The sequence below is a fragment of the Taudactylus pleione genome, unplaced genomic scaffold (assembly GCF_031769625.1).
Source record: "Taudactylus pleione unplaced genomic scaffold, aTauple2 ptg000329l, whole genome shotgun sequence".
Lineage (NCBI taxonomy): Eukaryota > Metazoa > Chordata > Amphibia > Anura > Myobatrachidae > Taudactylus > Taudactylus pleione.
The window spans coordinates 3,328,723-3,400,811 of NW_028284730.1; the positions used below are offsets into that span (position 1 = coordinate 3,328,723).

Here is a 72,089-nt window from a genome sequence, read left to right on the forward strand (position 1 = left end):
AACCATTGACCGATTGCGTGCTTCTGCATCTGTGCGTTGCTTGCTGAATCAGGCCCTCTGTCTGTCTGGGTATGCATGGTGAGGCGCTTTCATAATTGCGCAGTTTGCAGATATCCGAGGAATAAATCTGCATTTGGACATGCGTCCGACTCAGAATCACCCACGTAGATGTCTGCCGCCTTCAATAGCTCTATAATAAACTTCCTAGCATTCGTTCCCTCCAGTAATATGAATGTCACCTATTTCCTGGTCTAATGCTGACTGTCCCTTATTAGTGTGATGCACTGTTATCAGTGGTTACTACACAGAACAGGTCTTGAATTCCAAATACTTTCTACAATTCTGCCAAACTGTAAGAAAGGGTTAAATGAACATTATACTGAAATATTACTCTTTTTAAATACAAATAAATAAAAGATGAGTACAACATGAAATAGCCTTAGCTGAAATTCAAACGTTATTGCATGGAAAATGATATTCATTATTCTACCAGTCCTCCGAGATGACTTATGCTGGCCATACATGCTACAATTATCGGGACGATCCGCCCGATATCGGCGGATCGCCGCGATAATTGTAGCGTGTGGGGGTGCGACCGAGGGTTAAATATTGCTCGGTCGGGCATGCTGGATTGTCCAGCATGCCCGTCCGATGCGATATTTAGCGGGTAAACTGTCGGCCGCATCGGGCAGTGTATGCCCAGCGCAGCCGACAGACAGACATTTCCTGTGTTCCTTCCTACGGAAGGAACAGGGAAATGTCTCCTCCCCCGGGGGCGGAGCGCGGATGTCGGGCTATACACTGTGAGATTTCTCTCACAGTGTATGCCGGCGACTTCTGCGGCTGGCAGGCTGCCAGATAAAATGTCTGTCGGTCTGACAGACATTTTATCTGGTAGTGTATGCCCAGGATTAGTATTTGTAAGTACCTTAGTATATTTTAGCAATTCGCTGGTACTATTTGATATACAGATCAATGGCTTTTTCATGTTTATGGGAAGGAGTATACTGTAGGCAATATTGTCTCAGTATAAATTGTGGTGTGGCTGTGAATGTGGCACACTGGGGGGAGCGACCGCATCATAGTGAAGGTGACCCCACCCCTGATTGGCATTTATTGTGCTGCGCCCAGTGGAGGCACCTGCCTCATCTGCGCATTACCTCCCAACCTGCTCATGTGATGGCAGGACAGTATCCTGAAATCAGGACTGTCCTGCCGAAATTGGGACTGTCCTGTCGAAATTGGGACTAACCTGCCAAATTCGGAACTGTCCAAAATCTGAACAATTGAGAGGTATGATAGGTGTACTCCCTATTTAGATACCATTTGCAATGTGTGCAGGATTAAGTTGCCTATTTATCAAATATTATTTCTGGGATATCCACCGAAAACACTCATTTTCAGGGGATACTCTCAAATATGTATTATCACCCCAATGTACCATGGAGGTCCCTCAATGCAACTGCAGCCCCCAAAGGTTTCTATGGAGGCTGTGAAGATGTTAGATGTACCAAGCAGCTTGGCCCTGGCAGCTCACAACATCTTTAGATGCCGTTAGCCCGTTGTAGCCTCTGGGCCACAGTCCTCCAAGTGTCCGGGGAGGGATCTGTAGAACAATGGCGCATGCGCTGCTGGGCAAAACAGAGAGTAAAATGATTGTGGATGCGATCACCTTACTGCTACTGATCGCGGAGAGGGTCTCCTATCAGCGCGCCTGTCCTGTCCTAATAATACACTCGGGCGAATAAGGTTTCCTTATTGCAGCGATAAGGAATCCTTATTATCGGGGTCTGGCCGCATAGATTAATAAATATGCCACTAAGCCTTATGGCTTACCTTGACTACTGGGCCTGATTCAGAGGCGCTCGCAAATAGCAAGCGCTCGCTCTGAATCAGGGTGGCCGCTTTTTAAAAAAAAAAAACGGCCTCCTGGCCGATCGCTAAACTGTGGGTGACCACCCACAGCTTTAGCGGGCGGCCAGATGATGGTCGTGATGGTCGCAACCATCAGGCTTGTGACGAGACCCTTGTGGTAGGGTCTCGTCTGCCGCAAGCCCCAGTGAGCTTCCTGCTCTAATAGAGCAGGAAGCTCACTACTGACATCACGAGTGATGTCAGTAGGGCCGCCCACAAATGGCAGGCGTTCCTTCAGGAACGCCTCTGTTTGTCCAGCCACCCCCCCCACCCCGCCTACAAAACGGGGCGAGCTGTCGATCAACATCGACAGACGCCTCGTTTGTACCATCGACCCGTTTGCGAGCGGGTCCGAATCAGGCCCACTGTCAGCTTTTGCATGTAGCACACACACATACTGGGCAGCTTAATTTTTACACTCCCTCCCAACTCTAAATTTGTCCCTGCCACCACCCTGCAGAGGAGCATGGCTTTGCCAGGGTGCAAAATGGCAGCTTATAGCTCAATTAAAACCTATCTCTAAATTAGTATTTCATCTGTAACCCTAGTTATCCCATCTCAGGTATGAAATGCTAACTGATTGGTGCTGCTATCCTTTTTTCAATAACTGTGATAATTATATTCACTCCAAAACTGTCAGTCATTTTGGCTTATTTGCAATCCACTCAGGTCCTGTTCCGCGGAACAGATGAAAAGCATTTATTTTTCAAGTGTTTGTTCTTTTTCATTTCAATGCACTGTTACTCTAGCACCTTTTGTATTTCCCGAGAAAAGACTCGCTTATATGAGCTCATAAATAAATGTGTCTCTGTTTCATAATTAACAAGTGCACTATATGGTAACCCTACTTACACCAGTTGTATCTGTGCAATTATAGCAAAGACTAAAGTGACAATAAACACTTCTGCGACATTGCCTGCGCTTTCCCTTTATAACATGGACCTGAGAATTCATGACCGTCCCCATTAAAGTGGCATTGATGCTGTTTTTTTCCCTCATTGTTTGATGCAGTTATGTAAATCACCCCCGTTATTAAATACTCCCCCTCCTTTGTTCCTCCAGTTTCTCAGAGCAACTCAGAGTCTCACTGTCTCTCCTAAATACCTTATATTACAGAAGGTTGTCTCCTTCTCTACACATAAAGGGCATCATCTCCTCCTTCTTTTCCAACTAATGTGTAAAACCACTAGGTCCCCAATTTCAAGTACGTCATGACTCAGTTGGAACCTTCAAATGGTCTATTGCTCACAAGAGATCTATTTCTGGAGTTAATTTTATGTAAAAAGAACATATGTACAGACACTAAAGATACCTACAGCTCACTGCCCTTGGAGAATAGTCTGAGAATGTACAGTCTTTGTGATATAGCACTGACTGTACATTCCAAGTCTCAAGTATAGATTTATACTATTCTTTGTCTCCCACCCAGCATCAATAGATTAAGCAGGGGTGTATTAAGAGAGGAGGGGGCCAGTGAGCATTCCACGCCCGTCCAGGGCTTCCTCCTCTCTCCCCGTTGGCCGGCAGCAGACTGACTACGGCTGACCGGCGACTGGAGCATCAGTAGACTCTGGGCACTAGTCTGTGGCCAGAGTCTACTGCAAGGTTGCCGGGAAAATTGCACCACCCGACGCGGGACCACGGATAGGTAAGTATTGGAAAATATGGGTACAGGGTGTGCGGTGCGGGGCCCCCCCTGGACCCAGGGGCCCTTGTGAACCGCACACCCTGCACCCATTATAGATACACCCCTGAGATTAATATACCTTGGGTCCCTTAAGTCTTAGAGGGCCTGATTCAGAGGTGGACACAGCTGTGATTTCAGACGCAGCTGACTTGTGCAAATATGCTAACGACTTAGCTGCTGTTTTGTGTACAGAGACACATGCCGCTTACTCTTATGTACAAAAGATGGATCATCAGTCGCACCATCGAACCTCTGAGCCACCCAATGGTGTAATATAAAATAGTTAATGCTCAGATCAACCCTATGGTGTCTCAGAATGTCCATCTTAACTAAGATGCTGGGGCCAGTCCAACTGCGAAAGGATTCGGAGACGCCAAGAAAATGTAAACACCCCTCATTACCTCCCCAAAGCGGTCACTACCTGCCACTCGCTTTGCGAATAAATCCCCACTCTGCCCGCCGTCGCTAATCAATCGCCGTGGGTGCGCAGTGCGGCTTTGACAAACAATTGCTCCAATGCGTCCGACATTGACATTACGTCCACCTCCGTATCAGGCCCAGAGTCTCCAGTATGCAAAAGGTACAATTTGTCACCCTTCAAACTTTTGAGCATATATATCACTAGAAAAGTGCTTCTCAAACTCTGTCCTCAAGACACACTAACAGCCCAGGTTATTAAGCATATCCATGCTTGAGCACAGTTGGTAAAATCAAAATGACTGTGGTACTAATTAAGTCACCTGTTCTCCAGAAAGGATATCCTTAATACCTGGTCTGTTAGTGTGTCTTGAGGACTGAGGTTGAGAAGCGCTGCCTTCTAAAAGAACGAAATAAATCTTGTCTCTCAGAAATTGTCAGCTGCTGCCATTGTAAGACACAGCTGTACTGACATGAGTGGGCGGTTTGGACCATACACTCAGCACTACAGGTAATTGCTGACCCTCAGAACTCTATGATTGTTACCTGTCAACGCAGAGAGCAGTGATAATTCCTACACCAGTGATCTGATTGTTGAGGTCCAGGGCAGTCACAGCACGGCACAGGATATCTCCAAAGACCCAACCTCTATCATGGAGCAGCTGATGGATAAGGAGGGGCATCCCGAGTAAAGAGAGGAGGTCAGCCAAGGCCAGATTCACCACATACAGGTCAGACACCAAGGTGTGCCGGCAGCTGAGTAGCACCACTAGGACCAGTCCATTGCACAAGACGCCACAACCACAGATCATCCCATATAACACTCCCCACCCGGGACCACGTAGTGACACCGCACCTGAGGCAGGGGGCAGAGTTGTAGGCATCCAAGGTAGGGATGGTGTCATGCTGTCAAAAGGGGGTATTTGTGAAAAGTGGGGAGCTCAGACGACTTGGGAAATGGTGTCAGTTTTTCTGGTTTCCTTCACATATTTTACACATATTTTAGATTGTCAGCTTCTCTTCTCTTGATAATTCACAGTCTATCCCATGTGAGCTTTCCCTGCATTTGGTTTTTCTTTTCACTTAAATTTGAGAGCCCCTTTTAGCCATGGTGCTATAAGGATACATACATACAGAGAGACCCCCTCATTCTCAAAAGCCTTCCCTGTCCACTGTGTCCTAGTATACGTATGTATAGATGTAGCTTCCCCTCTCTGTTCCTTAGCTTCTCCAGTGTGCCAGACCTAGAGTAGAAATACAAGGGTCAGAGAGACAGTTAATCACCTCCCTCCCACGCACAGACATGACACCTGTATGAGTTCTCTTCTGTGCAGACATACAAATAATGTATACACATACTGTATACAGCACATACATTCTACCATTACTGCCAATACATAAACCTGCCCATTACAGTTTACACAAGTACACTCTGCTATGATGGGTGGACAATGTATAACACTACCTATACAGCAGCTCCAGTTACTGTAGTTGCAATGCATTAACAAAGCATGCAATCAGCTCAGTACAGAACATTTAATTCTGCATAATATACGCACAGACAGACACACACACACACGTTTGTGTGTATGTGTGTCTCACACCCTATTGGCACATAGCTCAGTGAGTACAAAAGGCATGAGGTTATCATAAATATCACAGTAACACATTTATAAATTGGTCCACACTGCAAAACAACTCATACACGGCTTACACACCAAATGAACACATCCAAATAGAATTTGGTGGCAGTGACTTACCTCCCACAGCTGTGTGTGTGAGTGTCTGCCTGCGTGTCAGTATGTGACACAGATGCCTGCTCCGATTACCTGTGGCTGGATTGGAAGTATCGGGGAAATAGGAAGGAGAGGAGGATAATAGGTAAGGAATGTACATGGTAATCTACTTATAGCTACCCCTCTGTGCCTCCCTCCTCCTCTTCTAATAAACCCATTTTTCCTTCCTGCTTTTTCCACATCTCCTTTCTTGCATGCAGTTTGTATTCATTGTCTCTCCTCCCCCTGCTTTCTCGTACTTGTCTATTCTCCGATCCCCCATTACTCTCTTTTTTTTGCCCTCTCCATTTATCCCACCTCATTCTGCAGTATCTCACTGTTATTGTTCACGGTCACCTTTTCTGACTCTCCATTTCATGTCACTTGTATTTCTTATTCTCCCCTGTAATGCTGCTAGTTCATGCTCTCAGTGCTATTCCGCTTTCCATTCTCTCCTAGCACTTCCATTCTGTACCTCTTATCTATTATCTCTCATTTCCCTTTATTGCCCCTCTCATGATTTCTTCACTTCATTGTCCGTCTGTAATATGCCTATAATATGCCTGCCTTTCTCTCACACACTATATTTGTTTATCCCCTCTGTGTCACATTTTCTTCACTTGACTCTCTCTAATGTTATTCCCTCTATGCCATTAACTATAACTCCCTTTACTCCCTCTGTTCTTTTCTTTTCCTACATTCTTTGTCCGTTTGTTTACACTTTTGTTTTCTTTTCCTTCCATATTTTATTCCCTTTTCTTTCTGTTAATCCCCTCTTTGCCCTTCTCTGTCTTTCTCTCCCTCGGTTCTAGCGCTATATATATATAATAAATATATATATATATATATATATATATATATATATATTATTTTCCTGTCTCTCTCTCTATGCTCTCATCCCACTTTGCATTCTGTCTCACTCTCACTCATTCCACCTTATCTGACTATCATTCATTTCCTGTCTATTTCCATTCACCTGCATTTCATAATCTTCTACTACCTTCTCTAATTATCCTTATTATTGATTCTATTAGTACACCTTCCCTCTATTTCACTCCTTCAGCTATTCTCACCTTTACCTTTTATTCCTTCTCTACTGTTCTCGTCATCGTTCTCTCACTTTCCCTATTTTTTGTTCTCATTCTATTTCTGTCTTTATTTGCATTGTTTTATAAATGTGTATTATTTTTTTTTTAAATTGAGTAGTTTTTATTGAAGTGTTGAAATTACACCCAACAAAAAATAAAAGCATACAATACAATAGTTATAGCAGATATAAAGGATGACTGAAGACATTATGAAGATCGTATTGACAGTTAAATCAACAGGTATGCAAAGATAGAACATATAACAAGATGTATGTACCAAGGATATACAAACACCCTGAAACCTATGCGAATGGTCTATCGTGTACCCAAAGGTGCCATACTTGTCCACATGACATGAAGCTAAATAAATCTGGGTCATAGGTAACACATAACAAAAGAATGGTCAGCTGACAGGAATATCTCACCACTGCACAACCGTCATAAAATTATCACATAACTGGGTAGAATAAGTGAAAATATACAAATAAAAATTATATCTGCCAGAATAGCAAATCTAAACCCAGCTAAATTACAACCCCAACATAACCAAAAGAAAACCTCCCCATAACCACCAACCCTGTATGACCTAACCCCAACCTAGGTACCTGTATATTTGGATCTCCTAACTCCCCACCAACCACTAACTACTCTAAACTACCTAAAACCCTAACCTCCCCAGACTAAAATAGAGGATAATAAATAACACAACATAAATTAGAAAGGAAATAAACAAAATTACCCCAGGCTAGGCTAGACTAGACCCAGCTCTCCCGCAGCAATTGAAAATAGAGTACCTACCATAAGAAAATTATTAATATTTTACAGGCCTGCATATTACAAAGGATAAAAAATAAAATACAACATAAAAGGACAGGATATACAAATTCACATCAAAAATAAAAAAAAGTAGGAGAATGGGATATAGTTTATATCCTGGCTGTCGGGACGCCTACTATCAGAATGTTTGCGCCGGCATAAAGTTAGGCCCTAGGGGCAGGATTAGGCTGGGTGGGGGAGGTTTGGTTTAGGCTGTGTGGAGGGTATGGTTAGGATACTTACCTGCTGGTGTTGGTATCCTATCCCGGTCTGGATTCTGACCGCTGGGATCCTGAGTGCCGGCATCCAGTACCCAACCCATAGAGAAGGCATACCAAGCAACAATGGATAGTAGCGGGCTTCCATACACTAGTCAGGCCTGATCTTGATCCCTTGAAAGGATGCAGTTGAAATGTTAGTCCCATCACGGCTCACTCGAAAATAAACGGGAGACCACCCATCATGCTTAAACGACAAATCCAATAATCTCGGCACACACAATAAAAGCAAAGTATGTATCTTAGTAAGTAAGTAAAGAGTAAAGAATGAATCTTTGGGGGAACAGCAACAATGTCAGAACAGCCAGGAATGAATTAGCAAATAACCTAAGGTTTGATGACATCCATTGGAAAGAAGAAATCCAGGACGAAGTCAGTCACAGAAGCTGTGAGGGCTATAAATTAAAAAATCGGATATATAACTTGCTCAACCCCTTCACAGCACTTTCCTATGGTACAACAGGAAGAAAGGGTATCCATCTGCATATTATTAAGCTTTTCAATAAGCCTCAGAGTTGAGGCATTGCTAGCCTGAAGGATTTGTTACAGAGAGTCAGCCATATTTGGGAATAAATGTCCCACAGTAGGAATTCCAGCACAGCAAGAAACTTAGAACATCAACGGTAAAGAAGCCCAGTAACAAGATGGCGGTGGCTAGCACACCACCAAAGTCCATCGATTTATACTCAGGAGGAGACAGGCTATTATAAGGCAGCAGGCATCAGATGTGCTGGAACCAGCAGGAATGCCAAAAGGAGTAGTATCTGGTTCACAGTCCTGTACACTACTCACTGTGTTGCATTTACATCCGAGACACAGAAGCAGGAAATTTCAAGATGGTCACGGGTACTGCAAGCACACTGAAACAAAGCAGCTGGAGAATGAGTGGAATGTTAGGAGGGACCAGATATCGCGGCTGTCTAACCAGGGAGAGTCCCGAAGAGCACTAGCGCCACCGGAGCAGGAGGGAGCCACTCGCTGGACGCAGAGCAGGGAATCAGCCGCCGGAGCCAGGAATACCACGCCACAAGACCCGCCTGCAGAGATCAGTGGACAGCAGGTAAGCAGGCATGGGGTAAGGAGCCCACTTTCCACCATCTCGGGGTGTAGGAGAGAGTGCCCCACCACTGTACCCAAGGTGGACTGAGTTCTACCTCTTAAAACAAACAAAGTCCTACACCATGCTACTCCAGGCCACACACCCCAAATCTGTATTACGTTTTATGCTTTAGACAAAACAGTCTTGACAAAAATGGTTGCCCCTTTTAACTGATCAAAACTTTCTAATCACTGGTATTGGATAAGTCTTCTTTACAGTACTTTGTTCCAGACCTCTACAATGGATCTAATGCCTCTTGGAATGTTGCTATTGCGATAATGAGCTTGATGAATAGGACCCATATGATGCATCAATGTGTTCCTACTATATTCTTAACCTTAGCAAAATTATTGAAATGTAGAGATTATGGTAACCTGCTATATTCGGATTCAGTTATGTGGTATTAGATGCAGCTGAACCTTCTGTTTGTCCTCGTTGCTTCTAGTCAGCTGCCACCAGCACACTGGAGGAGGATGAGGGAAAGGGATAAAGAGAGCAGAAGAGGAATAAGAATAAGGGAAGGGTGCAAGGCAACAGAAAAATTGGTTTGTGAGGAGCACAAAGGAAAAGTAAGTGTTGGGACAAATGGTAGAATTTGGGGTCAAACATAAGGAAAGAAAGGAACAGACACACAAAAAGAAAATAAACAGACACGCAAAGGAGGGTAATAGGCACACATGGAGTGAGCATACTGTATATACAAACTAAATTGAAAAGAGAGGAAAACAGAAAGGGGGAAACAGATGGGAGCGATAGACTGAGACATCCTGTACACACGGACAAATGGTGGAGACACATGCAGGAGATGGACAGAGGATGGAGACACATGCAGGAGATGGACAGAGGATGGAGACATATGCAGAAGTTAGAATGAGGATGGAGACCTGTCTTGATTTGGCATCAAATGGACTGAGGGGGGTACAGGCATTGGATAAACTGAGGAGGGAGACACAGAAGATGGACTGAGATGGGGAATATGTGCAGGTTGATGGACCGCGATGGGGACAACCCATGCAGGAGATGGACTGAGAGGAGGAGACACTTGCAGGAGTTGTGCAGGGAGGTTGGGAGACACATGCAGGAGATGGACAGAGGATGGAGACACATGCAAAAGATGGACAGAGGATGGAGACACATGCAGAAGTTAAAATGAGGATTGAGACCTGTCAGGATTTGGCAGGAAATGGTCTGAGGGGGGTACAGGCATTGGATGAACTGAGGAGAGAGAAACAGAAGATGGACTGAGAGGGGGGATACGTGCAGGTTGATGGACTGAGTTGGGGAAACCCCATGCAGGAGATGGACTGAGAGGAGGAGACACTTGCAGGAGTTGTGCAGGGAGGTTGGGAGACACATGCAGGAGTTGGACAGAGGGGGTGACACATTTAGCAGATAGCCTGAGAGGGGGAGACACATGCAGAAGCTGTGTGGGGAGGCTGGGAGATACATATGCAGGAGAGTGTGAGGGGGGCATAGACAGGAGATAGAGGTGACAGGATACTTACAGACAAGGGGCCATGCTGAAAGAGTGGAGTCTTCCTCAGTTCTAGGGGTCAGAAAGCGGCTCCACCAATCAGGGACTTTCCCAGGCAGGATGTGCTGAGCTCCTTCATTCAGTACTCAGCACATGCCCCTCAGACTCCTGTGCAGAGACTCATAGGAGTGACTCTGTTGGAGAGCTGCAGGGACTTCTCCTTAGGGATGGACATCGATGGCACAAAACCATCGACGGTGAATCATTGATAGTTTGCACCCCTCAATGGACACCGCTGCTGGGGGCCACAGCAGGCTGTGGGCCAATATGCATCAGGGGTGGGTCTTAGTGGGCCATCAGGGGACGAGGCTAAGCTTTGTGCTGTTGGGAACAAGAATAAATAATCAGTTCCCAGTCTTCCATCAATGGCGGAGCACCATTGGATCTCTGCCATCTGTAGTTAACCATCGATGTTTCAATGGTCGACGGCTGTCCTTACTTCCCCTGCTGCTCTCTTAGATTCAGTCCTTGCTGAGTGCAGCACAATGCACCTGATCATACCTCAATCAAGCCTCCCTGCCGGGCAGAGTTCTGCCTTGTCAGTAATCCAGACCGGGATCTATGGCACAGACATAGAGTAGATATGTGTGTAAATTTACAAAGCGTCGATTTGGTGTTTTTCTGCATTTTCCATCGATTTTGCAATCTGGAGATTTACTAAAGGCAATACCACTGGAAAATCGCATGAAAAACCCAACTTTAGATGCCAATAGAGGGCAATACATCAGTGTATAGCTCATCAATTTTTCATGATAGACAGCAATAGAGATTCCATATTTACTAACAATCGGGTTTGTAAACACGGTACAGGATGTAGTTAATTTGCCGGCGTTCGGAATCCCAATGCCTAAATCCCGAACCATGTCTAAAGACCGGCGCCGGAATCCAGACGTGGTATGAGATGCTGATGTCAGCGGTTAAGTATAGTTTTACGCTGGGGGGTGTTATGTGTAGGGACCACAGGGGAGGGTAGAGTTGAGCTTCAGGGGGGGAGGTTAAGTTTAGGCACCACAGGGGTAATTGGGATTAGGCATTACTATGGGGGGAGGGTTAGGTTTAGGCACTAACGTGGAGGGTTAGGGTGCGAGGGGGTGAAAGGGGGAGAGTTAGTGTACACGGTACAACTGGTTGAAAAATAAATAAATAACTACCAAATGAGCGAGGGGTTTGACAGACAAAAGTGCTCCTAATCGACCTAGCTTCTTCATGATGCAAATAAAAGGTGACTAATTCACGTGTTAGCAATCCAACATTCTAACTCGCCGCGGCAACTGGAGCAATTCATCATTGCTCCGTCGCGGTGACAGCTGATGCGATATCAGCTATCCCCGCGAGCAGCTTCACTGTGACGGGACTGCGCATGCACAACCTACAGGTCAAGCATGCGCACAAGAGCTCCGTCGTCCAGCGGAAGGAGCCGGACAGGGGCGGAGGGATCCAAAAGGGAAGGAGCGGGTTGCGATCCCAAAGCAGGAGCATTCACCATCTGAAGATGGTGAATGCTCTCGCAGTAAAGCTCCGAAAATATATTTTCTGAGCTTGATGAATTTTGTCCCCATACTAGTGTACAGGGACAGCTGGCCATTCCGCAAAAGGAAGGTAAGTAGGAGATATCTGTGATATCTCCTGCTTTACCTTCTTTAGGAATGGCCAGATAACTTAAGTTTTACAATTGCAGGTGAAAATATTCATATTCACCCGCTTTTGTGAAAATTCAGTGATGATGAATAGGCCCCTTTATATGGCATCTGGATATATAAAGAAGTTGGTGAAATCCTTTGGGTTGATATCAATCCATCAGAGGATCATCCGCAAAACACATGCAAATAAAGCACATAAAAAACATTCTAGTGTGGTCCTGTATAATGGTACAAACCCGAAAATATAGCTAGATTAATCCTCCACAATAGACAGCATAGCGTATCCCACTCGCTAAAAAGCAAGTTTTGAAGATGCTCATAAAGGTGTTCTTTATCCTCCAAAAATGTTCACCCAGAAATGTGCAATGCAAACAATGGGAGGGCGTACCCTACTCACATGTATGCCATCTTCCCTATACACATAGAGGTTTCTTTGTATGGTCTTTTCCTCTGAATACGGATCCTTAAACCTTCCTCCCAGTGTATGCAATATGTGACATAAACAAGGGGCACAAGGGTCGTATCAGAATAATTTTATGTCACCTTATGCACAGCAGATGGGCCGATGCTGCTACATGTAGCATGTAATTATATATCACTACGCTGTACATCAGATCGCAAAGTGTGTATGGTGCGCACAATATATATGTTACATTAAGTAGAGTAGCAGTAATGGTGCTTTCCAGTATATTGTTTTCCAGGACAGAAACTGTCCATTTATACCACAAACTGACACAGGACTGTCCAACGACTAGATAGGGAAACCCATCTTATTAACTATGGGTATTCCAAGAAATTATCAGACACTTCATGGTCCACAATGGCAAGAATATCAGCAATACAAGAATCTCTAGCAAGTAGCTGGAGGGAACTTTTACTCTTAAGGAGACAGATGAATATCACTCGTATTACCAAGTGAAAGTGTTTCTTGATTTATTGGGGCACAACTTTACAAAGTGGCCTTTCCCACTACGCCAAAGATTAAATCGTGGAGTAAGTCAGAGAGCAAAGGCCCCCATACACCTGCGATGGGATGGGAAACGCTGATCCGCTGGTCGGAAATGCTGACCGACGGCCATCGATGTTCCTCGATCCGTTGGAGGATCAGTGAAATTCTCCATGTTAAATTTCACAGATTTGCAAATCACAATCATATTTTGATCGTGATCAGCAAATCTGTGAAATCCAACATGTTGGATTTCACCGACTTGTTATTTCTGTCTTCACTTTTGAAGAATGAAGAGTAAATCTTTCTCTTGTCTGCTATCTTTGAACCATCTATCTTATCTATTTTAGCTAAATACATTAAAGACTCGGGGCCTGATTCAGAGCCGCTCGTAAACGGCCGCTCGTTCGCTCCGAGTGATGTTCGCACATCTGCGCATGTGTATGGATTTTAGTACGCATGCGCCAACCAGTCAGTACTAATTTGAGTGACAGGATGAGGCGTTTGTGGGTGGTAACAGGGGAAGGTGCTTGAAAACGGGGAGTGGAGATCCGAACGCAGGCGTGCCAAACGGTCAAAACGGGCGTTTTAAAGGTGTGAATAATTAACAAATCAGCGTCATTGACCACGTCACTTGGTTGTCTTTTAGCCTGAACTGCTCGCATGATTGCGGTAGGAAAATCCAACCACAAGCACTGCGAGCAGTTCATGCGCCTTTCGATGTACTCGATTAATCAAATAAATAGCGGAGATGACGTAGGATGCGAGCGGCCAGGGGGCTTTTTTTCCTAAATAGTGAGCGCATGTTTTGTTCGCTCGTTCAGACATAGAGGCGTCAACAGACCGCAAAGAGCGAGCGCCTAATTTAAATAGCCAGCCCCTTTTTATGAACGAGCGTCCGCAAATAGCGTCCGGCTCTGAATCAGGCCCTCAATTAAGTAGATGCTGGACCAAAGCATCCTTCATTTGTTCTCAACAACTTAATTTGAATTGGCTGCAGAGAGCGGAGTCATTTTCATTTGCAATCTGAAGCCCAGTGATGAAATTTAGTAACATTTGAAATACATTGTGCAGAAGTACTATTGCATAGCGTTGTGTAGTTTTCAATCTGTTACTTGTTGAAAATGTCAGAAAAAAATAAATAAAACGTGCAAATAGTAACATTAACTTTTAGCTCCAACTGTGCATGTGGAATTCAAATTGGTGTCGCATGCCTGTGATAGTTCTATTGTATAGTGTTTGTCACGCATTGGTATGTATTAAACATTGTTTTATCTTACTGTAGTATTTCCCCTGTGTATCTTATGTGGAACATATGTCAATCTATTTTCCATTCTATTTTACATAGTAGCCCCAAATGTTGCATGTATGGTGCTATGGGAAAAATACAGTATAATAACACTTAAATAACTTTTATTATTCCCATTAATAATGTGAACATCTTTTGTGTGTGCGTGTGGAGAGTATAATTAATCCTTTATCTTTCTACGCACTTTAAAGAAAAAAAAAAATACAAACACTCTCTCACACACACACATACAGACACACATACTTTCACACACACATACAGACACACACTTTCACACACACACATACAGACACACACACACGAGCATGGAAAGATTACATTTGCATATGCAGCAGATGGTTGCAGAAGAAGGCAAATGCCTATAGGTAAATATTTAATATATAATATGAATAAAATCTTAATAAGGCACTTTCATATTGGTTGACCTGAGTGCTTCACATTCCAAAATCTGTAATTTCTTGCTCCATTTCCTGAAATAATTAAAAAACAAAGTTAAATGAAACAGATACAGAGCTGTTTGTATAATCATTTATTTTAGCAGCTGTATAATAGGGGATGTAGTCTGCATCCCGGCGTGCAGGATGCCGATGGTCTTAATACCGGCGCCAAAATCCCGACAGGTCGGAATCCCAGCACCAGTATCCCGACCGTCGGCATCTCAAAGGTAAGTATCGGGGTGCAGAGAGAGGGTAGCGGGGTTAGGGTTAGGCACAAGGGGGGGGGGGGTTATGGTTAGGCACCGGGGAGGGAGGGCTAGGATTAGGGTGCAGGGAAGGAGAGGTTAGGTTTAGGCACTAGGGGGGAGGTTAGGTTTAGGCACCGGGTAGGGGGTGTTGGGTTTAGGGTACGGGGAGGTTAGATTTAGGCACTAGAGAGGGAGGGTTAGGGTTAGACACCGCGAAAGGTGGGTTAGGGGAGGGGATAGCAAAATTCTTACCGTTCACTTCTATAGCTGTCGGTATTCTGACTAGCTGCATCCCGACACCTTGGATATCATATCCAACCCGTATAAAAGCTATGATATCACTGTCTAAAAGTGTCACAGAAAGCTCAGAGTAAAGCTTATAGTCATATTTCTCCTGTTTTGTAACAAGTCAAGAACCATCCCAGACTGGGGGCAACAATGGGCCTGATTCAGAGATGTATGCAAACCCGATGGTTTGCACACATCTCCGATTGTTGGGACTGCGCATGTGCAGTACGGATCCTGCGTCCTTGCACACTGTGCCCCCAAGCTGCAGCGTGATTGACATGCTGTGGCTGTGGATGGCCTGCTTTTCAGGGAATGGGGGCACGTCGCTCTCGTTTTCTGGGAGTGCCGGGGGCCAGGGTCTTCCTATGCAGACGTTCTGACCCCGGCTGAGCAGGTACGTTGCCCATTCACAGTAAGCCATTAATGTCTTCAGACACAGCACTCGGATCGCAGAGGCTGATGGGAGGTGTCTTTTCCCTACAGACGCCTCCTGCTGCATTAGAATATTACTTGGACGGCACTGCACAGCTGCTTCCATGCGCCTGTGCAATACCGTCCATCTCAGAATCAGGCCCAGTGTCTGTACTTCAACCACATCCTTTTCATACATTGTCCATTTCTGGTTCCCAGTGTGCTCTCCAGAAGATCCCTGCAGAGCTGCTAGAGTGGAACTGGTGTAACAGGAATAGGAAGTTTTAATCCTATTATTATTACTATTATCCTTTATTTATATGGCGCCACAAAGGTTCCGCAGCGCCTTACACAGTACATAAATGAGCACACAAGAAAAACAGTTAATAGTAATACAAAACAATGCAGGACAAGGACAAGGTTATAAACTCAGCTGCAAAACACAAGCAGCAGGACATGAGCAACCAGGTGTTAGGTGCCGTTGTGGGGAGTTAGGAGTAAATGATACTATAAGTAGGGGGAGGAGAAACACGTGAGGATGAGGGCCCTGCTCGTGAGAGCTTACATTCTAAAGGGGAAGGGCAGACAGACAGGGACGACACAGAGGGGTAGATAGTGAAGAAGGAGCATGGAGCAGTGGGTTAGGATATGTGCTGCGGAATGTGTGTGTATAAGATGACCTGATGTTATGTAAAAATTAAGTCATTCATACATCTATCTCTATGATAGAAAATAGATTGTTTGTGTTATTTACATGAGAGATGTACAAAGTAAAGTAGAAGCACTTTAATTTGTGTGTTACATTTTAGCATCTATATACAGCCTGACAAGAAATGCAGCTATTATGGGACTGTCCCGCCATCCTAATACAGTAGTGACTACTTTAGTTCCAGCTGCTGGGTGCTATGCCATGCTCCTGTGAGTGGGTGCATCTGTGATTATATTTTAACAAAACCAATAAGGTACAAAGACTTCTGCTAGAAGGGTATATAATCCATTTGTTGAATATTAATAACCTCTCAGTTGCAACCAGATAATACACCAAATGCCTCTAAAGTAGAATAAAATGACAAATACAAGAGAACCTGAAAAATCAGGGATAAAAGAAGCTCTTTCTCAGATAGCAGACTGGTGGATACTGACTAATGGCGACTTCCTAAAATGTGTGTATGTGTCCTGGAGCAGGGACGTGCAGGCAGGGGAGGCAGAACCACCCCTGCCAGACTGCAGAGGTTTGACTATAAAACTGATTAGAATAATACAAAGAAGATATTTAGAACTTATAGGGAAAACTCACCAAAATCGCAGCACTTCTTGGAAATACAGGGAGAGAGGAGAGATGAGGCAGTAAGAGCTCAGCCCCACCTCTGGAGCTGGGGGCTGCCAATAAAACACAGAAAAAAACAGCTAATGGAGGCATGCCTCACTGTGAGCTCTGATGGACACCTCTGACAATCAGGTGACTAGTCCAGGAAGTACTCAGGCATCGGAGCTCAGCAGCAGCACTGAGGAGGGAAGGAAATTGGAATATGCAGACAGAAGAAACACACAAAAGGAGAAAAAGGTGAGGACGGTCAGCTGCTAGAAAGAGCTGTGTGTGTGTGGGGAAAATATTTTGTGCTACGGGGGATCTTCAGTGCTAGTGGGAGATATGTGTGAGGGGGGTCTGTGCCAAAGGGAATCTGCATGGGAGGATCTGTGCGAGGGTGGGGGGGGGGGGGTCTGTGCAAATGGGGCAGGTTCCTAAATGTGTGTGTAAATCTGCCTTTGATACTAGCTAGTGCCTCCCCATCCATTGACCTATCTCTGTCCTAGGGAGGGCACCTGCATCATGTTCCTTTGATTGGTGAAGGCGAGCAAGACCTTGAAGCTTCATGTGTAACTGGTTAGCAGAAGGCCAGACATTTACATTTGAAGGCCCCACAGAGTCCAACTATTTGGATGACAGACCAGAATGATAACAGAAATGTATGCACTATAATATATGCACTAGTCTGCTCTTATGGTAATGTGGACAGGAAAGCTTCAAAAATGGCAAAACACAGGAAGCTACAAAGAGCAGACAAATGAGTGTGTGGGAGGGAAAAGAAAATGGAGGCAACTGCTGGAGAACAAACTGGAGGCCAGCTGCCGCATTATCTGATGCACCAGAAAAGATTAGCTGAATGGAGGTAGCAACCAGCTCTGAACTTTAGTGTTGACCAAAGTTGATGAGATGGATTTTAACAAAATTATAATTTGTTTCCCTAACCTTTCATTCTTCAGTATTTTCACCCTCTCATTACCATGATAATTTTAATATTCTGACAATCCTCCTTTAATTCCATAGTCTACATAAGTAAATCCCCAATATATAAAAATATTGAGGACCCCCCCCCACACTACTCTCACAAAAAAACCTGCTGACCCTCATTTCATGCACTGTCTCACTGCACTGCCTTCTAAAGCCCCTTAGTGGGTCTCACTTGTAGTTAAAACCTCAACTCTAGTGTGCCATTGTTCTTATACCCCAAAGTTGTTTATGTGAACTTCAAATACAGATTTTGTTCCCTATATTGCACACGTTTGGGATAAAGTTGTATTATGATAAGCTGTAGATACGGATACAGGAATTACATTGATCTTGTACATTAACTGATTAAGGAACATACAGTCAGGTGCATAAATATTGGGACCTTGACAGAATTTTCATATTTTGGCCTCTATTCACCACCACAATGGCTTTGAAATGAAACAAACAAGATGTGCTTTAACTGCAGACTTTCAGATTTAATTTGAGGGTAATTACATCTAAATCACGTGAACGGTGTAGCAATTAAAACTGTTTCTATATGTGCCTCCCACTTTTTAAGGGGCCAAAAGTAATGGGACTATCAACTGAAAAGCTATTTCATGGACAGGTGTGGGCTATTCCCTCATTATTTCATTATCAATTAAGCAGGTAAAAGGTCTGGAGTTGATTCTAGGTGTGACATTTGTATATGGAATCAGTTGCTATCGACTCTCAATATGAGATCCAAAGAGCTGTCACTATCTGTGAAGCAAGCCATCATTACGCTGAAAATCAAAACAAACCCATCAGAGAGATAGCAAAAACATTAGGTGTGGCCAAATCAACTGTTTGGAACATTCTTAAAAAGAAAGAACGCAACGGAGAGCTCAGCAACACCAAAAGACCCGGAAGACCACGGAAAACAACTGTGGTGGAGGACAGAAGAATTATTTCCCTGGTGAAGAAAAACCCCTTCACAACAGTTGGCCAAATAAAGAAAACTCTCCAGGAGGTAGGTGTATATGTGTCAAAGTCAACAATCAAGAGAAGACTTCACAAGAGTGAATATAGAGGGTTCACCACAAGATGTAAACCATTGGTGAGCCACAAAAACAGGAAGACCAGATTAGAGTTTGCCAAACAACATCTAAAAAAGCCGTTACAGTTCTGGAACAACATCCTATGGACAGATGAGACAAAGATCAACTTGTACCAGAGTGATGGGAAGAGAAGAGTATGGAGAAGGAAAGGAACTGCTCATGATCCAAAACATACCACCTCATCAGTGAAGCATGGTGGTGGTAGTGTCATGGCGTGGGCATGTATGTCTGCCAATGGAACTGGTTCCCTTGTATTTATTGATGATGTGACTGCTGACAAAAGCAGCAGAGTGAATTCTGAAGTGTTTCGGGCAATATATGCTCATATTCAGTCAAATGCTTAAGAACTCATTGGACGGCGCTTCACAGTGCAGATGGACAATGACCCGAAGCATACTGCAAAAGCAACCAAAGAGTTTTTTAAGGCTAAAAAGTGGAATGTTATGCAATGGCCAAGTCAATCCCCTGACCTGAATCTGATTGAGCATGCATTTCACTTGATGAAGACAAAACTGAAGGGAAAATGCCCCAAGAACAAGCAGGAACTGAAGACATTTGCAGTAGAGGCCTGGCAGAGCATAACCAGGGATGAAACCAAGTGTCTGGTGATGTCTATGTGTGCCAGACTTCAGGCTGTAATTGCCTGCAAAGGATTTGCAACAAAGTATTAAAAAGTGAAAGTTAGATTTAGGATTGTTTAGTTTGTCCCATTACTTTTGGCCCCTTAAAAAGTGGGAGGCACATATAGAAACCGTCGTAATTCCTACACCGTTCACCTGATTTGGATGTAATTACCCTCAAATTAAATCTGAAAGTCTGCAGTTAAAGCACATCTTGTTTTTTCATTTCAAAGCTATTGTGGTGGTGAATAGAGGCCAAAATATGAAAATTCTTTCAATGTCCCAATATTTATGCACCTGACTGTATATATCAAAAGAAATTTGCAGGATAGCCCCCGAAAACAGCAGTTGTCTGGGAATATTCCCAAAGTTCAAGCATCCCCAGAATGTATCTGCAGGAACTGCACCAGATATCAGATGTATTAAAAATTATGGGATGTGATAAAGATTCCCCTAAACATTGCATTTACAACAAGGACATAGAAAGAGACAGTGACAAGTCATTGGCAGGATGACCAATATAATTTCTGTATAAATCCTACACTGCAGAAGCTTACCCCAAATTGTCACGCTAGGATATTTCATAAGCATAGAGAAATGCTGCACACTACCGAGCTTCCTACAAACCCGAACCATCATTACTTACCTTCTTTTCTATAGTTATGTAATGTATGCATTAAATACTTCTGGTTGACCAATGGCAAAAAAAAAAAGCTTTGAGAACAATAGCTCCAATTAGTCTAGAGTCTGAAGTGGTTATTGTAAAAAAAATAAAAAACTCAAAAATATAATAGTAATAATAAAAAAACACCCATCACTCACGCACCATAGAGACTTACGTGTAGCAACAGAGTTTTGTCATTGTCCTTACGATGTTGGTAAATGGCATGGCTCAGCAGAGCTTATAGTTTTTCAATTTGTACCATAGTAAATCCTCTACTTTGATCTACAACTTTGTACAAGAGAACCTGGAAAAAAAAAATCTAAGTTAGGAAAACAAAAGCTAAAATTGTGCTAGATGTGCTGGTAACCTGGGCCAAGGCAGTGCCGGAGCTCATAGCATTACGTACATTTGTATATTGTAAAACAAACCTGAACTCAAATTCACAGAGGGCCTGATTCAGCAAGGAACGCACGTGTGCGCACGCATTCACCCGGCGCTGCGAGAATATGCTAATGTATGCATACGCACCGCAATCGCAGCAGAATAAGCAGGCGCCCAGCACTACATCATACCACCCACTTCCCTTAACTTGCGTCATCTATACCTGGCTAGACAGCGGAAACATCGAGAACCATCGATTAGTGGTTGACCTGACCCTCCCGCAGACTTTGCTACATCTCCTTCCTGCAGTGAGGGCTCAGGCTACGTAGGGTCTTGCAATGCCTGATTTATGCACGCCTCTGCAATGGCATCGAAACACACTGAGACGCCTGCGTTCGCACGATCACACCTCATCACCACCCACAAACGGTACTTCCTGTCAATCACTGGGTGGTAGGCCTGTGTGCTGTCTGCGATCGCATTCCCCTTCGCAGTGCCTATTTCGCACACGTGCACTGCGTCTTGTACGCATGCGTATATTGCAAACATCGTCCGACTGCGTGCGAGCGCAGCATTGCGTTCCTTGCTGAATCAGGCCCAAAGTTCATAGGCTGCATACACACAACAATATGTGGCACTGCCCTTATTTTGTCTATTGGTGTAATAGTTCTCCCCAAATATTTTGGGGCTGAACACCTCGCCCTTGGTGTTTTTGCATTGCAATAATGGTACCTGATGAAATGAGGCATATCCATAACCACACAGTTTAGTAAGGGAAGCAAAGCAGTCTGCTGTCTATTATTATTATTATTATCCTTTATTTATCTGGCGCCACAAAGGTTCCGCAGCGCCTTACACAGTACATAAATGAGTACACAAGAATACAATATATAATAGTAATATAATATAATAGTAATACAAAACAATGTAGGACAAGGACATGGATTATACACATTGCTGCATAACACAAGCAGCAGGACATGAGCAACCAGGTGTTAGGTACCGTTGTGGGGAGTTAGGAGTAAGAGAACGGAATTAAGTGGGTGATGCACAGTTGTACACTAATAGTATTGCATCTCTGAACTCAGCAGTGATGCTAACATATGCTAATGCTGCAGGAGGCATGTGAATAGACGCCACCTGCCAGCTTCTATGAGGCGCAGCCATCGGATCATCTGTGAAAACATCGCCCATCTGAGTAACCCTCCGGTTAGGCAGGAGAGCCGGTGTTGTGACTCTGCTGGGGCCAGTGAAGCTGCGTTGGAAGACGCAACCACTGGCCTCGGCACACCTTAAAAATGGGTCTGAGGCATCCTGTTTTCAAAAACAATTTCCAGCGCCGCCCCCAAATGGGCGCAGCTTGTCAATCATGCTGCGGCCTAGGGGGTACTGCGACCGCCATCGCAGTCAGTGATCGACACATGCGCAGTACAGATCCTGCGCATCCGATCTTTAAACACTGGGCTTGTACGCACACCATCGGAAATGAATGAATGAAAATAAGCACAGTTTTGTATGTCTTCTCTTGTCCCAGGAAGTATATAGTGGCAGCTAGAAACATAGGACCTCATTCAGAGCCGCTCGCAAAATGCGAGTGCTCGCTCTGAATGAGGGTGGCCGCTTCTTCTTTAAAAGCCGGCCTCCTGGCTGCTCGCTAAGCTGTGGGTGACCAGGTGATGGTCGCGATGGTCGTGATGGTCGAGACCATCGCGACCATCAGGGCTTGCGACGAGACCCTTGGGTCGGGTCTCGTCTCCCGCAAGCCCCAGGTAGTTTCCTGCTCTAACAGAGCTGGAAACTCCCTACTGACATCACTGGTGATGTCAGTAGGGCCGCCTACAAACAGCAGGCGTTCCTTCAGGAACGCCTCCGTCTGTCCGGCCACCCCCCCGCCTACAAAACGGGGCGAGCTGTCGATCGACAGCCGCCCCTTTTGTAGCAATCCCCGGAGCGAGTGAATTTGTCACTCGCTCCGGGACTTGCGCACGCGCACTGCGGCCACTGCGTGTGCGCAGGACCTCGCCATCGACCCGCTTGCGAGAGCATAGGTGCTTGCGAGCAGGTCTGAATGAGGTCCACAGTGTTGGGTGGCAGCATAACAGCTTGGGAGCGCGCTATGCCCATGTGAATGATTACAAGTACAGATGATATGGTCGTACAGGCGTTGAAAGATGACCACATTGAAGTACAATGTATTTTATCCATTAAACCATCTGCTTTTGTAGCCAAGCAGTTGTCAGGCTGGCTGGTAATGCAGTTTTTTTGTAGTATAAAGCAGACAAAACCGGTAGTGATACCATCGTCAGACAGTGTAGCCATTTCTACTTTTTCTTGACCCTGTCTACACTATGGACCTGATTCAGACCCGCTCGCTAAGGCACGATCGCTTGCTCTGAGCGATTTTCTCCCATCTGCGCATGCGTATAATTTGCAGTGCGCGTGCGCAAGCCATTCACGATCTGATTTTGGTAGCTCGTAAGCCACTATCAGGTCGCTACTTTGAGTGACAGTGCCGCTTGTGGATGGTAACAGGGGAAGGTGCTTGTAAACGGGGGAGTGGATGTGCGAACGCAGGCGTGTCTGGCCGCCAAAACGGTGTTTAAAGGGCGTGCATAATTAGCAAAGTAGCGTCATTGTACACTTCACCTGCATGTATTTCAGCCAGCGCTGATTGCTGTGCTTGCGGCAGGCTAAGGCAACCCCAAGGGCTGCGAGCAGCTCCGATGGCTCACGATGGTCTCGATTAAACCTTCATTTCCCGGAGATGACGTGTGTTGCGAGTGGCAAGGGGGCGTCTTCAGACATTTGCGATCGCACTTTGATGTAGCTCGCTAAAACATAGTGGGCATCCTTACGCGACACAGTGTGAGCGCTTCATTTAAATATCTGGTCCCTTTTTGCCAGCGAGCGATCGCATCTTGTGAGAGTGTCTGAATGAGCTGCTATGTACAGAGCTTCGTTGTACCAAAATTGTCACCACTTCCAGGTGCAATAGGTTAAAAAAAACATCATAGGGCTGCGTACAAAAATCTGCGAGTACGGGGCAAGACCAGGGCCGGTTCTCCCATTACGCATGGTACGCAGCTGCGTAAGGCGCCACATAGTGAAGGGCGCCTCAGCTGCGTACCATGCGGGACGCGGGCAGACTGTGTCTCTGTGACACAGCTGCACCACGTGTGTAGCGCTGACCGGACGAGTTTGGTCAGCGCTACACAGCACAAACACACAGCCGCCGGCGCCGGCAGCTGTGTGTTTGCTTTAGCAGCTGATGAGAGTCAGACAGACTCTCTGCTCCCACTGCCAGAGCCGGACATCTTCCAGCTCCTGCAGTGGGTAATGGGAGTGAAGCGTCACTCCCATGACGCGTCACTCCCATAATGCAAAGCGGCGGACGGAGGAGCTGATCTCGGCGGCGGGACCAGGAGCAGGAGCGGGTGTCAGGTAAGTGTTTTTTTTTTATTTTTTATTATGTCTCTACTGCGGGGGGAGGTTGATTACTACTGGGGGCACTACAAGGGGGCTACTACTGGGGGCACTACAAGGGGGGGCTACTACTGGGGGCCCTACAAGGGGGGGGCTACTGGGAGCACTACAGGGGGGGAATACTACTGGGGGCACTACAAGGGGGGGAATACTACTGAGGGCACTACAAGGGGAGGGAATACTACTGAGGGCACTACAAGGGGGCTACTACTGGGGGCACTACAAGAGGGGGGACTATTACTAGGGGCACTATATAATGGGCACTGCATAGGGGGGTACCACTACTGGGGGCACTGTATGGGGGGGGAGTACTACTGGGGCACTATATAAGGGGCTTACTACTGGGGGCACAAGGGGCACTGGCACTGGGGGGACCACTACCGGGGGCACTGTAAAAGGGGCACTGCATAGGGGGGGGGGCGCCAAAAAAATACTCACTTACCAAAAAATTTGGGCTAGGGCCGGCCCTGGGCAAGACCAGGGTGCGAAGGAGGAAGGGGGCGATTTTACGGTGCCAATGATTCAACCCCTACATGGGAACTTACTTACTATGTTCCTATAAGGGTATGCCAAATAAATGTCTGCACACAGGAAACCTTATACTACTTGTCTTAAGCTGCTGGTGATGAATATGGGAGGCTGCTGCTGCTGGCTCTGTTAGTGTGTCCATGATGCTCTTCTCACTGCAGAGATGCTCCTGCGTCGCTTGCATTCGCAGTGCACACACATCTAATGACAACAGGAAGTAGGATCAGCCATGTGACCTAATATGTTTGATCCTGTAAAGCAGGAGTTCCCATCTCTAGAACAGAAGCATCACTGCAATCTTCATTTCAGCACTATATAGGCGCTAGGTGTGAGTGATGGATCAGTACCTCATTTTCATTGTGCTTTTATTATATAGATCTTTGCAGGAACACCAGGATCTGCACTGACTACTTAGTTGTTATTTTCAGCTCCTCATCCTGTATTAGTGGCTGAGGATGCGATCAGAAATCTCTGGCAGTTTCAGGTTCCCATATAATGGCATGATCTGCTCTGCTCTGCTCTGCTGCCCACAACGTATGCCCAAAAACCAATGATTGGAGTATTTGGCAAACAAAAAACAGAAATACCAATCTAATCCTCTAAAACAGCAGACCCCCATAAATAATGTTTATTACCCATAATACCAGTAAGATGGAGTCATTGGTATGTAGGATGGAGTCACTGACATTTTGGATGGAGTCATTGGTATGTAGGATGTGTTGGGAATGTGTGTGCAGTTTTGAGGATAAGCAGAATACTGTACACGCTAGCGGTTAATTGTGTAGGCCATGACCACTCAGGTAGCTTAACCAGGCTCTGCAGTTTATTTATAGAAAGTGAATGTGCAGCCTTACTCACTGTTTATATATATATATATATATATATATCTCCAGCAATGGAGTAGAGCCAGTAGCGGAGCAGGGGTGCAAAGAGCTGACCAGCCGGTGACTCCTCTCACCAGTAACGGTGCAGGGTATGGAACAGTGTATGTACTGTGGTAATGTCGCGGATCTCTGGAGCTACTGTAGGAGGAGAACATCTGTCCTTCACCATGTTGCTCATTGATAGCAGCAAGATGGCACTGTGCATGTGCAGATACACTGCCGCCCATCTTGGTTAGGGAACGAAGTATTCAGAGGAGCCATTTTGTTGGAGACAGCACAGTAGCGCATTTGCTACTAACAGGATGGAGTCATTGGTATGTAGGATGGAGTCATTGGTATGTAGGATGGAGTCATTGGTATGCAGAATAGAACAACAGAGGCAAATTAAATTAGCTGTGAACTTCTGAAAGAACCTTGCTGACTACTAATACTACGAGGGTTATCTTGTATTTGCAGTCAGAACATAGAGGTGTGAGCAAAAGAACAAGCAAGGATTTCCTCCCGTAATACCCCAATATACGTAGCCACATGACACTTGTGCGTAATCTAATCTGCCCCATATACTTAAACCACACATTAGGCCTAATTCAGAGTTGTGCGGTATGGCACAGCCGCTGCCACTTTGTACGCAGAAAATGTGCAATAATATGATAATGCAGCAGGAGGCGTCATGTGTAGATACACCTCCTGCCGGCTTCTGTGATCCGCAGCTGCGGCCGAAGATGCAGCATCGGTTCATTTGTGCGAATATCAGTCATCTCAGTAACCTCCAGGAGAACGGCTGCTTTCTCATCGCACAGCCATAGCCACAGAGGCCACTTTTATACAGAGTTGAGAAAAATACACTGCTCACTGGTGACGCAGGCTGGCCGATGTTTTCACGCAGCTGAAGCCAGTGAAGCACGGCCAGAAAATGGGGCGACGCTCCCCAGTTTTCTGGGACACAGCCTGTTGCCGCCCCCGCTCCGTCCCCAAACAGCAGCAGCGTCCAGGGCAGTGCATGCATAGATATCCAAATATCACAGTTGTACGTAAACCATCAGATTTATCTACAACTGGGCATCAGACCCATTGTTAGCCCATCTACTATTGAATGCATCAATATCTTATCAGTGCAAAGCTTAATGTCGGGTACATCCTAGACAATATGACATATCGGGAACGTCGTCTAGTGTGTACCCTCAATGTCACTGACGATGCGCGCTCCCGCACGTCACCAGCGACATCCCCGACCTACAAGCTGGTCTGACTGGCGACATCATTAACTAGGGCCTTGCTGCCAAATGCAGCATGGCTGGCCCCCGCCGTTGCTGCCGGCATCGGCAAGTGTGTATGCACTTGCCGATGCCAGCACTCCGCCGGGTCCCGTCGCTTACGAGATCGGTACACACTAAACATCGTCTAGTATGTACCGGCCTTTAGACTAGAAACGTGACAACTTTCATGCAATGTTGATAAATCCAATACAGTATATTCTATTCATACATTCATTGCGCACAGACCAAATAAGCACAGAACAAGTGTCTTCTCTGCTTCTTCTTATGGATTATTCTGCCAAACATAAAATGAGCTACAAAGCAAAGGCCATACCATTTACCTCGCCGTGATCATGTGGCAATAGGTGCATCTGTGCTGGGAAGGAATCTCTCTATGTACTTAGCTAAACATTCAGTCTAATTTACTTACCATTCTTTGCTTCCAGGGATGACTCATCCATGTCACATTCACATTCCTCCTCATTGTCATCTGTATTATCCGCCAAAGCGGAGAGAACTTTCTTCTTTTTACCAATGCCATGTGAAATCCAGCAACATTTTTCCGGATATTTTCTCTTTGTTATTTTTGCAAGGTCAAAAATATATAAATACTTTTAGGATTGAACCAAGAACTGAACAAATAGGACCTGTATTTTGTATATTACAAGTAAGCTGCTTTTTGAAAAACTTTGTGACAAGTGGTGGTTCCATTAAACTGAAGTACCATAAATTAAGTGATGCAGTAACTATACAGGCGAAATATGACAGAGAACTGGTTTTAACTGACATCCTATAAAGGCTGGGTTACAGCTGTGTTTAGTTCTCTGGCAAAATTTTGCAGAGTCGGCCTATATTTTTAAAGCGGCAAGCATTTAAAAGGCAACACTGACCTGGTTTTGAATTTCAAATGATTGCCGCTTTAAAAATATGGGCAGAACTTTTCTTTCAGGATATTATAAATGGGGCAATAAACCTAGGAAATTGTTAGCTTGCATGCTCCGAGCGCTTGGTGAAAGAAACAACGGGCCATTAGTGACTACCTTGTTAGAGTAGTGTTCCCTAGGTTTAATGAGTATGATTGTGTGGAGTTGGAGAGGCCTTTTACTATGCTTGAATTGGAGGAGGCTATCAAATCTTCTTCTGGGAAGAGCCGTGGCCCAGATGGTTTTACCATCATCTACTACAAGGTCTTTAAAGATAAACTACTTCCTCCAAACAGTCCCCTTTCTCTAGCCAGTCTCTGGAGACCCACATCACAATGATCCCTAAAGAAGGCAAGGACCACTCCCTGTGTCCCATCTCCCTTCTTGCGAATAAATTTAAAGTTTTCTCCTGTCGCTCATACATAGTGATCAGGTTGGATTTGTTGTTGGTCATGAGGCTCAGGACAATACATTTAAGATCCCGGCAATTTTATTGTCCACTGATACCGGGAAGGTGTTTGATCAGATCGACTGGGGTTTCATGGCCGGTGTGTCGAGACGTGGGACTGGGTCCTGTTTTCTTTCAACACATCCTCTCCTTCTACTGTTCCCCATGAGCCAAGATTAGAGTCAATAGTTCCCTCTCTAGCTCCTTTGCTATTAATAATGGCAATCGACAGGGCTGCCCGCTATCACCCTTGATCTTTATTCTTTGTATGGAGGCCTTGGCGTGGTCTATTAGATTTTTTAACTCCTATGTGCTGGTCCCTCGTCCCCTTCTCATACTATTTCTTTGATATATAACTTTCTCTCAGAGAAAGCGAGCCTCTGTCTTCCACACTTTACCAAAACATGGAATCTGAAGCTGGATGAAGAGGTGAGGGAGGCCAACTGGGTTAACATATCTCGTTTGGCACATGCTTGCTCTCCTAGGAGTAAATTTACTAAGAATCGGGTTGGTCGAGTTTTTTGTTTTTAAATCTCGATTTGCATCGCCGAAACTCGGGTGTGTTTTTTTTTTTTGGTTCTGCAAATTTACTAAGAAGCGAGTTTAGGTGAAAGTCAGTTTTCCGATGGTGAAGCAAATCGAGATTTCTCTCCCGAGTTACAAGTGAAGATGAGATTTCTCACCCGAGATTGCAGTGTTTTCTCTCACTGGAAATCTCTCCCGAGTTAGCAGCCTGCACATATCAGTGAGATACGTGCTGGCTGCTTATGTTGTAATTGTTAAAAAATAGGTTTTTTTTTAATTAAAAATGACGTGAGGCCCCCCAAAAAACTCTAACCAGCCCCGGACTAGGCAGCCTGTCCTGGTCCCTAAAATTACATGGTTCAAAATGAATAGGGTACCCCCATAAATTAGGTACCAGCACCAGGCAGGTGGGACAGGGCTGGTTTTAAATATAGGGGTAAAAATTTTGCATAGGGGTACCCCTATATTTCAAACCAGCCCTGGACCCTTTCTAGCGGGGGGCTGATGCCACAGCCAGGGGAGCCCTTTCACCGGGCCCCCCAGCCGCAGCATCAGTCCTGACCGCTAGTCAGCCCAGGCCAGGGATCCCTGGGGAGTTGAGTACCCCTCCAATCAAGGGGTAACCCTCTCCAGGGCACCCCTGGCCTAGGCTGATAGCCCGGGGCTATCCCCGCCACCCCTGGGCGGTGGGTGGCGGGTTGATAGTATCGGTGTTGTGTAAAAATAGAAAAATAAACATTGTCCTTACAGTCGAACAGCAAGCCTCCCCCACATGCTGGTACTTGGAGAACCACAAGTACCAGCATGCAGGGCATTAAGGGCCTGCTTGGACCTGTAGTTCACCTGTAAAGAAATTAGTAAAAAAACACTACACACACTGTGAAATAAAAGTTTTATTACACACATACATACACAGACTTACCTGCTGCCAGATGTTCGCATCCACTTGTTAACGTAAAGTATCCGAGGGACAAACCTGAAAGAAAAAGCCATCACTCACCATTATGTCCCCGCGATGTTCTCCGCAGATATCCAATTCTGTGGGCGGAGACACTGTAACAGCATGTATCACCATACTGTAACAGTGTTGCTAATGATTTCAGTCTCCCGTCCGACAGCCAATCAGCGGCGGCTTCCATTAGCGGCCGCTCATTGGCTGGGACCCACGTGGACTTAGCCAATGAGCGGCTCCTCCACGTGGGTCCCAGCCAATGAGTGGCCGCTAATGGAAGCCGACGCTAATTTACGGGGGTACCCTATTAATTTTGTACCCCGTAATTTTAGGGTCCAGGACAGGCTGCCTAGTCCGGGGCTGGTTAGTGTTTTTTGGGGGGCCTCACGTCATTTTTTACAAAAAAACCCCAAAACAAAACAGCATCTTTCTGCAAAACCCGCTGGATCAGGAGGTGAGTGTTTAAAACTTCAATTTTCTGGCGAGTTTGCAGGAATCCCACCCGAGATTCTAATCTCGATTCTTGGTAAATTTGCGGACTGTATTTCTGACATGTTAAAAAGTACCGATGTTTGCTGAAGGCGAGGTAAGGTGAGATTTAAAACTCGGGTGAGAAAACAGGTGCGAGAACCAAAAACCCGCCCGAGTTTGCTTTTAGTAAATTTGCGAGATGAAAAACATGCCTAAAAACAGGCGAGAATGCAATCTCGACCAAACTCGATTCTTAGTAAATTTACCCCCTAGTGTTGGTGTTCGGGAGACCCTGTACAAGTTAATATCCCGTTGGAATAGGTGTCCAGATGCCTTCCTTAAGATGGGGATTTGGCGGTGCTCAAACTCCCCTGGCAACCCGTTTCACATATGGTGGCAATGCTCTTATCTGTTTTGGTCGGAAGTCCTTAAATCCGCAATCATTATAGGAGAACCGGTTATTTCTGATCAGTTGTTCTGGCTGTTTCACCTGTCCCCCGCCCCTATCTCAAGATATAAAAATCCCTATTGTGCCATTTGAATAATGCTGCTAAGTCAGTTTTCCCGGTAAGGTGGCTTTCCTCCAACGGTTAGAGACTGGTTCACTACAATGGATTTCTATATGGAAATGGAAGATATTTTGAATTCTGCGGAAGGTAACTATGCAGCTTTTAGAGACACATGGTGGATGGACTTCAAGGACTCGAAAACCGTTAAGGATATTGTTACATCTCATTCCTCCTAAAGCTCCAGGTCCGGGTGTGGGCGTTGCAGCCAAGGAGAGTCTGTCTGACTCTCATTGGCTGCTAAAACAAACACACCGCCGCCTGCGGTGGTGTGTTTGTTTTACTGTGTAGTGCGGACCGCACTCACTGTGGTCCGCACTACACTAAATGAAACGGACATGAGCCCCAGCCGACCTCCCCCTAGCCACTGCCGGCAAACCCCCGTTTTCTGGAACGCAGCCTGCCGCCACCTCCAAACGCCATTAGAATGTCAGTTATGCTGCGACTTTAATGGGACTGTGGCTGACGCTGCTGCGCATGCACAGATCTGCAAACATCGGAGATGTACGTAAATATAGAATGTACGTACATCTCTGAATTAGGCTGTAAATTAGTATCGCTGGTATTAAGAGACATTGCAGATAGAGCCTGATGCAGAGATGTACGTTAATGCCACAGGTGCTGCGAATTTGTACGCGGACGCTGTACAAAGATATATGCAAATCTCACACAGCCCCTCCCTGTCAATTTGCGAATAAAGCTGGTGAGGGATCTTTGGATTCCGCTCCGGCAGTTGTACTGTGAGACCATGTGCAGCACAAACATATCTTTGCCGCTGTGATAAGCAAATAGTGAAAGAGCTTTTCATGGAGGAAATCCATCACCGTGGCTGGTATGATGTTAATGATAAAGAGGAACATTAACATATCCGCTATTACTGCATTTAATGGCGATAATAGATTTCAATTAGCATGGCACTGACCTTAATAAATAGGCCCCTACGTGTATGCTGTTAGCGTGAGTGAGAAATGCCAGTCAGTAAATGCTTATGTTTCTATTACCTCAGAGAGCAGATCAGAATAATCCACATCCACATGTTGCTAACAGAACTATTGGAGTAAAAGATGGAATGCTCCTCAGCAGCGTGCCGAATGCCGCCTTCAGGGTGTAGCTAACGGTTTCCCACCACAACTTCATATGTGGAATATATAGAATGCTTGGAGCAGTTCTTTTTGCTTCACGAAAAAGCTGCATAGAAGGGCAGGTTACAGAATCAATCAGCTGTGTAAACGTTAAAGCACTCTCCATTCAGCTTCACTTCTATTTTATGTATTGGTATTTGTTCATATGGCTCCTCTGTACCTCACAGCTGCCTCCTCTATGCACCAGCTTCTCCCACTGTACTTACTACACTGCCGACTAATCTACATGTTAGTAGGTCACCGTTTGTTTCAGACTTTTGTGAGGTAATTATTACGCCCCGTCTCACAATGCAGGAATGTAAATGACTGCTTGCATTTGTTATATTTGGGGTGCTGGTACAAAGGTTCCACTAAAGCCCTGACTGGTGAATGGCTGACAGCAAAGTGATGGCTACCACTATCACTTTGCTTCCGCGTTTGGACCAGCGAGTGTACTGCACATGTGCGGCCGTCAGCCTGTTCAAGTGTCAGTGGGGGCCGACGGAGGGGCATCTGAAGGATCCCATCAAGTACTGACAACAACCTGTGGGTTGGGGGATTTGTATACAGTTCCCCGAAATCCAGAAGAGTAAGCGGGGTGAATGTCATTTATATACTTCACATATATTATTCAGCACTTTAGAGAGACTATTTAGTAATTTATATCAGTCCCTGCCCTAAACACCAGACAGTTAGGGCCTTTGTCAGAAATCGAACATGTACTAAGCCTTGGAGAGTGATAAAGTACCAACCAATCAGCTCCTAACTGCCATTTTAAAGGCTGTGTTTGAAAAGTGTCAGTTAGTGTCGGGATGTACTAACCTTGCGGCATACATCCCGCCAGTCACCGAATCCCTGCTGATCGCATATGCACCAACATATGCGATCCGTACAGCGAAGAACAGCTCTTCCGATAAGAGCTGTCCTTTGCGATCAGCTCTGCGCCGTGGACATCCGGTTTTATGACCCAAGAGTCCATCTGCTCATGTGCAGAGTGATGCGGCGGCCGCAGGGCATGCTGGGATCCCTCATACCAGCACGATGCGGTAGAAGCCCATAGGCTTCTAAAGGGTAATGCAGAGCCGGCCCTAACCAATTTGATGCCCTAGGCAAGATTTTGGCTGATGCCCCCTAGCACATCCGCTAGTTCTGCCTTTGACCCACCACCCCTCTCCCAGCACATCACCCATCACTCAGCAGCACTGATCACAGCAGCAGCCAGCAACACCCATAAGCCAGCACCCATAGCAATCCTCACCAACAGAGCTGTAATTAGACATTTTCGTGTCCTGTAACAGCAAAAGCATTGGTGCCCCCATATTTTAAATAGGGACAGCGTGTGCCTAAGGGGCATGGCCACACAATAGTACCCCCAATTCAAATTACGCCACACAGTACTGCAACCTTATTCACCTTACATCACAGGATAGTGTCCCTTATTCACGTTACGTCACACAGTAGTGTCCCTTATTCACGTTACGTCACACAGCAGTGTCCCTTATTCACGTTACGTCACACAGTAGTGTCCCTTATTCACGTTATGTCACACAGTGGTGTCCGTTATTCACGTTACGTCACAAAGTAGTGTCCCTTATTCACGTTACGTCACACAGTAGTGTCCCTTATTCACGTTACGTCACACAGTAGTGTCCCTTATTCACATTACACGACATGTAGTGTCTCTTATTCAAGTTACGCCATACAGTACTACCCCTTTACCTTATACATGTTATGCCTCACAGAAGTGCCCCTTTTTCACATTATGTCACACAGTGGTGTCCGTTATTCACACCACACCGTACTGCTCCTTATTTACATTACAACACACAGTAGTACCCTTAGTACACATTATGACAAACAGTAGTGCACCTTGTACACATAATGCCACACAATAGTAGCGCCCCTTATACATATAATGCAGAAATGCCACATAGTAATGCCACTTTCACATGCCACACATTAGTAATGCCACACAGTAATGGCGCTTACATTATATGCCACACATTAGTAATGCCCTTATACACATAATGCCACACAGAAATGCCCCTTGCACATTAAGTCATACATTATTACACCCCAACCTCCCCACACCCCCAGCACAGCACTCTTCCGGCAAATAAAACTGTGACCTTGTCACGTCTCGTTCAATCAATTAATATAAGCTTTATAAAACGAACTGCTCCAACAGCAAGTTCTGCAACCTGCTAAAAATATGTGATGAGGAAAAGTGTGGTACACACAACAAATACATTTATTATATACACCACAAAATATATAAAACAAATGATAAAAATGGGTGCAATATTCTGCTCAGGCTAAATCCACATGTGGAATGCAAAAATGTCTAAAACCCTAATAGAGGGTACAAACTGTAGCAAGAATAAAATAGGACATACTGGGTTTGAATACAAGACTCCTTTACAGTCCCTGTGTCCACACAGTATATGTTGAAACTCATATTAAAAAGACAATGCCTGAATGGGCAATATTACTCACTGTAAGTGATCAGCACAGCAGTAAGCCATGATCCCGCGCCTGGGGGAGTCCCTTTAGATGCAGAGGGAGATCTCAAACTCCATCTCTGTTAGCGCTATAGGTCTCACCACCGCGGCTCTCCTCAGTCTTCCTTCAGCAAGCGGCGACGTAACCGGCTTACCCACTGGCTTTGCTGCTACCTACGCTGATACACTACACTGGGCTGCTCTATCCCTCTGGGGTCCAGAGGTGTCTTCTCTTCGGCCTGCAGTCTCCAGAAACCTTTTCACTGAGGGGAGGGGGAGGAATCCTCCGCGTTTTGATAGTCCGCGGAGGAGTCCTCACCTCACGAGTGTTTCAGCAGTGCCATTGCTTCCATAGCGCTGCCTGCTGGCTTTATGAGCTGCCTGCCGCCCTGCCGGCGCCATCTGCCCATCCCACCACGGTCCCATCGCTGCTCACCTTAAGCTGAGTAGTCCCTAGGCATGGAATGCTTGCCCCTAGGCTTTCCAAGTGCCCTAGGCATTTGCCTAATTTGCCTATACCTAGGGCCGGCTCTGGGGTAACGCTAGCAAAAGCTGGCGTTAGACTTTGCGTCGGAGACCCAGCGGCCACCCAATAATACATATGGAAGGTGCGGTAAAACCCCGAAAACTGGGGTTTTATCGCATTTTCCATTTAGTACATCCTGGCCAGGAGCTGATTGGTTGGTACTTTATCTCTCTCCACATTATCACTCTCCAAGACGTAGTCACCTCACTACACCGCCATGCTGCCCATTTATATGACCACATGTAGCTGGTACTCTATCTATCTATCTATCTATCTATCTATCTATCTATCTATCTATCTATCTATCTATCTGTCTATCTATCACACAGAGATTCAACACCTAACAGCCCCATGCAAGCCCAATTTTAAATGTCCTATTTGTTTTATGGCAGTTCTACTTCAGCTATGTAAACTTTATTTGAACCATGATCTGCAATAATCAGTATTATTGTATGCATCATCCATTTTACCTGTTCACAGGTTTCTTCTGGTGAAGTTCCACTAACACCATACATAGCAGCCAAATCTAGTGTGTACACCGGGAACTCCTACTAAGCATGTATGACTGCTGGTGCCAAGTGTGTTCCCTGGCCTAGGCCAGGTCTCCCAGACAGTAAGGGTCTGGGTCTATAGGATGTCGGCTGGCGATTTGCGTTCCTGGACAAAGCAATAGTAGCATTTAGAGTATGGAAATCGTAGCGTAAAGAGGTCTGAGATTATACAAATATAGTTGTCAGCTCATAAAATAATCATAGCGTTACTGAGTTCTTAAACTCATATGTAACTGTAATTCCCTTCTCGTGTATACATAGGACGTGAGACCAGCAGTGTTTATTCCATACTAGCAGAAATGACCGGGTTGTTGTTCATGTGAAAATGTTACTGAAGGATTAAATGGTAATGTGGAGTAAGTTCATTAGTGCTATTGTGCTCTGTAGTGTATTATCAGAATGTGACTGTGGACCTAATGCAGAGTTGTACGCTATTCCGAAGTATTCGCAGTTGAGCGATTATCATCTGTCTGCACATGCATCTGCGTCACACTGCGTGTTCATCATGGTACATTCGTAGTCACTCGCAGCGAGTATTCACTCTCAGTGTGGTTGACAGTCAGGGAGCATTTGGTAGAGGTAACGGGGAGTGGCGGCAATGAACGCAGGCATGTCACAGACGCTTCAAGTGCATGTCACATCCTGTGCCTGTCATCCCGTACGCAAGAAATATGGCTCTGGCATCTCGGTTCCTGCGGCCATTCAGCGAGACTAGAGAGTCACTCAGAACTGCATCAGTGGAATGATCCTTGACCGATGCTGCGTCTTTGTACGCAGATGCTTGGCTTTGCAAAGCTGCCGGTGGGCAGCACAATGCATCTCTCGGCGTCAGCGACATCTGCAGCGGCAGCATTAGCGTACAGACCCAGTGTACGTGTTTGTGTATTCCTGGAAAGGAGTGGTCATGTCCATAGACGTCTATTAGGCCTCCCCCTCTCCTTCATATTGCCAGTCGCATTGCATAGTTTACAAATTATCAATAAAGACCGGTTGTCACCTGAAAATCACTGTGCTCCAATGTCTCAGCCATTTACCAATCACAGGCATTAGTGCAAAACCCAGAATGTCACCGGCATTCACAATGAAAACATTCGTCTCTCTGATTTATAAATTAGACGTCAGTCGTCAGATTTAAGTTTGCGCTGCCAAAACAAATACATTTTGGTGTGTAAAAATAATCTTTAAAGGCGATAATTCAGCTTACACACAAAGGGGAAGAAATGGGCGTCTTTCTTTCTGTTTGCTGGGTGGGAGATTAGGGAAGATTCTGCTTTCATACATAGAAGGTCCTTCAACATCCTAAATAGCATGTCTTCATCCAACAGATAACTTGGGCCTACTGAAGGTTGAGACAAGGGAAAGTAACCAATTACCCACAATGTAGCTTTGGAAGTTGGAATTTATTTAAAAACATTGACAGTGTTTGTGAACTTCATTATCATAGATAATTTACAAAGCACCACAAGAGTCCGCAGCGCTGAACAATAGAATAAAACTATATTTAAAGACACACCGATTTAATGTCCGCTCCACAATACCCTACAGACAAAACATAAGTTGCAGAATAAATTAAACAGGTATGGTTTAAGGATAGACACTTTGGGGCTGATTCTCATTTGGGACCAGAGCAAAAAGTAACTTTGTATATGGGGCAAGCCAACACATAGGGGTCTATTCATCATCGTGGGCCATATGGCCCCCAGTGATGCAGTATCTACTTCGCCACGGGGATACTTAAATATTCACCTCGTGTGGGGGGATACTTATCACTGGAGCAATTCATCATTGCACCTGTGCGGGGACAGCTGCTCTGACATGCAGCTGTTCCCACAATCAGTAACACTTACCTGTTCCTGAGGTCACGCATGCGCAAAGCCGCTGTGGAGGTGGTTGAGGGATCTCCATGGATCCCTCTACACAGGACCGACTCTAGGGGTGTTCGACCTAAGCGGTCGAACAGGGGCGCCACTCGTAGAGGGTGCATCCTTCCCCAGCATCCTGATTTCAGCAGGTACAGTACAGTACTGTCCCACTGTTCCACCCGTGGGCCGAAGTGGCCCGCGGGTGGTCAAATCGGGGGGTTGGGGACCTCCACTGCCACAGCTGTGCGATGATGCCGGGACCCCGGAATCTGAATGAAAGCATCCATTCAGTGCCGTGAGAGGGCTGGGGGAAGCCCAGCTAGTGAGGCTCCCCCCAGCCTGACGGAATTTGGGATAACGTCACGTAAGGAGGCGTGGCCTATGGTAATTAGGCCACGTCCCCAATTCCGGTCGCCGCTCGCAATAAGGAGGGCAGAGCACTCAGCCGGCACAGGGCGCTATTAGCCCTGGAGCTGGCCCTGCCTCTACACATCCCCGGAACTGCTTTTTAATAGGAAGGAGCGGGGTTCCAACAACAAGCGCCATCTGAAGATGGCGTTTGTTGTCGCAAGCAAACTCCGAAAACTTTTAGTTTTCAGAGTTTGCCGAATATCAGGTGGTCCTATCGGACCTGTGACGATGAATGGCCCGTTAACTTAAATATGCGGAAACTAGTGTTTGCGCATGTGGATCGGGCCATTAAGGGATGATAAATAGACCTCATATCCCCTCCCTGCTCTTGGTATGTCAGGATTCAATAACCTGGTAACCAATGCTTACTGATTGTAATACTCACCCACACACGCTGCAGCCAATTCCTGCAGAAACACCTCCGATGGCTTCGGATTCCATTACTTTGTGTGGATTTTAAATATTTCCAATCTTGCCTAGCAATAAACCAAATATATATGATAATAAAATTCAAACGACATATGAATGACACTAAATTCCAAATACCTTTGACCAATTTATACTGCGAGGACTCTGGGATTTTATGTGAGATGGAAGCCACTTATTACATAGAAGATAAAGAAAAGGAAAAAATAGAAAGGGAACACCAAGATAAATAAACTTATAGGAGGAGGCTGGGTTGATTTTTTGTGAATAAAAACCAATAAGGTGCTACCAATGGGGTGTCTGTATAAAAGTGTGAGAGTCAGTGTCACTATATAGAGAAACAATGTAACAAGGTGAACATCACACAATTGCCTCCAAGCTAGTGAAGCATTAAATAGCTAAACATGGATGAGATAAAATGAACATATTTAATTTATATATTCCATGAGTAATAAAAAACATGACATAAAATGACAGCATATTAATAGGCCTAAGAGTTAAGAACATATACTGTAGATAGTAAATAGCCCGTCCTTAGCTTCCGAGATCACTTGGCAATACTGAGATGCATGGATCTGTGGTCAGTGTATGACCATTTAAATAAACAAGAAATGTCCAGAATGAACAGGAATGTTACAAGTTCTGTGTAGATAAATCAGGGTCCTTAATCAGCAAAGAAGTCCAACGCACTATAGAGCACGGTGCAGGCAGCTGCAAGTCCCAAATGGGGAAATAGGGTCCAAAAGTAAACACCACCAATGTTCTTAGTGTGAGGAGGGTTGCTGGCTTGTTGGCAGGGATGTGCAGTCATGGTAGGCAGGGGCTTCCTCTGTCATACTCCCTCCCCTATCATCAGAGCCGTAGCTAGACATTTTGGTGCCAGAATTTGCATCGGTGCCCCCCCCTTCATGTTGTAAACAGGGACAGTGCGCGTTACAGGCCCGTGTCCAAAAAAAGGGTGTGGCCACACTATACTACCTCCCAATTCACATTACGAGACATAGTAGTTCCCCTTATTCACATTACACTACATAGTAGTGTCCCTTATACCAGGGATGAAACTAGGATATCTGTCACCCGGTGCAAGGCAGCAATTTTGCGCCCCCCCCCCCTTCACATACCTGGATTTTGTCCTTGCTCCTCCATAAGGCAGTGCACTACTCAGACGTCCCTAGTATAGTGACTTACATTATTCCACACACCATAATGCCCATTACACATTATGCCACACACTGTAATGCCTATTACCAAAGTGCCACTTCCATATTTGCCATATTATACCCCACAGTAAGGCTTCTAATTACTTTAAAATTACCTGCATGTTGTCAGGGGTTACATGCTTGTTGCCGTGGGGTTACATGCTCATTGCCAGGAGGTTTCATGCTTGTTGCCAGGGGGTTTAATATCGTTGCCAGGGGTTACATGCTCGTTGCCAGGGGGTTTATGCTCATTGCCAGGGGGTTTATGCTCATTGCCAGGGGTTACATGCTCGTTGCCAGGGGTTACATGCTCGTTGCCATGGGGTTTATGCTCGTTGCCATGGGGTTTAATGCTCGTTGCCAGGGGGGTTTCATGCTCATTGCCAGGATTGTTTATGCTCGTTGCCAGGGGATTTCACGGGAGAATATGCAGCTTTCAGCATCTTCTCCCAGCAGCGTCAGCGTTCCCGGTGTCGGAGACGCTGTGTGCATTGCGCTGGTCTAACAGACACTAGAGGTCCAGTAGGACCTCTAGCATCTGTCTCCTCCTAGGCGGCGGCCATTTTTGAATGGCCGTTTTCAGCAGAGTCTGCTGATAACGGCCATCCAAAAATGGCCGGCGCCAAGGAGGAGACAGACACTAGAGGGCCATTAAGGACCTCTAGCATTTGTCTCCTCTTTGGCGGTGGCCATTTTTGGATGGCCATTTTCTGAATCTGCAGCCCCCAAGCCACCTAGAGTCAGCTTTTTTTACCCCCTGCAATCCGGCACCCGGTGCACGTGCACCTCTAGCCCCCCTTAGTTGCGGCCCTGCTTATACAGGTTAGTAATGCCCCTTACACATTATGCCCACACAGTAGTAGTGCCCCTTACAGATTATGCCACACAGTAGTAATGCTCCTTACATATTATGCCCACAGTAGTGCTCCTTACACATTATGCCCACAGTAGTGATGCCCCTTACACATTATGCCCACACAGTAAAATTCCCCCCTCCCCCTTACACATTATGCCCACACAGTAAAATTCCCCCTTACACATTATGCCCACACAGTAAATATCCCCCCTCCCCCTTACACATTAGGCCAAACAGTAACCCCCCCTCCCCTTACACATTAGGCCAAACAGTAAAAATCCCCCCTCCCCCTTACACATTAGGCCAAACAGTAAAAATCCCCCCTCCCCCTTACACATTAGGCCAATTAAAATCCTCCATCCCCGCATATAAAGCAGCACTTAGCTTTATAACGAGCCGAGGGGTGGGGGCATTGGGGAGCCGCAGTCTCTGTATCTGTGCAGTAGGGGGAATAGCAGTGGGCCAGCAGCTCCTCATCGCAGGGCACCTTGGGACTGACTGGGAGACGTCATGACGTCTCTCCCAGTCCACAGTGGTACTACCAGAAACAGAGAGGGGGCGCTGTAAAGTATATAAGTAGCAGTGTGCCCGGCAGTTAAAGAGCCAAGCACACCGCTACTATTAATTGTTGTAGCGGGCAGTAGTGGCCATGAGCATAGGTGGAGGCAGCCGGTTCCGCCCACAGAGCAAGTGCGCTCTGTGCGGACGCACCGGCCGCACCACCCTAGCTATGGCCCTGCCTATCATACTCCCTGTCATGCTCCAGAGTTTTGATATAAAAACTGTGTTTCTATACATGTGTACCTCTCCAGTGTCACAGACTGGGGAACTTGTTGTTGTGAACCCGAGTTGGGTTGTAGAACAGAGACACCTGAACCTGAGAGTAGTTAGAATTTGGATGGTTTAATGTTATTTCTGCTCATACAGATATGATAGGGACTGCGATATGAGATGTAACTTATGGTTCTCTGGGCCTGATTCAGACCCGCTCGCGAGCGCTGAGCGCTCGCAAGCGGGTCGATGTTGCCCAAGTGCGCATGCGCACGATGGAGGCGGGTCCGTCGTGCGCATGCGCGAGACCCGAATAACGATGGCCAAGCCGTCGTTAAGGGTCTCGCACCAAAGGGGGCGTGCTGTCGATGGTGATTGACAGCACGCCTCCTTTGGTGGGCGTGCCTGCCCAGACGGAGGCGTTCCCATGGGAACGCCTATTGTCTGGGGCCGGCCCCACTGACATCACTAGTGATGTCAGTGGGAGTGCTTTTGGCTCTGATAGAGCCAAAAGCACTCCAGGGCTTGCGGCAGCGGGACCTACCGCAAGGGTCTCGTCGAAAGCCCGATGGTCGCGATGGTCTTGACCACCGCGACCATCATTTTGGCCGCTCGCTATACCTGTGGGTGGTCACCCACAGCTATGCGAGCGGCCAGGAGGCCGCTTCAAAAAGTAGGAGGGACGGCCCTGATTCAGAGCGAGCGCTCTGTCAGAGCGTCCGGCTCTGAATCAGGGCCTCTGTGCAGAGATAACGCAACTGGAAGATACTGAATAAACTGTAAAACAAAGTCACTGAACAGTCACTGAACTTGGAAGATGAACTGTAACAAAGAACTGTAGACTTGAAGTAGTAGAACTTGGAGAATAGAATTAAAATCTTGAAATATGAGTCTGGGTTGGGATTTGCTGGTTGAAGTTGAGAACTTGAATATGACTGAAGAATGCCGGGTTGGAGTATGCTGGATTGGAGTGATGCACTTGAGTATGACTCCGGGCTGGAGTATGCTGGATTGGAGTGATGAACTTAAGTATGACTCCGGGCTGGATTGGACTTGGGCACTGTAGTAATACAGGTACATGGATTTCACCCGAGGGATGCTGGAACAGGCTTAGGCACTGTAGCAAACAGGAACATGGGTTTCACACAAGGGGCACAGCAACAAGCGTCATGCTGCGGCAATGGACATTGTTGTACTGGCAACTAGCCTGTGTCTCTGGAGGGACTTTTATACTGTCAGGCTGCTATGGATTTGCTAGAGCCGGTAGAGAGCGTTGTTTACTGGATGCGCGCACACCACCTGACCTAACCCAAGATGGCCGCGCCAATAATCCGGAGGACTTGCATGCTGACGCGCTATGCGCGCATGGAACTGCGGCAGTGAGACACAGGCAACAGCGGGGATGCTGCGGACAGTCCTCAGGTGGAGGCCCCACACAGGAAACCACAGGACGTAGCGGCCGGCGGCTCGGCAGGCCGCGATGATACAGGCGCATGGGTAGGTGCAGGGGTCTGAGACGGAGGTCTCTAGCATGGTTTGTGACACCCAGCAATTGACCTCACCGCACGTTGGTGTCTATTTACTATCTATTTGATCTAAACTTTTAGGCCTATTAATAGGCTGTCATTTTTTGCCATTTTATTTTTTATTACTCACTGAATATCTATATTAAATGTGTTTATATTACCTCATTCATGCTTAGCTATAGGAGGAGGTTTATTTTTTATTTATTTTGTTTTAAGGAAATATCCACTTTATGTGTGCAGAACTTGTAAAGTTCATTTTTTCTTGTTATTAGGCCTAAACCTAATTGCTATGCATTTTGTTTTGCATTTATGTTTTGTGTTTTGTAGTGGTGACTCTGGAGGAGATAGTGTCCGTGCCCCAGATTATGTCTTCCCCTGTTTTTGTGCACCCATTAGGAGAGCCATCTTCCTTAATTAGTATTTAGGACATTGTGCTTCAGGATAGGACTATGAAGATATTGCGAGTGTAAGGCCCTTCTCATACCTACTGTATACAGTAGCAGATCTCTCTAGTCTACACCACAAAACACAGGAGCACTTTTAAAAAGAGAAAATGGGACCCATTTTGGATTGTTGAGAGAAGATTTGGGAAGCCCAATGCATATAAAACTGTTTCAAGCACCATACGTACATCTCTGTCTGGCAAGCAGAAAAATAATTCTCTATCAAAACGCCCAGAACGTCTGAGAGCTGGATCAATTGCATCAAGTCTATTGGTAGCTCCGATGACTACGAACTGTCCTCGGGAATCCACACCGTCCATAAGAGATAATAGTGTGGATACTATGGAGCTGAGATTTCATAAATAACAGACATAAAAGTATGTAAATAAGAATAATGGAAAAAAGCCAGAAACTATGGCAGAAATATGTAATAAATTAGCAGGAGATGCCAGTATTAATGGATCTTGGGGTAATACAGAACAAAGCTTTTAAGCTTGACAAACACAAAAACGCTGTCTACTACAAAAGCGAATTTGTACTAATTGCTCTGGCCTCATAGGAATTAGTGAGCAAGCTATAATTTTAGTACTCTGAAAGACTCGAGTGGCGTCTACCTTTCGGTTTGATTACCAAACTAAACTCAGAAGTTTGTTAAAGCACATGAGCTGTCAAACTGAGTTGCCAAGCCATGAAGCTTAAAAAATGTATTTACCATCAAATCCCATTTACTCAGTATAGTCATTCTTCTACATTACCCATTTATCACAGTAACGTTCCTCAGCACCAGCTATACTCATAAAATAATAAATTAATGAATACTAAAACAACATGTCCAGGTCTGGATTAAAGTTTGTGAGGGCACCTAACTTATGGATGCCCCAACCACTACAATTATCAATATGATATGCTAACAATATTGGTTTATGTACTTTGTAAGGCGCTGCTGAACCCTCTACTGAGCCATATAAATAAATATAAATAAAGGATGATAATAATAATAATAACAGTGCCCATATAATAATGTACCTCTGTGCGAAGGTCCCCAGGCGACCACACCAGCTGACCTACCACTGAATATGTCATCATCTCTAATATTAGTTTTGGCCCTTGTTTTAAGCTTGTGTTAAAAAGGCGGCACTGGATAGGGTAAATATTTAGGAAAGTAAATCTCAGGTCACCTGTGGATTTGATCTTGTGAGCAACTTGATCGGACGGGTACCAAGGCATCTATCTCATCAAAAAATATAATGGAAGGGCGCATTTGATAGGCCTAGTCAAAGAAGAGATCGGTTTAATTTCAGTGTACATTTTACGACACCATTTTTAGGCTTTTATAGTAGATCACCCGATGGAATAGCTCTCTCAGCTGCCGCTCAGACTCTCCAACCCATTCACTCAAGCAGTCTGTGGCTTTCTTTGAAAAGAAAGAAACTCTTCTATAACCCACACTGCATTCGTTAGCCAGGGTGCGGGCAACCATGGTTTTGCCAGTACCAGGCGGGCCATGGAACAAACAGCCCCTGTAATCAAAAAGAAAGCCCACAAAGAAAGTAAAACTACACGACATGGGAAGTTACGTACTGTGGGTACATAACACCTAGGGGTATATTATTTACTAAAGATCGATTTTAATCTATTTAAAATCGATTAAAATCGATGTTGTGTTTCTGGGACTAAATCACACATTTACTAACAAGTCAACTTAAGTATTAGTAAATGTGTGATTTAGCCCCATAAACAAAACATCAATGTTGATCGATATTAAATCTATTAGTAAATATACCCCCTAGACTTAGGTAGCCTCAGCAGCCCATCCTGCTCTCTGGCACAACAAGGATCATAGGAAACGACAGGTTTGATAGCCTCACAGCGTACACACTTTTACTAGCGTTAAATGTTTAAAAAGCAGAATTTGGATCCAGTGGCTAAGGGGCTTTCAGGGAAAGAGAAGTCCCAGACAGTGAGTGAGATGTGTTTTTCCTGCAGGTGTTACTTGTCTCTTGGAGATTGTGGTGGGAAGAGGGGGTTTCGGAGCAAGATGTTCAGTATTCAGAAGCAGCATTTACTACACCATTAATAGCAAAATAAATTCTCATGGAAGGTTTATAACTAATTAACAGTTTATAACCAATTAAAGTCTCCGAACCGACTGAGCTGCACTGACTCTGGAATGTATGGTGCGTTCCTGGGCGGTGGCTAGACAGGCGCATGAAGATATTCCGTTTAATGGGCATGTTATGGGCGTGTTGCAGGCGTGTCACAGGAGTGGTTGCGAACTCAGATGCTGAATCGTGTACACTAGAGGCCACACTCTGACAGACATCCTGCATCTAGCATGGGGCTGGTGCAAGTCCCAGTGGTGCTTCCGATGGTTGCAACTGCAGACACACACTCGTACACTAGGGGAAGGGCTTTTACTAGCATTAGAATAAAGTCACAGACTCAATTAAATTCTATGTATCATTTTGGGAGGAATGTGTCCACTTCTAGATGGCCTTTGGCAAGAAGCAAAGAGCGTTTGCACTATTCATGCTCACATTGCACATGCAGCATTTCAAAATTAGGACCAGTATACTATCTGTGTGGAGTTTGTATATTCTCCCGGTGTGCATGATGGTTTTGACAAAATGAACTCTTTTATTTGTTTGAGTGATAGAGAATTTAGAGTGTAAGCTCCAACGGAGCATGAACTGATGCAAATGATTATTCCATAGGCAAATGCAGGGGGGTTCTGGTTGCCTGGCCCCACTCCCCAGGCCACACTAAGGGCCTAATTCAGACCCGCTCGCGAGCAGAGGACGCTCGCAAGCGGGTCGATGGTGCCCTAATGCACATGCACATGACGAAGGGAGCTCCGTCATGCGCATGCGCGAGACCCGCATAGCGACAGCCAAGCTGTCGTTATGGGTCTCGCACCAAAGGGGGCGTGCTGTCGATGGTGAGTGACAGCACGCCCCCTTTGGTGGGCGTGCCGGGGGCATGGCTGCCAGATGGAGGCATTCCCATGGGAACACCTACCGTCTGAGTCCGGCCCCACTGACATCAGTAGTGATGTCAGTGGGAGTGATTTTGGCTCTGATAGAGCCAAAATCACTCCAGGGCTTGCGGCAGCGAGACCCTACCGCAGGGTCTCATTGCAAGCCTGATGGTCGCGATGGTCTTGACCATCGCGACCATCATCATGGCCGCTCGCCAGGAGGCCGCTCCATTTTAAGGTAGGAGGGCCCTGATTCAGAGCGAGCGCTCTGGTCAGAGCGTCCGGCTCTGAATCAGGCCCTTTGTTAGGGGTGCACTGATAATCTATAGTGTTCATTATTATTCTGTATAATAATACACTATCCAGTACATTAGGAGACCAATCTGTATATACAGTCAGGTGCATAAATATTGGGACATTGACAGAATTTTCATAGTTTGGCCTCTATTCACCACCACAATGGCTTTGAAATGAAACAAACAAGATGTGCTTTACCTGCAGACTTTCAGATTTAATTTGAGGGTAATTACATCCAAATCAGGTGAACGGTGTCGGAATTACAACGGTTTCTATATGTGCCTCCCACTTTTTAAGGGGCCAAAAGTAATGGGACTATCAACTCAAAAGCTATTTCATGGACAGGTGTGGGCTATTCCCTCGTTATTTCATTATCAATTAAGCAGGTAAAAGGTCTGGAGTTGATTCTAGGTGTGACATTTGCATTTGGAATCAGTTGCTGTCGACTCTCAATATGAGATCCAAAGAGCTGTCACTATCAGTGAAGCAAGCCATCATTAGGCTGAAAAATCAAAACAAACCCATCAGAGAGATAGCAAAAACATTAGGTGTGGCCAAATCAACTGTTTGGAACATTCTTAAAAAGAAAGAATGCACCGAAGAGCTCAGCAACACCAAAAGACCCGGAAGACCACAGAAAACAACTGTGGTGGATGACAGAAGAATTATTTCCCTCGTGAAGAAAACCCCTTCACAACAGTTGGCCAAATCAAGAACACTCTCCAGGAGGTAGGTGTATATGTGTCAAACTCAACAATCAAGAGAAGACTTCACAAGAGTGAATATAGAGGGTTCACCACAAGATGTAAACCATTGGTGAGCCTCAAAAACAGGAAGACCAGATTAGAGTTTGCCAAACAACATCTAAAAAAGCCATTACAGTTCTGGAACAACATCCTATGGACAGATGAGACAAAGATCAATGATTGATGGGAAGAGAAGAGTATGGAGAAGGAAAGGAACTGCTCATGATCCAAAACATACCACCTCATCAGTGAAGCATGGTGGTGGTAGTGTCATGGCGTGGGCATGTATGGCTGCCAATAGAACTGGTTCCCTTGTATTTATTGATGATGTGACTGCTGACAAAAGCAGCAGAATGAATTCTGAAGTGTTTCGGGCAATATTATATGCTCATATTCAGTCAAATGCTTCAGAACTCATTGGGCGGTGCTTCACAGTGCAGATGGACAATGACCCGAAGCATACTGCAAAAGCAACCAAAGAGTTTTTTAAGGCTAAAAAGTGGAATGTTATGCAATGGCCAAGTCAATCCCCTGACCTGAATCCGATTGAGCATGCATTTCACTTGATGAAGACAAAACTGAAGGGAAAATGCCCCAAGAACAAGCAGGAACTGAAGACATTTGCAGTAGAGGCTTGGCAGAGCATCACCAGGGATGAAACCCAGCGTCTGGTGATGTCTATGCATTCAAGACTTCAGGCTGTAATTGCCTGCAAAGGATTTGCAACAAAGTATTAAAACGTGAAAGTTTGATTTAGGATTGTTTAGTTTGTCCCATTACTTTTGGCCCCTTAAAAAGTGGGAGGCACATATTGAAACCATTGTAATTCCTACACCGTTCACCTGATTTGGATGTAATTACCCTCAAATTAAATCTGAAAGTCTGCAGTTAAAGCACATCTTGTTTGTTTCATTACAAAGCCATTGTGGTGGTGAGTAGAGGCCAAAATATAAAAATTCTGTCAATGTCCCAATATTTATGCACCTGACTGTATATGTTGAGGACAGTGCAAAGTTCTTTTGCTGCTCCCCCAGACTCCCGAACTTGCTCAAATGACCTGGAATGGAGCCCACATCTGAAATGATAACATTCAGCTCAGACAGGATGGTCCTACTTCTGTATATAAGGGCATACTGTGATTGCTGGTCCTGTATATGTCAGATTTATTACATACCTTCACATGACACATATTATAGCTGGTTGAGAGCTGTTTATGCCCTCTTCATGGACTGGCCACACTTTCTTTAAACGTCAGGGTTACTCAGCTTGCCGATGGTCTCGCGGAAGAACCGATGCAGCACTTGGATCTGCGTTGCTGTCAGTAGGCGTCTATTTACACCAGACGCCTCCTGCTGCGTTAGCATATTAATAGTACGGTATTACACAGCTGCTTTCCCTATGGCTGTGCAGTACCGTACCACTCTAAATCAGGCCCTAGATAAACTATAATTAAATATTGTGTCCCTACCCGGGCACGAATGGGTTTCTTGCAATGTTTCTTGTCCCTATCCAAACACCAATGTGTTTCTTGCCTATTCAATGAGATCTTCCGGTTATCTCTAAATGTGTCCTTACATTATGCAATCAAAGTTAACAAACATTGTTCAAGTTTCACATTCTTCAGTGTCGATGGAGAAGAATTGCTGCAATGTGTATGAAATGACTGAATGAGTATAATGAAGGCATTTCTTTTCTGTGCCGGCTCCATATGTCAAGTTCATATTCAGATTATCCTGTGTGTATAACATGACGAGCTCTTTTAATTAAAATGAATCCCCATTGCAGGTATGGGCTCTACCAGAGGCTGACATATATTTGTGCTTGCTTTGGGGTAAAATATTGCCCAACATACCGTGGAGGTTGAATTGTAAACCTTTCAAAGATTTCCGGGTACAGTAAGGGGAAAATCACCATTTCCTTCAGTGAGGCTGTGTGTTTGGAGAGGCCTCTAACACTATTGCACCTAGAGAAACAACAAAGTCCACATGTTCACACCATTTGGTACAAAGCCTATTTTTTTATAAACACCACTCACGAAAGGGTTTGCATAGTACTAATGAGTAATGACCCAAGGTGTAAGCATACCCATGAGATAAACGCTCTGTAGATGAAATGTAGCCAAATAATCTGGCATTTAGATTACAAGGCAACAACCGCATCCCCCTTTAGATGAGTTACAGTCTTTACATTACAAAATTGATAGATGAATTAGACTATACCCATCTTATAAAGCAGCAGAGAAGATGATCCGACTCACAGTGTTATCTGTCTGCATTGGTTGAATATCTGCTAGAATCAATTTCCTTGTGATCTTTATGGGTTCCCTTTATGCAGGGGCATTTCTAGAGAGGAGGGGGCCCGTGTGCAGTCTCCGACACGGGCCCCCTCCTCTCTGTCCGGCGGCCGGCAGCGCACTGAGCTGTGCGCAGCCAACGCCGGAGTTATAGACTCTGGGCACTAGAGTGTGCCCAGAGTCTATAGCGTATTCACAGGCCACCGGGAAAATGGCCACGGCTGCCATTTTACAGCCGATGTGGGACTACGGAGAGGTAAGTAATATTATGGGTGCAGGGTGTGCGGTGCGGTGCAGAGCCCCCCTGGACCCAGGGACCCGTGTGCCCCACACACCCTGCAACTATTATAGATATGCCCCTGCCTTTATGTCTTCTCTATGTAAGTCCATTGAGGGATACCTTTATTAGGAAAAACAAAGAAAATCACATATTACACAGCAATGGTACATCTAATGCTAGTAGTATAGCAATGTGTGACTCAACTTCGGGCAAATTTCCTGTCTTGCTGCCAACACTTAAGCTGGCCACACATCTAAAGATTATCTGTCCAACCAGCCAACTAGTTGATTGGTTGGAATGAAAATCTGGTAAGGTATGAAAGCAGGACAGGATTAAGGGAGGAGGGGGCAACAGGGGCGGTCATCCCGGGGCCCCCACACACAGAGGGGCCCCACCACTAGCGCACGCTGACAGAGCAACCTCCCCTGCAGCTATCGTGGCTGAAGTTGAGGCGGAGCCAATACGGTAAGCCCCACCCCCATATGACCATGAATCGCGGGATTACGGCAAGAGGGGGCGGAGCCTAATGAAGGGAACAGCAGCTGCATAAAATATAAGTGTATGTGTACTGTTTTATTGTTTATATATGTGTATGTGTGTGTTTATGTGTATATATGTTGTGTATATGTGTTTTTGTGTATATATGTGTATGTATGTGTATATATGTGTATGTGTTTTTGTGTATATATGTGTATGTATGTGCATATATGTTGTGTATACACTGTATATGTGTTTTTGTGTATGTATGTGTTTATGTGTATATACGAAAGAGAAAATATACCAAGGAGCTTAAAGTACACTAATAATAACTGTAACTGCAGCAGTCAAAAAATAAGGGAAGAATTGCAACCCCACAAAAACATGGCATAGAAAAGGACTGCGCTAATATACAGACATTGGCATAAGATGAATTTATTACAATATCAAAATAAAATTAAATTACCAGTACACACATATATATGTCACAATGAACAAAGAAAATAATATATAATGGATGTAGATTGCAATGAAAATAACGGATGAATAATAAAACAAGAAAATAATACTATCGTAACAATAACAAATGATTTGGGAATAGACAAGTTGGTTCCTTATAAGTAATAGCCCCAGTTGTGCTGTGACCTAAAAATGAATCAATAGTCTGTGGTTTGTGCACAGTCAAAGTGCAACAGTTGCAGAAGTTAATATCCACCGATTAGATTCAATAGTATCTGTATTAATACCATGTATCCGCTACATGAATCAGGTCCGTAAGAATGGCTGGTGCAAGACTCAATGTAATGATAAAGTCACTGTATACGGAACCTTTAGCAAATCACCCTATCGGCCATTACAGCATCCAACCGGCTTAGGTAAAGTAGATCGTGTTAGCCTTTGTAAAAATCAAGACAAGTGTAACTGTCCCGGTGACCGGTACTCATGTCTGTATGAGAGAGCCGCCTGAGTGAAGGGCCGGCTCTATGAGTTGCTCACGTGTATGTGAGAAGGCCACCTGCAAGGAGGATCTGGATCAGTGCTGTGTAAAGTCCAACGTGTAAGAGGCGCGGCCGCAACTTTTACAATGTAGAAGTATAAACTTGTTGTAGTGTCTACAGCACGAAGAGAGCGGCAGGTGCAGGGTGTTTAGCGGTGGTAGTCGGTAACAGCAGAACAAATAGTGGGGCTGAAGGGCAGGTAATTTTATACAATATATTCAATAATTTTGTGGCTCAAACAAAGTTTGTGTACAGAAATGAAATTCATTTATGTTTCATATACACCTTATACACACAGCAAGAAGGTCATTTTACACAATATTTTTAAGAATTTGTGCCTTAGACAAAGTTTGTGTACATTGAACCATCAAAAATCAAAGGTTTCATTATCTCAGTCATGCCAAAAAAATTCTGTATTTCGGAATATTTGGATATGGGAGACTCAACCTGTATAAAAACGCAGACTTTGCAATCTCCAGCTTCCATCTAAGCAGTGACTGTGCGTGTAATCTTCTATTCTCTTACCATGTGATGAGTCCTGATAGGACACAGCTTTTGTCTGCCGCTGCTCATAATGTTTTTGGGTGTTTTCTTCACCATCCTCATCTTCACCATCCTCTTGGACTTTTATGTCTTCAGAGGACTCTGTCACATCACAAAGGAAATGTATTGCACATAACTACAAGTTGAATCATTCAATTATGAGCGATGTTGGTGTTGTGTCATGTACGCTCGTAATAGTGACACACTGCAGTCTCAAGATATCATGTTTTCAGATCTCTTTCCGATCTCCCTCCAATTCTATCAATATCCCCTCTGTCTCATGCGGGAAATATTCAGAACTTCCAGTCTGTCCCTGTTTTGTTATGCTGTTCGTGTCCGTCCATCAATCAGGACTCAGGGCACCATTGTCTACAGCACTGTGTCCAGTCCCTTATGCATTACATTATATGGGGTTGATTTAATTACAGGGATGCACCAATATATTTGCTAAATCATGGCTACATCCCTGATTTCTGTGTGCACCTTTATCATACCTCCCAACTGTCCTGCATTCATCCCTGTCCTGTTTTTCTGTGACTGTCCTGCTGTCCCACCCCTAATTATATTAAACTGTTAGTTTCAGTGCACCACAGTGTGAAGACTCCTATTGAAAACCATTTATAAACACAGACTTTGCAATCTCCAGCTTCCATCTAAGCAGTGACTGTGCGTGTAATCTTCCCTTACCGTGTGATGAGTCCTGATAGGACACAGCTTTTCTCTGCCGCAGCTCATAATGTTTTTGGGTGTTCTTTTCTCCATCCTCATTTTCATCATCTCTCTGGTCTTCAACTTCTTCAGAGGACTCTATCACATCACAAAGGAAATGTATATAACAAAGGAAATGTATATTACATATGTATATAACAGGAAATGTATATCACATATGTATATAATAATGCAATGTAAAAGCACATAGAATATTTTCCAAAAAAAAAAAAACATTAAAGAGAAATCCTGAATTTTGTAGCTAAATAATAGGAAACGGTATGTAATGCCGGCAGTTGGGATGCCTCCTGGCAAAATACAGACAGTGGCAACCTAACCCTACCCCACCCACGGCTAACAGCTAAGACGCCCCGGACTTACCTGGTGCAGTCTGCTGTCTGTCTGTTCTGGCGTCGGTATTAAGAAACAGTAGGCGTCAGTATTTCGATGCCTATCTAAAGTCCCGTGTCAGACATTCAGCGTCGGGATTCAGACTGGCGACATGCTGTCCGCAGGTCTGATAACTACATCCCAAATAATAACCTATGGGTCCATCTCATCTGACTTGTGTGTGTGTTTGTTTTTAAATGTATAGTATTCCATATGTATAGGTATTAATAGGTATATGTGTTGTCCCATGCATTTTCATTTTACTGTATGAGTCCCCACATCCATTCCATGGATCTAACACCCTCGTATCACCTCTCAGTTCTTCTTCCTCCTTTCTATTTCTTCTTCCTCCTTTCTAAATTTAAATGTTTCTATTAATATCTTTATATCCTTTTTCTACTCTAAAATATATGTACATACTAAATCTGTCCTAAACAGTTTTCTTATTCTGGCAATGAACCAGGCCGGACCCAGGACTGATTCCAGCCCAAGGTACACTAATGGTTTCCAGTCTTTCGCTGAGCTTACACTATTGTCTGCAAGACTGTATCTTGTCATTTAGCCTAACCTTTATAAATTCCACCATCAGAGCCAAATCCAGGGAATTTCTGTTTGTCAATCTATTGTGGGATACGGTATAAAATGCCTTGCTATATTCACTCTACTGTTGTATCGCATTAGATCATATAAAAATCCACTAGGTTGTTTTGCATTATCTACGAGCAGCAAAACTACAACTACTGTATTTTTGTTTTGTATTCATATAGGCTATTTATATTGCCAGGAACGACTTGCAAAAAGTTAGGATCTCTGACACTGGGAAAGATCATTTCCAGTGTCATTGATCCTTTGTTTTCCGGGCCGAATTTCAAGTGTGCACCACCACATGCTCTGAGCGGCGGCCGGGAATTTCTGTTGTGCCTTCGTATTTTGATGGAGGATTCCAAACTAGAAAGTTACAAAGCTGTGTATATTTGAGACCAATTGCTTGATTTTGTTTTGGTACATGTTTTCCTAAAGCCTGAGTTCCTAAGGGTTTGATGATCTAACAACTGTTTTGCCTATTTTTTGACACCTGGGTGCGGTCCACACCCCCTTTGTGACGCCACTGTGCTAGTTTATACAGATTTATATATTTTCTGTATGTTATATGAATACATTTCTCTTCGGGTTATTATATCAAACTATTGAGTTTTAAATAGAGAAAATCCCTCTTTGTCTGTATAAAAAGCAAATACTGTTGATTAATGCATAGAGAAAAGCCCCGTGAAAAATATTTTTGAATGGCAAACTTAAATGTTTTTATCAAAATATGAGCTGATATCTCATTGCTGCCATTCTGCTAGATACACACAAATATGTAGTAGTAGGGAAAACCCACTGCCTTTTTGTTTTGTATCCACATAGGGCATTTATATGGCCATGCAGCTGGTTCCATGTGCCATCTCTTCGCAGCTATTCCTCCATTAATGGGCCAACACACTTTAATATCAAGACATGATGTGGTGATTGTGTAAATATGGCCCCACCCCCCTCTATACAGTTTTGTGATTTCCGGCATTGCAAAGTGTGATTGTATAAGGGAGGGCACGATGACATAATTCAAAATGAATCGTGTCATCAGCCACACACTTCACTCGGGAAGAGGGCAGGTGGCAGACCGCCTCGGGAGACTTGTCCACTCTTCAAGACATCCGGGAGGCTCACAAAAAAATGGGTGGTCAAGTCTCCTAGGGTCGCCTGCCACCTGCCTGCGGCCACCCTCTTCCCAAGTGAAGTGGGCAACCCGGGTGGCCGATGATTCGATCTGAGAGAATAGGTAAGTATGGAGCATTCTTCTCTTCCTTTACCGTCAGATGAGTCCTGATGAGTCCTGACACAGCTTTTCTTTGCCGCAGCTCATAATGTTTTGGAGGGTTTTCTTCTCCATCCTCATCTTCACCCACCTCTTGGACTTTTATATCTTCAGAGGACTCTGGACCTCATTCAGAGTTGGTCGCAAGCACTGATGCGCTCGTAACCGACTCGATGGTTAGTCCTGCGCACGCGCAGGGGCTGCACTGCGCGTGCGCAAGCCCTGGAGCGACAGAGAAACTCTGTCGCTCCGGAGCTCATTACCAAAGGGGCGGCTGTCGATGTTGATCGACAGCTTGCACCATTTGGTAGGCGGGCCGGGAGGGTGGTTTCCAAAACGGAGGCGTTCCTTAACGAACGCCTACCGTTTTGTGGGCGGCTGCACTGACATCATTAGTGATGTCAGTGGGGAGCTTCCTGCTCCATCAGAGCAGAAAGCTCCCTGGGGCTTACGAGTGCCCAGACCCAACATTAGGGTCTGGTCGTAAGCCCTGATGGCCGCGATGGTGATCACTATCGCGACCTTCAACCTGGTCGGTCGTTAAGCTGTGGGTGGTAACAGCTTAACTAATGACCAGGAGGCCGCACTTCAAAAATGAAGCGGCCACCCTCATTCAGAGAGAGCGATCGCTTCTTACGACCGCCTCTGAATGAGGTCCCCTGTCACATCACAAAGGAAATGTATTGCACATAACTACGAGTTGAATCATTCAGTTATGACCAATGTTGGCGTTGTGTCATGAACGCTCGTAACAGTGACATATTGCAGTCGCAAGATATCACGTTTTGTCTTGCACTACCATAGTTGTGCACAGGAAAATGAGCGATATTGCTCTGCTGTCGTTCTGCGCGATGTTGAATCGTCCCCATGAGGAGTTATAACAAAGATACAGAGAAACATCAAAACACAGAGATAAGTTCCTAGAAAAAACATTAACCACAAAACGCTATGGGGAAGATTTGTCAAAGCTTGGAGAGAGTTAAAGTGTAGGGAGATAAAGTACCAACCAATCAGCTCCTGTCATTTTTCAAACACAGCCTACCCTCCTGGAGTGGCCGGGAGACTCTTGAAAACTGGGTGGCATTCCCGGCCACCAGGAAAACTGCACAAGTCTCCCGGGCACATGACACGGTTCAGGTTGTACTGGCTCCACCCCTCCTCCACAATGCCAGTAATCTCCTGCATTGAGGTCAGCAACTATGCATGTAAAGTGTCAGGCACTGATTGGCTGGCACTTTATCTCATTCTAAGCTTTGATAAATCTCTCCCTATGGGCCGTATTCAATTAGGTGCGGAAAGCCGTTCTCTCCCGTTTTGTGTGTGAAAATTTTGCGAAGAGTCAAGGCTCTGAAATAGGCGAAACTTTTTCTCCATAGAATAGCAGGTGAAAAAAAGTGTAAAATCTATATTTTGGGGTGCAGATGGTGGAAAACCACACAAAAGCCTTGGAACACCCCCCAATGGACAATTCAACCCAAAAAACAGAATTACAAAATTCCAGGAACACCCCAAACGCCTTTGAAATTTGGGGTTTTATTAAAAAAGTGGGGGGACAACTTCAAAACCTAGAGAAATAAGCTTCTGGGGTGCTCTAAAAAGGGGCCAAGTGTTTTGGGGATTGCAGGTGGTTGTATGACGGAGGAATTTCATTTTTCTAAAACTTCACATAAAGACATAAAATATGGTAGCACCCATTTACAAGCACCCCAAATTTGATAGAACTACTTATTTGCTCCAATAAACACAGCTTTATGCCATTCTTCACCACTTATACCAAGACGCTAATAGCAAGTAATTACCACCACTTATGTACTCTAAGTGGTTCAATTAGGGCTAATACTAAACTACCATAATGATTTCTGAAGTCAGCCCATCTTTTTCTGGGGTACAGAGTGATTCCCCCAATTCATCCTGCACTTTTCACCTGGTTCACATTCGCCGGGTCCCGTTTTCGCCTGTTTGGCAACAGAATACGGAGTAAATCGGCAGCGCGCGTGAAAAGTTTTTGCGAAGGTGGCGAAAATTCAGCCAGGCGAAACTTTCTCACCGATGCAAAACTAATTGAATACGGCCCTATGTATTTTATAGATCCAGGTCATAATCGATATACTGTATGTTTTGTCCCATGCATTATTGTTTCAGTTTACTGTGCAAGTCCACACAACCATTCAATGGATCTAACACCCTTTCTGCAAAACGTTCTTCCTTATATTACCTTTCAGTAAATTAATTAATTGTATATATTTCACATATGACCCTCTACCATTGTCTACAACAAGGGTCGGCATCCCAGCATGCCCTGACACAGTTTTAGCAATCCCTAACAGCAACACTGTGGCAAGATATGCTGGGATGTGTAATTCCACAGAAACTGGGGAGCCACGGGCTACCTGCCCCTGGTCTACAGCCGTGTATATTGTCCCTTCATAGTGAATGATAATGGTCAGCAGCTATTAGTAAAAAGCTTATATAATGGTTCTGCAAGTTATACTCATAGTTCTTCTTGAATCCTTTGACTTTTTGATCTTTTCATTTTGAGAGTTCAAATAACAATTATTCTGTTGTACATATGTTTCTCTCTACAGGTCATAATATGTCCGCTATCAATTACTGTTTGCTGCCATTTTCCAACCACACTAACAGACACATATATATGCTCTGGATGTCCAATTCAGCCACCCACCCATGAAAATAAATTGGAGAGTGACCTTGATGCCTGAGCCAAGCTGCAGGGGCTGAATCTGAGCTGTGAGAAAAGCATAAATAAGAACAAGCAACTTTGCACCTTGGTAAAACCATGTACCAATGGGCATCCAGTCAATAGATAGACAATGAAAAGGTCAACAGTGTCTAGGTAGACACCAACTGGTAGACAGGCAATAGGTCAACATGTACAAAAGGTTGACATGGTGAAAAGGTCGATGTTGGAATGGTCGACACTAAAATGATTGACGCATGTTTTTTTTCTTTAGCTTTAGCACTTATCGGAGAGAGTTAGGGTAAGGCTCTAGAAGAGACGGTTAGGGTTAGGCACTTACTGGAGAGTTAGGGTAAGGCTCTAGAAGGAAGGGTTAGGCACTTACTGAAGGGTTAGGGTAAGGCTCTAGAACAGGGGTTCCCAACCACGGTCCTCAAGGCACACTAAACAGTCCAGGTTTTAAGGATAGCCATACTTGAACACAGGCAACATAATTAGTACCTTAGTTATTTTGATTAAACCATCTGTGCTTTAGCATGAATATCACCAAAACCAGGACTGTTAGTGTGCCTTGAGGACCGAGGTTGGGAATCACTGCTCTAGAAGGAACAATTAGGGTTAGACACTTTCCGGAGGGTTAGGGTAAGGCTCTAGAAGGAACAGAGAGTTAGGCACTTACCGGAGGGTTAGGATAAGGCTCTAGAAGGGATGGCTTGGGTTAGGCACTTACCCTGATGGTGTGGGTCGACCATTCCAATGTCGACCTATTGTACTTGTTGATCCATGCCAACTTTTTTGTCTGTCGACCGTTTGACTATGTCGGCCTTTTGTACTTGTCAACCTATTGCCTGTCTACCAGTTTGTTCCAGATACAAAGTTGAGCTGGGTACACACTAGGCGGTCCATAGCATGATATATCGTTCCGACGTGGACCGGAACGATATATATCATGCGGCTCACATAGTGTGTACCCATGATCATGTGCTTCCGTGGGTTTTTCATCGCATCGTCCCATCTGTTGTGCTGCACAGCAGATGGGACGATGCAATAAACAATGCCATGCTGCTAAATGCAGCATGGAATGACACATTGCGCCGTCCTTCTCTGCATCATACAGTGTGTAACCCTCAATTACTTGTTTTTCCTTTGTTTTGGCAAAATGCTACATAACACAATCCCCAATAGCAAACTTTGTGTCAGATGAGTGAGTTCCGCCTTTAATCCTGCCCTGCATAGGCAATGAGATATGAGCAGCATTTGCTATTCAGAATGTGTACTATTATAACAATATTACAGTGTGGGGACCCAGTAGACAAATTGAGACTTTTGCATCCTGAATTTAAGTACGAGATCATTTCAACTTATGCAGAGCATTCTCTGACCACTTTTCATTTGTGTTACAAAGTACATATTAGGTATGAAACCTTCGCATGTCCCTAATTCACTTTAATGCCTTTACATTAGGAACATTGTATTAATGTCTAGGTTCCCCTCAAAGCATATTTCCTATTTCCTGGGAGCATAAAGGGATAAATACAGATTACTTGAATACCATAGGGAGACTAAACACTCCACATAACTATAGTGCTATTACCGTAAGAGCTACAATACCTCCAAATGATTCAGTCATACTAATATGTGCAGGTAACCAAGTGTGTCCTTTATTAGCTTATCTACAGTATTATGGGCCATAATAAAGTATGCATGTATATATCTGTTTATTATATTTTTTACCATTATTCTTCCATAGCTGAATAACACACTATAATTAGAAGACATTGTAACATGCGGCTATTGTTAAGTTCATGGCTTACCTCTATTTCCCACCTGTTTGCCTGCGGTTCCCTCATCAAGGTGTGGAACGTTATATTTTTGCTTCATTGGAGAATACAGAACAAGATTCTCTAATGTCAATAGCCTCCCAGTGCCAAACGCACAGGAAACTTTCCTGAATGATTCACCAAATTCGAGTTGTGAAACCAGCGACGCAATTTTATATAGAAAATAGAGCACATTTTAGTTGTGAAAACACTGCAATTTCAGCAATATTTAAAACAGTATTTTCAAAGCATATGTACTGTATAATGTAAGTGTCTTAGCACATCGTATATATATATATATATATATATATATATTACACAAACAAATGTACTTTGTGTGGTTTTGTGCTATTTAAGTGTGCTTTTATAGTGTTTTATCTTTTGTGGCAGGACATAGGGGTAAATTTACTAATAATTTACCCATAGCAACCAATCGGTTTCTAGCTATTATCTTCTCTAGAAGGTGCTAGATAAATGTTAAGTAGAATCTGATTGGTTCCTATGGGCAACATCTCCACTTCTAAAAACTCTCACTTTAGTAAATTTAATCCAGTGTTAAAGTGCAGTAACAATAAAGATACCAAATATATTAAAACTGCAGGGACAGAACATAATTTAATACATTTTGCATTGAAACATTAGGTAAATGGACACAGGTCAGGTTTTGGGATCTTCCTAGTTATGTTTGGATGGGGTACCCTCCTGCTTGTGATGCTAGCTAAGCCAACTGTGGTTAAGAGATTAAAATTTAGTGCACTGGTCATGACAACACAATAAGACAAAATATACACATATTGACTTCAACAGTCTGCTCTATGAAGCTGGTCTGGATGTAATGTGGGTAACAAATACATGTTATGTTATGAGGGATTTTATTTTATAAACATGAAGACCTGGACAAGTGCAGGACTCTTAAGGTGCCCATACACTGTACGATTTTTTACCCAATATGGACAGTTTCAACAGGTTGTACAGACCAATCTTATGAAAATAGGTGTTTTTTGTGTTTTCTGTGACCCCGATGCGCGTCCCCGCCGTCCTCTAGTTGGATCGCAGATCAGATGGTTTTGCAGAGAGATCTACGATCTTTTGAGTACAATGTGATACACTTCTATGCATCTTATCCTATGATCATAACGATCAATCGTACACCATGTGACCAAATCTTACCAACTGTGAATTGCACCGTGTTATGGGGGCCATTATCAATGGAATATTGTCCTGAATACTGATTGACTATTACCAGAACAAAACTTTGTGACAGTGAGGTACAGTAGCAGACAATCACTGTTTCATTGAGCTGCAGACTGCACATGTGCCAGTCCCCTTTAGTTGCCAAAATATTCATCTTCATCAATTTTTCAAATTATGTCTCTCATTGTAGCCTGTTTGGTAGATTATTTATGACAGCACAATTTATGAAATTTTCTAAGAAAGCTTGGGTTAGTTCCTCTGGGACTAGTAGAGTCTACCAAGGAGAGGAAGGACTGTACAACTGGAGAAACACAAGATGACAGAGTAGGGGTGATAATTTGAAAACTTGAACAGGTGATGTTCTTAGGGTTCTCAGGGTACAGAGAGTGAGGGGGAGGCTTATTGGTTGTCCCTGGAGTAAAGAGGGACAACACAGTTAAGGTGGCCACACAATGGGTTATTATAACCCAGTTTTATTTTGGATGTTTGTCATTGGGACAAAATGTCAGGTGGCCAGTTTGGATTGGTATACGTGACCCAGATAGCTTCCCTGCCTGAGGTCTCTGGTACTGATCCCCCACAAGTACCAACCATGCAGAGTTGGATATATTCAATCACATCTACACTTACGACTGAAAAGGAGGACCCGGGCTATAACGGGACATTTAGACAATGTCCCGTGAGAACGTGATGATGCTAATGCGCGCCTCACATGGTTTCTATAATTGCACTCCATGTAACATCCAATTCCAATATATTTAAATTGTGTAATTTGTTATTTTTTTTATTCTTATTTTTCACTTCTGTTATTGTCACTCCTTTATATGAGTCTTATATGTATTTCTCCTATCATTTTACTCAATTTGTTACAAAAATATAATTTATCTATGATCATTTTGCGGTTACGATTATTACGATATCACACTTTAAGGTAACTTTGTATTAATTTATTCTACGTTGCTGGTGTAATTTTTCTCTACTACTTAAAATAATATATTTAAACTACTCTATGCATGATTCAATCGCTGTTACTATGTTTTTGTATCCTGTTTAAAAGTATATTCTCTCTAGTGTTCTCCTTTTCTCTTTACTGTATTTTCTTCTTATCTAGTTTTGTCTCCGTTCTCTCACTCCAAAACGGCTTTAGTGACCTCTTCATTTATAATATATAATTCCATTTTTTTATCATTAGTTTTTCAAACTGGTGTCTCACTGACTTGCTTTATCAAGACAAACTGCCATGTTTGTATATTGGGAAATCTAAATAGGGAAAGGTCCAACCATTTTGCAAGGGGAGTCGGTCAATCACAATTGTTTTTCATCTTTTGTGCTATGGCTACCTTCTTAAATAAAGTTTCATTAGCTTTAGACTACCATAATAACCTAAAACTGTTGTTAAGGATTTTATAATTTGTTTTGCATAAATTAGCTAACCTATTCCTTAGGATTTTGTCATTCATTAATAGATATTAATTGAGTTTGTCACATAATATTCTTTTCAATTCTGAATGTAACCTTTACTGTAGAAGCATTTTAGAATCATGAATGTTTGTATTCTATTTTATTGTATTATATTATATACCTATTGCTTATACAATTGATGCTGTCAGATATTTTGGTTAATACAAACTTATAAATTTGCATTTGGTGCTGTCATAAACAAAAATACGTGGTGTATATGGTGATATGATGTGTTAATAATAAAAGATGATGAACAATATTTTAAGGTGATAAATATGCCTAAAGATATAGCGATATGAATATAGTAAATGTTGAAAAAATATTTAATATATAACAAACCTAGATTTTATCAATGGAGATCATTTTAAAAATCAGTTAATTAGACATTATCATATTTTCAGTGATTGCGGTTAATTGTTAAAGTAAATTGAAAAAAAGAACTATTAGGGAAATGTTAATATGTATTAATTGTCTTTGGTTTTTATTTCAATGTATTTTATTAAATTGTCCAATATAAGATAAAGATACATATAGCACAAGTAAAATAATAAAGAGATGCTGATTGAGAAATCATACAAAATAACTTATCTTATAATATAGATAATTCAAGTTCAAAAACAACTTCAATACTGTTTTAGTGACAATAGACTTTTACAACTGTCAAAAATAACACAGCAATTAGTTATAATAAAGTTATTACTATATATAGCAACAACTAATATTAGAACATACAATCCCTCATTAGCAATAGAAATAATGTATATAACAAAATTATATTATACTGTACAAACAAAACAAGACAAGATAGGAAAGGAGAACTACAAAAGGAAGGGAGGGGAGGGAAGATAATGTTTATACTGTATAGGATTATAGTCTCCAATATCCATATGGGAAATAGAACAGTCAGCATTAATGAATATTTTAAAGAAGGAACCAGTTAGTATTTTCTCAACTTCTGGTAGTGTTGATTATCTTTCAAAATAAATAGTTTTTAATAACATAAGCTTAACAGTTTCTAGTAGGGGTTTTTTTTCTATAAGTCCACTTCAGCAGAATAACCTTCCTTGTAATGGTAACTATAACTGTTAAAATAGGTATAAAGTGCATACGAGATTGTGAGGAATGCCAGTTCCTAAAATCTACACGAATGCTAAAGTATCTAAAGATAGTTGAAGTCCAAAAGACAAATTGATAAAATTGAGAACATTGTACCAAAAAAAACACTTAATTTTTTAACAACTCCAACTGTTTTGAGAAAAGAGTGGTTTTTGAGCTGTGCACTTTGGCCCTTGGCCAGATTCTTCCGCAACCATATGCATACGCTGGCCTTGAGAAATACAAGCCCCATGTTTAGTAAATTGTGTATTTATTAACCTTTATTAGTCAAATTAATTATATTCCTTACATTTTTTAGGAATTAGAATATTCCGTAAAAAGTATTATCATTGTATTGTTGTGATCTATAACATTTGTAAAAAATATTATTTACCTCAAACTTCCAGTTCCAGCTCTCATGTGAGGGGACATTGAGTGTCTCTGTTCTGCTGCCACCTGCGCTAATTATAGCTGAACAGCCGACACGGCTCCACAGTCCTCTTCCCATCGTTATATTGGAGGTCTCTGCCTCCTGCACCTTATGGAGAGATTCCTCTCCCCACAGATACCACCAAAAGAGCAGCATGCCAGACAGGAGAAACGGCACTCAGAAGACAATATGGCTGCCTCTCCAGACACACAGGTAAAAGAGACCCTCCTGCTTCTGTTGATCTCCAGCCTCTAAAGAGTATAGAAGTGGACCAGTGAAGATGTTACCCGTAGCAGCCAATTCTATCATTTTATAGAGTGTACTTAATAAATGCTAGCTATAAGCTGATTGGTTGCTTTGGGCAACGTCTCTACTTGTTCACTTCTACACTCTTTAGAATGTTTGATACATCTCCCCCTAAATTCTTTGATTAAATCTTTTTGGCTTTGAAACCTATTTTTCTTTGATTTTTATTTTTCTTCTCATGTTGCAGGTCTCATTATACTAGATCTAGGCATGACGTTACTTGCAGGTAGCTGGAGGTGGGCTTCTACATTTATATTCTACTCATTATTGAAGTTACTGTTTTGTAATTCTTTTAAGATTCTTCTAAGATTTCAAGATATATCTTAGAAAATACATCTTGTTCGTAACTAGCTTCAGATTCCAAATTAGGAAAAACGTGTGAGGGAGTAATTCTGGCGCTTGCTGTTTGGTCTTTTCAGAATAAAAATGATTTAGAAGTTTTTTCCAGCAAACAAATGCATGTCCCACTTCCATTTGAATCTCTCCAGCATTTGTGTGTTTATACATTGTATAAAACTTATATCTGAGTTTGATTTAAAATCCGATCTGGCAAATGCATAATTCTGAGGGAAGAAGCCTTTTCCTGTATTGCTTGGGTGTTCATCATTGGGGGTTTGTTATCTGTTTCTTAAGTTTTGCCAGCTTAGTCTGGAGCATCAGGATAGGTTATCATGTCAGGGAGAGAAAATACACCATCAGTAATCTCATCAAAGCAGTTTATGATGAAAATCAGTCTGCAGGGGCTCTGAAGCTTTTCCAGACAATATGAGGCTCAAACAACACACAAGTAGTTGCTGGACTTCTGTAGGTTTTCTGGGTTCAAGCACGGAATTATGGTTAAAACACAAACAAAAAAATGTATATAGTAAATGTTATTATCCTAATAACTGACATCAGCCTTCAATTTGGAGGAAACTGGACCCTCATTTATTATATCCACCAGAAACAAAACACTATCAGGCACTGGGTCAGTTATATAATTTATTAAACTACATCAATACTAAAAATTAGTACGAAATTAATATATGATATTAAAAAGAAAAGAAAATGAGTTCATAAAAAATCAAAATAAATATACATATAAAAATAAAACACATATACCGTAAAAATGCACCTTCTGAAAAAAAGGCTGAGAGCAATTCAGCAATTAGTTTCCACAAGATTAAACCTTCCTTAATACATACAGTATATTGATTTAAGAGCCCACAGTCCTTCACACAATTCAATATTACAGCTACGTATTGCTCATAACTTGCAAGCTACAGTATGATCTAGTGATCCGTAGCAGCTGTAATGGTTTGTTTCAATTATGTTAGTTCAAAGGAAAGAAAAGCTGTGTTAGTAAAGCAGCAAGTTAGTAACTTCCCTAAGCAGATACTTTAGGCACAGTTCAGAATACAAAGGTACTTCTAGTTCTTCCGGTTCTATTTATAGAAGCCCGTATTATTTCTTTTATAATATGGTAAACTTGTTTACCAAAAGGCAAAAGGTGGCTGTTAGTTTTACAAGCCACAGCTATTTGCACGAGAAGGCAGGGAAAAGTTTTAAGAGAGTTTATGCATGCATGCTTTTAATATAACTCACGACCCTACCCGGATCCACATTTCTTGCTAGGACTCCACTGGGATCTTCACTGCCCCAATGTTCACAAGCTCAGTGTATAATGGCAAGTCCAAGGCAGCTACCCCATCAGCGGTCAAATTCTTATGCCGAGGTATTTGACCGCTGATGGGGTAGCTGCCTTGGACTTGCCATTATACATTGAGCTTGTGAACATCGGGGCAATGAAGATCCCAGTGGAGTCCCAGCAGGAAACGTGGATCCGGGCAGGGTTGTGAGTTATATTAAAAGCATGCATGCATAAACTCGCTTAAATTTTCCCCTGCTTTCTGCATACTAATTGCCTAAGAATAATGGCCTGCAATTCGTGCAAATAGCTGTGGCTTGTAAACCTAACAGCCACCTTTTGCCTTTTGGAAAACAAGTTTACCATATTATAAAGGGAATAATACGGGCTTTATATAAATAGAACAGGATGAACTAGAAGTACAATACCTTTGTATTCAGAACTGCCCTTATAAAGTATCTGCTTAGGGAAGTTACTAGCTTGCTGCTTTACTAACACAGCTTTGCTTTCCTTTGAACTACACACTTACCGATATTTTGAACGACTGAACGATATCGTTATCGTTCAGTCATTAACTATATTGGCCAATGTGTACGCTAAAACGATGAACGATAACGACCAACGATGCACGTTCACGTGGGTCGTTGGTCTTTGTTGTTCATCGCCCGATCATGCAGGCCAACCTGACGATATTGTCAGGTTGTTGCATGTTCGGCGATGAGGGAGGGAGCCCGGCTCTGAACGATATTGTTCATGATATCATTCAGTGTGTGTGCTCAATGTCGCTAATGACATTGAGCACAGCCCTGCCGGGGACACACTAGACGATATCGCTCATGGAGCCAATCCTCTAGTGTGTACGCACCTTAACATAATCGAAAAAACAAACGGTTACAGCTGCTACGGATCACTAGATCATACTTTAACTTGCAAGTTATGAGCAATAGCTGTAATATTAAATTGTGTGAAGGACTGTGTGCTCTTAAATCAATATATGTATTAAGGAAGATTAATCTTGTGGAAACTAACTGAATTGCTCTCAGCCTTCTTTTTAAAAGGTGCATTTTTACGCTATATGTGTTTTATTTTATTTTTGTTTGTATATTTATTTTGACTTTTTATTAACTCATTTTCTTTTTAATATCATATGATATTCATTTCATATAATATTTTAGTATTGATGTAGTTTAATAAATTATATAACTGACCCAGCGCCTGATAATATGAGGATCATCCCAGCAAATTCCCCCAAAGATCAGACTGTATGATGCTATGAAAAATTGCATAAAAACATTGAAAAGCACAATCCAGTGATCTATAAGCTTCTGCCAACACAGTAATGTTAATACTCCTGAATCTACCATAAGAAAAAGAAAGTTATACCAACCAGAAAGCATGGATAGGGCATGCGGGTCACACAAACATTAGGGTGGACCATAAAGAGATAACTGAAGAAGTGTGTTTGTTTGGGGAATAGGGAAGTCGGGAACCAAAGTAGTGTTCAGTCTGGCACTCTACACCTGTCACAACCCGTTCAGTTCCTCTTTCCTGCCTGGGGTGTCGTACTCTGCTCTGATGCTTCTAGCACACTCAGCTGATGCAACAAACTGCTGAGATACAGACCAGAGTGTGCTAGAAGCACCAGTGCAGAGAGCGAGACCACAGGCAGGAAAGAGGAACTGCACAGGTTGTGACAGGTGCAGGGTGCTAGAATGAACACTACAAAGGTTTAAGAAGGAAAAGAGAACCAAGTACAGTAAGCTTTCAGCCTACAAGAATGTGCTGATGGACAACATAAGTGCCTTATAAGAATATGAGTATTTAAATGTATCCATTGGATACAGGTAAAAAGAGAACCAAGTACAGTAATCACTCAGCCTATAAGGATGTACTGAAGGACAACATAAATGCCTTATAAGAAGATGAATACTTAAAAGTATCCATTGGATACAGCTAAAAAGACAACCAAGTACAGTAATCACTCAGCCTACAAGGATGTACAGTACTGAAGGACAACATAAGTGCCTTATAAGAAGATGAGTACTTAAATGTATCCATTGGGTCCAGGTGGCGGAGAATTCAGTGAATCTATTTCTGCCATAGATATTTCATCCATTCACATGTAAAAGTAAAAACAACCAAACCATTCCTTAATGGGAGGGTGACACCCAGTGCAGCGGAATCATGTCTTCAGAGTGATTGTTTTTTATTTGGAGATTGGTATTCTAGGAACTGTTCAGAGCCACAAACCTGCCTCAGCCGAGTCCTCCTCACCAGTAATTTCTCTGCATAAGTTTTGCCAATGTTGAGGTTCTGCTTTTATATAGAGATGGTAGACCTTGCTGATGATCAAATAATGATTTGCAATAGCTCAGGAGCACCTTGGTAAACATTCTTAGCTGATGTGAGTCAATATCAATTGCTAATACTTATGTTTAACAAATGATGTAATACAATCTGTTATGGGTTATTCATCACATGATATTAGATTTGATTAATTTTAGACTTGTTGAACACTAGATGTTGTTTTTCTTTTTTTTTATAATTCTGTATTTTGTCAGGGTAATAAATGTAACACCTCAATATTGCACATAATAAAACAGAACATTCTTTTCTTGAGTCATGCTCAGTACTATTGTATTTGGTACAATAAAAACATTTTAATAAAAATCATTCTTGTTAACAATATTTTTTTTTATTATATGGAGGCTTCGATGAAGAGGAAGGGAGTGAAAGAGGGGAGGGAGATAAAGCCCCAGGTCACTGGTGACCAGACTGGAGGGAAGTCTTCTAAGGTTTAAAATGGTTATCTGTAAAGAAGTAAAAATAATCGTGCATAGCTTATATATGTTATGAGGAGTGTAGTTGACTCCGGCACTCTCCAGAGAATTAAACACCAAGAAAAATTACTTAAATATAACCATCTGTCTACATGACTGAGCTTATAAATTAAATAACCAGAAGGGTTATAATGTTCTAAGTATACCCATCATGGGCTCTCCTGTGTGGCAGGTTGTAATATTGGTGCTTATGTAGCTGGGCTGAGGGACTGTGTGCAGACATTACTGTGCTGAAGGAGTGTGGGGATTGGTACAGTCCTTTCTACTTTCTCTGTTCCCTAGGACTGAAACAGTCAGAAATTGCTATGGCACAAATAAAATTCAGCAAATTCTGCATATTCATTCCTCCTTGCTTCCTGGCCATATACGCTGAGCTATGCCAATCGGGCTGAGCACACTGATTCTCAGCCTCATCTGATTAAAGGTGATCGACTCAGTTTAATATTGGAAAGGAGGTGTATTAGGGAGAAGGAAGAAGGGAAAAAAGGAGGAGGATGAAGGAGAAAGAAGAGGTAGGGGGTGGAGGAAGGAACCAGCAGGAGGATGAAGTAGGAAGGAGATGGAGAAAAAAACGGAAGATATGTAGAAAAGAGGAGGAGATTTGCAACTGGACTTCAGTGGGTGTCTTCCATTGCACAGATGGTGGGGAAGATGGACTGGTTTTTTTTGTAGTGGAGAGAATAATGAAGTGATGAGATGTGATGTAAGCAGACAGAAAAGACAGCTGAAGTTGACCATATTGGGAAGGTGAGTAGCTGTGTGGATATGTACACCAATCTCAAGTGTATATTGTGTGTGTGCTTCAAGTGATAAATTGATGAAGGAAACCACTGTAAAAAAATGAAGCCTGAGCATAGGCTTGGTGTGGGACTGTGCACTAGTCTGTTCATAGAATGCTCTCTGCTCCATATGGTTGTCAGTAGAATGCTCTCTGTATTGTATATCAGTCACCGCACCCTATTACATAAACCCCATAATATGGGCATTACAAAGCCATGAAGGCAAAATACAGATTTTGGTCATGTTTGGAGATTTAAAGCACATTTAAAGTTTGTAATTTATCCTGAATGTATGCATATTCATTAAAAGATGTGTGTCCATTGAAAAATTTGTAAAATATTTTTAAATGCTCACACTATGATGTATGTAATGATGTTCCTGGACCCTCACTTCATTTTGTTTTTAAGAGTAGGAGTATTTGCATGAACTATGGATTTGTTGCAGCAATTTTTTGTTATTAAGAATCTTGTGTTAAACTACACACAGCATAGTTGTACAAAATTAGTCTTGACAATTAAACTGGCTCCTCTTGTGTCAATGTCTAATCTGTTTATCTCATCTGTCCATAGTGAGTTCTTAAGTGAGAATACACGTTCCACTGAAGAGTTAGTTGCTGTAAGTGAGAATAGAAATTCCACCACAGTTGAAAACATTGAAACATGAACTCCTTCCCTACTGAATGTTTTGAAAAGATGAACCCACTTATCTTCCAAGGAGAGATTTACTTCAGAATTAGAAGTCCACTTCTTCCAAATTGATTTAAGACGCCTTTCAACTATTTTATACTGGTCAAAAGGGTTGGGTATGGAATGCCAGCGCTCAGGATCTTGACTGGGTCACAATGCCGACAGATGAAGCTAACCCTCCCTCACAGCCTAAAACTGACCTCCCCCGTGGCCTAAACCTAACCCTCCCCCTAGTGCCTAACCCCCTAGTGCATAACCCTCCCGCTAGTGCCTCACTCCTAACCTTCCCACTAACCCCACTACTATTGGGATGCCGGCACCGGGATTCTAACTGGTGTCGGAATGCAAAGCATCCCGACAGCCAGGATAATGACTACATCCTGGTCAAAATATTGTTCTTGAATTGAAACTATGATAATGATTTGCACATTGGAAGCCATAGTTCCCTCACATGCTACCAGTTCATAGGACTAATTATCCACTATGGCAGGTGTAAAAAAAACTGGTCTCCTTCCCAGAAGATGAAGAAGCCTGAGATGCAAGTCTGTGCTTCTTTGTTTCAATATGATCCGTAATGTCTGTGGCCAATTGAAAACCCAGCACTGCACATTCAGCATAACACAGTTTCATTTTTGTTCACTTTAAATGATTTAATAAAATGAAAGTCAGTACGAAATGTATTAGTTAGCTGACATTTTCTCTTAGTTGGCGGCATCCTTTATTAATTACAAATTAGAGCTATGAGCTTAAACGCCAAATAGGATTTAAATAAATGATGGGAAACAAAGACCCAAGAGACCAACTTGAAATAGAAATTATATATTTTTATACCCCGAAATAATATAACACTACAGCAGCATAGAATTACTATTTTTTATCAGCACATTGGGCAAATAATCACTATTATTTATTAGCAACCTTTTATAAAAACTGGGCACTGATTCAAGATAACAAAGGCGTACAGTGCACAGGGCACTGAATTACTATATCAGCACTCTGGGCACTGAATTACTATATATATCAGCACACTGGGCACTGAATTACTGTATTTATCAGCACACTGGGCACTGAATTACTGCATTTATCAGCACACTAGGCACTGAATTCTGTATTTATCAGCACACTGGGCACTGAATTGATATAAAACAAAAACAGCCTATACCAGTAACAGTGCACTGATTGTATTAACTGCAGAACACTGTGGGTGACTGCATTGATTAATATAATAATTATTAATTATCACAATGACTGTCGTCTACTACTCTGAGTGAGCGACTCCTGTCACTCTGGGGACAGACCAGGTCACTTTCTGGTGTAAGTGTGAGTGACAGTATATAAAATTTGTATATAATAGACAGTGTTTGTGTGTCACACCTGAAGGGTGGTGTTGGCTGGAACAGATGTGGGAGGCTGAAGTGGAGACTGAAGAGACATATATGAAGCTGGGAGGTTTGAGCTAGCTCTTACTTGTGTGTTGAGAGAAGAGAGGGGGCAGTGGAACTCTTGGTAGTGGTTGCCCGAAGGCAGGTACAGGGATGGGATAACTTTATTAGACTGGAACAGTAGAAGATATTGGATTGGTATCGATGTTGATGATATCAGACTTGGACCGATGAAGCAGAATCTGATTGGAACCGATGATGTAGAATTGAATTGGAACTGATGATGCAGAAATGGATTGGAACCGATGATGGAGATATCGGATTGGGACCGATGTTGCAGATATATGATAGGAACCGATGGTTGGAGGTAGGAGCAAGTTTCTTGGTAAATCCAGACTGGAATGTTGGTGGAGGTAAAGACTTGCATATACCAGATTTTGGAACTGGATTAGGAGTCTGGCAGACTGGAACCGTGCAAATGCAAAGTACCTGGGAGCTCAGCACAGAGCTGAAACTTCAGCAGAAGCGACATTGTACTGTACTGGCCATGTGGGCAAGTCAGCAAACAGATCCAGGGATTGGATGCAGGGCTGCCATCAAATTGTGGCGCCTGGGACTGACAAAATTGGCAGGACCCCCCCTTCACCCACTACCTTATACCTACAAAATAAATTTGGCCAAAAAATATCAAGCCTGCCATCTTCTGTGTCCAGCCAGCTCCTATTGTATTTGCGTCCCGCCATACCCAATTTTTCTGCATCCAGCCAGGCCCACTTATGTGTGTACAACCCACCCCCCCTAATGTGTCCAGCCAGCCCCCCTTATGTGTCCAGCCAGCCTCCCTTATGTGTGTCCTGTTAGCCTTCCTCCTGTGTGTCCAGCTAGGCCCCCTTCTGTGTGTCCAGCTAAGCCCCCTTCTGTTTATCGAGCCCCCCTCCCTCCTCTTTCAAGGTACAGTACTGCCCGCTGGCAGTGTATTTGAACTTACCCGCTTAGTGTGTTCCTTTCTGGGGTATTGACATGCTTGTATGCAGCTGGACAAACCAGGGCTGT

General features: G+C 43.6%; 1 protein-coding gene and 1 pseudogene across 1 annotated transcript in view; both read right to left on the reverse strand.

Annotated features, from left to right (window-relative positions):
• Positions 1–6,022, reverse strand: part of LOC148509247 (melanin-concentrating hormone receptor 1-like) — a 12,080-nt gene extending 6,058 nt beyond the window's left edge. Inside the window, exons 1-2 of the mRNA XM_088443201.1 lie at positions 5,779–6,022; positions 4,565–5,262 (exon numbers count right to left, since the gene is read on the reverse strand). Of these exons, the coding sequence (XP_088299327.1) occupies positions 4,565–4,923 (359 nt within the window). The 5' untranslated portion in view covers positions 4,924–5,262; positions 5,779–6,022. The remainder of the gene's footprint in view (positions 1–4,564; positions 5,263–5,778) is intronic.
• Positions 6,023–14,914: 8,892 nt separating this feature from the next.
• Positions 14,915–59,296, reverse strand: LOC148509248 (ATPase family AAA domain-containing protein 2-like; annotated as a pseudogene).
• Between the last annotated feature and the right edge of the window lie 12,793 nt (positions 59,297–72,089).